Source organism: Vicia villosa, linkage group LG1 (assembly GCF_029867415.1).
Source record: "Vicia villosa cultivar HV-30 ecotype Madison, WI linkage group LG1, Vvil1.0, whole genome shotgun sequence".
In the NCBI taxonomy this organism is placed as follows: Eukaryota; Viridiplantae; Streptophyta; class Magnoliopsida; order Fabales; family Fabaceae; genus Vicia; species Vicia villosa.
Window position 1 is genome coordinate 250,755,212 of NC_081180.1, and position 66,396 is coordinate 250,821,607.

General features: G+C 33.7%; 6 protein-coding genes and 1 non-coding gene across 9 annotated transcripts; 5 read left to right on the forward strand and 2 right to left on the reverse strand.

Annotated features, from left to right (window-relative positions):
- The first annotated feature begins 17,646 nt into the window (after positions 1–17,646).
- On the forward strand, positions 17,647–22,985 carry LOC131645162 (thiamine biosynthetic bifunctional enzyme TH1, chloroplastic-like). The gene is made up of 9 exons (XM_058915822.1): positions 17,647–18,077; positions 18,181–18,255; positions 18,478–18,553; positions 18,652–18,727; positions 19,437–19,571; positions 20,767–20,831; positions 20,978–21,105; positions 21,274–21,530; positions 22,193–22,985. Exons 1-9 carry the CDS (start codon positions 17,727–17,729, stop codon positions 22,722–22,724), a joined length of 1,695 nt encoding a protein of 564 aa, XP_058771805.1. The 5' UTR covers positions 17,647–17,726; the 3' UTR covers positions 22,725–22,985.
- Positions 22,986–23,156: 171 nt separating this feature from the next.
- On the reverse strand, positions 23,157–26,215 carry LOC131645163 (serine/threonine-protein kinase SRK2A-like). Of its 2 annotated transcripts, XM_058915823.1 has the most exons (9): positions 25,882–26,215; positions 25,626–25,700; positions 25,046–25,147; positions 24,666–24,719; positions 24,468–24,560; positions 24,278–24,370; positions 23,965–24,069; positions 23,785–23,883; positions 23,157–23,696 (listed from the first exon to the last, which is right to left on the reverse strand). In XM_058915823.1, exons 1-9 carry the CDS (start codon positions 25,999–26,001, stop codon positions 23,379–23,381), a joined length of 1,059 nt encoding a protein of 352 aa, XP_058771806.1. In that variant the 5' UTR covers positions 26,002–26,215; the 3' UTR covers positions 23,157–23,378. The 2 variants fall into 2 exon arrangements, with proteins under 2 accessions (XP_058771806.1, XP_058771807.1); XM_058915824.1 differs by lacking the exon at positions 25,882–26,215 and having other exon boundaries at positions 25,046–25,155.
- Positions 26,216–32,631: 6,416 nt separating this feature from the next.
- Positions 32,632–39,179, forward strand: LOC131645164 (transmembrane 9 superfamily member 1-like). The gene is made up of 12 exons (XM_058915826.1): positions 32,632–32,858; positions 33,970–34,162; positions 34,253–34,357; positions 36,259–36,276; positions 36,366–36,463; positions 36,555–36,707; positions 36,841–36,975; positions 37,086–37,252; positions 37,462–37,556; positions 37,656–38,029; positions 38,259–38,532; positions 38,653–39,179. Exons 1-12 carry the CDS (start codon positions 32,787–32,789, stop codon positions 38,718–38,720), a joined length of 1,752 nt encoding a protein of 583 aa, XP_058771809.1. The 5' UTR covers positions 32,632–32,786; the 3' UTR covers positions 38,721–39,179.
- Positions 39,180–44,400: 5,221 nt separating this feature from the next.
- LOC131645166 (ferredoxin-1, chloroplastic-like) lies at positions 44,401–45,177 on the forward strand. The gene has a single exon (XM_058915829.1). It carries the CDS (start codon positions 44,514–44,516, stop codon positions 44,961–44,963), a length of 450 nt encoding a protein of 149 aa, XP_058771812.1. The 5' UTR covers positions 44,401–44,513; the 3' UTR covers positions 44,964–45,177.
- A 71-nt stretch (positions 45,178–45,248) lies between these two features.
- LOC131645165 (MLO-like protein 4) lies at positions 45,249–52,632 on the reverse strand. Of its 2 annotated transcripts, XM_058915828.1 has the most exons (16): positions 52,420–52,632; positions 48,522–48,650; positions 48,377–48,434; positions 48,055–48,281; positions 47,833–47,949; positions 47,682–47,745; positions 47,503–47,594; positions 47,329–47,403; positions 47,172–47,257; positions 47,023–47,072; positions 46,891–46,931; positions 46,618–46,788; positions 46,481–46,516; positions 46,315–46,382; positions 46,120–46,180; positions 45,249–46,033 (listed from the first exon to the last, which is right to left on the reverse strand). In XM_058915828.1, the coding sequence occupies exons 2-16, from the start codon at positions 48,645–48,647 to the stop codon at positions 45,674–45,676; spliced, it is 1,632 nt and encodes a 543-aa protein (XP_058771811.1). In that variant the 5' UTR covers positions 48,648–48,650; positions 52,420–52,632; the 3' UTR covers positions 45,249–45,673. The 2 variants fall into 2 exon arrangements, with proteins under 2 accessions (XP_058771811.1, XP_058771810.1); XM_058915827.1 differs by lacking the exon at positions 52,420–52,632 and having other exon boundaries at positions 48,522–49,142.
- A 1,417-nt stretch (positions 52,633–54,049) lies between these two features.
- TRNAR-UCG (transfer RNA arginine (anticodon UCG)) lies at positions 54,050–54,123 on the forward strand. Its single transcript has one exon. It is a non-coding gene; the product is annotated as a tRNA-Arg (tRNA).
- Positions 54,124–54,178: 55 nt separating this feature from the next.
- Positions 54,179–57,730, forward strand: LOC131645167 (cleavage and polyadenylation specificity factor subunit 3-I-like). The gene is made up of 2 exons (XM_058915830.1): positions 54,179–54,799; positions 55,838–57,730. Exons 1-2 carry the CDS (start codon positions 54,362–54,364, stop codon positions 57,506–57,508), a joined length of 2,109 nt encoding a protein of 702 aa, XP_058771813.1. The 5' UTR covers positions 54,179–54,361; the 3' UTR covers positions 57,509–57,730.
- The last annotated feature ends 8,666 nt before the right edge of the window (positions 57,731–66,396 follow it).

Consider the following 66,396-nt stretch of genomic DNA (forward strand, 5'->3'; position numbering starts at 1 on the left):
CATACCCAGTAGTGGTCGGGTTTATTTCTTTTTGTTTTCGGTTTGTATCTTTAGCACACTATTATTGTTTGGATTTGGATCGGTTTGTATATATTACTATTTTTATCATACTAGTAGAATTCTGTTTATATGCGCTTATTTTATTTCCCGGCTTCCTTTAATTAAAAATACGAGACTATTTCCAAAAACATAAAAAAAAACACAGTTTCTGCATAATTCGGAAGTTCATTTCCGAAACCCCCCAAAATCTGAAAAAAGGTGTTTTCGGAAGTGCATCTCCGAAAACACCCCCCATGAGGGGTTTTCGGAGATGCACTTCCGAAGTCTGAAATTTTTTTTTTAAAAAAAATACTTCGGAAATGAACTTCCGAAGCAGGGGTAATCTGGGGTTTTCGCCGGGGGTGACCCCCATAGGGAGGTGGGTAAAGAAATTTTCTTGATTTATAATCCTATTTCTATGTTTAACTGTAGACTATAGACAATAGGGAGGGAGGTGGAGATATTAGGCTAATTGGAATGGTAACATAAATTATTAGTGGACAATGCATTTATGCTACAATTAAATAATAACTAAAAACTAAACAAATATTAGGAGAACCACGTTTAGAATCTATTAGGAGGTGCTGTGGGACATCATTATACATTATGCTATGAGATAGTGTGGGCCAATGACAATTTACTAATCATTTATTATATTTAATATATAAATGTAAGAAGAAGAAAATTCAAAACATGGTGGGGGCATAAGCCTACACACCCTTCCATGTGTGTCCGTCTCTGTTATTCGTCCATGTCTAATACTACCTTTGTTCCTTTTTATAAGAGACATGACACTTTTTAGATTCATTGAATAACCAATGTATTTGGTTAGATACATTGATTATTCAATGAACTTATAAAGTGAATTGTCTCTTATAAAGAGGAACAAAGGTGATATTTGTATAAATAAGCTATTTACATGATTAACTAAATACTTAAAACCATCAATTTCTTAAAGGGTAATGCTAACGAGTGCCCCGAGGGCACTGGTTAAGAGATTAAAAAGGTAAGTAGAACATTGTTTAATAGATTAGAAAGATAAGTTTTTTACCTAAAATATATGTATTCAATGCATTGAAATTATAAACAATTAATTTTACTAAAGAATATTATGTTTATTCAATGAATTGATCTAGAATAATTTCTTTATTTGAAATGCTTAACCAGTGCCCCTGGGACACTTGTTAGCATGACCCTTTCTTAAAATATGTTTAATGGCAAATGGAGTTTCGAACGGTGTGAAGTTATTCATCAAGTTATATGTTGCCACTTTATAGGAGAAACTCAATTTTTCATGTTAAGAACTTTCATTACACAATATTTAAGTTGATGGGTTTATGTCTGTTCAGCATTATTTGGTTTTTAAAACTATACGACTAAAACATGCAGTTCTATATGGAGCATTACATATTGTTACCATCATGATACAACTTCAAACATAATTAATGAAAATATCAACTTCGTAAATAGTTGAACCCTGAGAACACATTCAATAACCAAAATGCAAAACATTTGACGCTATTACTAAAGTTCAGCCTAAGACAACATAGATGTCAGCTTTCCCTTCAAGCGTTGCTACTTCGACGACATTTATACAACCTGCCGTACAACATCTCCATCTCAAAGTTGTAGTGACGTAGCACATTACATCCCAACGTACGTGGTTTTTGTCCTTTGCATATTTATACCATCCATATCCAACACACATCTCCATGTACTCTCTATGTTTTTATGATTTCACATTCATAAAAGTCCAAGGTCCATTAGTGTACATGTAGTTTGGTATGGACATACAATATTCCTTGCTACTTCTGCTAGAAAATGCTACATGAATAGTGAGTTTACAATAGCATCACAATACATGTTCACATAAAAAAGCATTCATCATGTTGAATGTTTTTTTACAAGAAAAGTTAAAATAAATGTTACCAACACTTGATTTCTTCTCTTTTGTGCCTTGGTGATCTATTTCTCCCAAAAGATATCTTTGACAAGCCTTCTGACATTGTTATTCTCTTGAGAAGATTTTCCATCTTCCTGCTCTATTTTGTCTTCCTTGGTTGTTTCATCAACTTTACCTCTTACAACTTTATTTACTTCATCAACATCAACATTTATTTGGGTCATATTAATCTCAGGGAACATTTTCTTCAGCTTGAACATTATTGGTAAGTTATTTCTCTTATTTCACCATTTTGCCAATGATTTCGTTAATTTCATCGGTGTCAAGAGATAAAAAGATGTGCGAAAATAACAAGCAACACTATAATAATACCAATTCAACAAGTTTCATGCAACCTAAAACAAAACGAAAAAGGAAAAAATTGACAGACATTTTTGTATTTTACCCATTAGAAGTAAAAGAAGACGTCTTGTAAAGAGCTTCAATATTTCACAATGGATCAAAGAAGTTGTTAGAGTGCAAGATGTTTCTTGGCTATGCAATGGATCACTTTGATATAGATGACTTGCTATACATAAAGAAATTGAACATGCACATGTTGCTTCTCAAAATGGTTAAAATGATGTGGTTCGTTTGATGTCACCGTGAGAATAATGCATATGTCCTGCAAAGAACATAATTTCAATCAGCCTCAAAGCAGGCACTCTGTTTTGTTTGGGTGGACTGTAGGGAAATTATATTATGTTCAAATGAACTATACTAGGGAAGGAGGATCAGTCAATAGACCACCTATCTTGGATGCCACCTATTATGATTATTGGAAAGATAAAAATAATTGATTTCCTTAAATACATGGATAACAAAACATGGAAAGCTATAATAAAAGGTTGGAAATACCCTGTAACTACCTCTAAATATGGGACTTCAATCTTAAAGTCGGAAGCTGAGTGGTCTAATGCCGAAGATGAAAATGCACTTGGGAGCTCCAAAGCCTTGAATGTTATTTTCAATGGCATGGACAAGAACATATTTAGATTAATAAATACATGTATTAAAGCAAAAAATGCTTGGGAAATCTTCAAAACGGCACATGAAGGCACATCAAAAGTTCGTATGTCAAGGTTGCAACTTCTCACAACCAAATTTGAGAACCTAAGAAGGAAAGAACATGAATCCATCTATGACCTTAACATTCACCTTCATGACATATCCAACACCTCTTTTTTTTTGAGAGAGAAGATATTTGAAGAAAAGTTGGTCAAAAAAATCTTCAGATCACTTCCTAAGAAGTTTGATATGACGGTTACATCTATTGAAGAAGGTGTTTCATTGGTTCTTTACAAACATTTGAGATGGATATAAATAACCGGTCTGAAAAGAAGAATAAGAGTATAACTTTGAAAGACAAAAATCCTTATTTTTAAATATTTACTTTTTTCTTTCTCCATCTCACAGATTTTTTCTTTTTTATGATTATTAATACAATTAAATGTATATTATTATTGTTCATTTTATAATTAACTAAATCATTAGTATCTAAATATATTTTATATCTTATCAAATAATTTTTTTTATCTCACGAGTCACTATTATCAAAATGTCTATTTTATTTTAATCAACCATTTGTCTTGATTTAAAAGATAAAATTATTTAAAAATTTTATTTTTTCTCTCTTATTCTAACTAGTCATATTTTTCTTTTTACATTATTATTTAATACAATTGTGTTTATATAATCATTTTTTATTTTTTAATTAAGTAACTAATTTCAAATTTACATATGTATATAAATAGATTTTAAATTGTATTAAATATATTTTATATTTCACCAGTCAATATTAGCACAATACATATTTTATTTTAATAAATAATAACTTTAATTTAGAAGATAAAACCTTATTTTTAAATATTAAATATTATTTTTTCATGTCACACTTTTTTTAATATATTTTAATACAATTAAATTTATATAATTATTTTAAAATTAATACTTAATTTCAAATTTAAAATAATATTTAAATATAATTTATATCCTATCAAATCAAATTACCCATACACAAGTGTTAAACTATTTCTCCTCCTAAAAACTAGAGCTGGCAAAATGGGCTGGCCGGGCCTAAAAGCCCTCTAAAATAAATAGCTTGAACAAGAAAATTAGGGCCCGATTATTATTCGGGCCTTTTAGCCCGATTCATTTAAAGCCCGATGCTTAACCGGGCTAGCCCGACCGGGTTGCGGGTAGCCCGATTAATTTTTTTAATAATAAAAATAATTTAAAATAAAATTATAAAACAATAATTAACAAATTAAAAAAAATCTATATTTATTTTATTGAAAAGATATTAATATTATTAGTTATTATGGCCCATCCAAATTCTGCCCAGCCCACTTGAATTATGAGTTGTAATCTTAAACTAAATTGCTTCTAATAGAGAGAGGAGTATATTGTTTCACGCTTGAAACACAGGAAACTTTTAGTAACCCTAACAATTAAATATCATCGTCGTCGCCACTTGAAGCACTTGATATTGAAATTGTAAGATCTTTAGTCGTCACCGTTTGGAATATTGCTAGACATATGAGGTAAGTTAAATATTTATATTTTGTTACGTTTTTTCTTTTACTGAGTTGGAGGTTTGTGCAGTAAAAAACCATGATGGTACTTTGAAGTTTTTACACCAAGTTATGAATAAAGATAGCTCCTTTGTGTAACTCTTTTGTTTTAAATGATATATTTTATATACTACTGTAACACCCTTCTAAACCCCGCGACAATTATATAAAAATTTAGGAGTAAACATGAAAACAAGGGTGCCACAATTTAATTTAAACCAATTTATCATAAATCAATTGTCATGCTTCACTAATGAACAATCATCAATTTAATAAATCATGTTTCTACACAGCGGAATATTCATCATACGGATAAGCATAACATCATCTATGCAATATCCCACAAATTAATACAATAACAACAGAATAGAGTATCGTCATAGACTCTAAACTAGCGTTCCCCAGTGTTACAATATCAGAGCATGACACCGACGCTATACTAACACACTGACTTATGAGCTAACCCTTACCAAGTCGAAAGCCCCTATCCTCAATTTGAAAATATTAACAGTAAGGGCGAGTCTCATTCACAATTAACAAATGTTATCGAATCATAAACAATAACACATCATAGTCACATTATTCGTCCAATTTCATTATATTCATATTGTCAGGCAGTACTCGTCAACACACAACAACCAACATAATACATTACCAAAAGACAACACCATAATTCATCCAAACAAATCATAATAATCATGCATATGCAATGAACTGACACTATGCATGTGGTACCAACATCATCAATGGGATTAACCCACCGACCGATCCAACATCATCAAGATACGACCCTGCCAGCACAAATTCCGCACAATGGGAATTATGCCCTTCACTGAATCCCCACATCATCAGGATTCAGCCCTCAACAATTGATTATGAATGAATGCAACATATATAACATACTTATACCATCATCATCATCATCAAGTATGTTCATATATATTAGCATGGTTGTCAAACTCGCGGGTAGACTCGTAAACTCGTACGAGTTTACGAGTCTAGGAAGCATAAACGAGTAGACTCGCGCATAGAATCATTTTTTGATAGACTCGGATAGACATGGGTAGAATCGCACAAACTCGTATGGACTCGCGAGTCTATCACGAGTTTACGAGTCTATCAATATTTTTTTATTTTGTTATTTTTAACCAAAAAAGGCTCAAATTTCCCAAAAGATTTTATTTTATTTTTAAAATACCCTTATTTTGTTTTGCTTGTACGAGAATTAGAAAGTATCTCTCATATTCTCTTGTACGGTATTTCCATGGAGATATGACTCCAAAATTAAAGAGGTTTGCAATTCGCATTCGAAGCTTAACTTGCAGCTCATATGGTTGTGAACAAAATTGGAACTTGTGAACAAAATTGGAGTTCCTTTGAAATGGTAATGAATTATTATTTTTTGTTTATATATGTAATTTTTTATTTTTTTAGAAACATTGAGTTGAATAGTTATTTGCTTTGCAAGTTCATTCCAAGAGAAGAAGTATGTTACATGAAAAAAATTTAGTTTATTTCATGTGCAATTTGAAATTAAAAAGTAGAAAAGAAAAAGCGAAGAGTGTTATTCTTTCATTTAAAGATATTCATTTAGATTATGAATGGATAACTGAAGATCCTAATGAAGAAAATATGAAAATTGAATTTAATGTTGAGCAAGATGATATTATTATTCATAATATTATGGAAGATGGTGTTGTTGTTACTAATGTTGTGAAGTGGTCGTGGTGGTGGAAATGTTGAATTAGGTGGAAGTGGAACTTCCAGAAATGTAATATTTGCTAATTATTAAGAAGATGTTTCATCTGGGACAGAGTTTGATGATGATACTCAAGATACCGATGAAGAAGATGGTGATGATATTGTTGGTGATGGTTTTACTAGAGCTTTTGATGTTTGAAGCCATTAGCATATATGCTTTGTGTTTTTTTCTTCATGTAGTAGCCAATTGACAAGATTTTAGTACTTTAAGTCTTTAGTTAACTACATATACTTTGCTATTTTTTTGTTTTATTGTCGATTTTTTTGCTAACAAATTTACTATGAAGTATGACATTTAAGTTTTAACGGTAATAGGTGTTCTATTATATAAATTTGTGTCATATATGAGGAATTTAAAAGTTTAAAAATATAGGATTGTGTAATATATGTGTCACTTATAGATTTTTGAAAGTAGTTTTAATTTTTCATAGACTCGTACGAGTTTACGAGTCGAGTCTGCGAGTCGAGTCTACGGACCCTTTACGAGTCTGAGTAGACTCGCGAGTTTAACAACCTTGTATATTAGCATCATTCAATTACAATTCAATCATCATCATCATCATCATCATCATTAAATAACATACATGTATCCGCATCAATCATCAACATCAATAAGAAAGAACATACATGTATCCACATCATTCCAAAACAAATCAATCATCATCATACAATTCTCATCTTATATTGTCACATTTCATCATATATGTCAACAATACGCCATCCATCCAACAGACAAGATATTCACATCATACTCACATCATACTCACATAATCACAAAACTATCTCATAAGCTTCATCATACCAACAAACAAATCATCATATGAATCATGTTTTAAACATAGCTTGTATCGTTACATCTCATCATATATGTCCACAACACAACATTCATCAAAACAAGCAAAATCATGGTTTTAAAAATAATTTCGAGTTACTGCTCATTTCATCATCCTAGCATAAAGAATACTTCATAAGCTTCATCCTGCTCGAAACGGCACTTAAAACAGGCCAACGGTTCAAAAGTTATGCATCTTTAAACTTTTCCAAAAACAGCTGTCACTAACAGCACGCGGCGCAAACAAAGTTCGCGGCGAGAACTGAGCGAACCAAATCTTCTTTAGCTTTCTACCAAGCAGTTCGCGGCGCCAACCTACCTTTGCGGCGGGAACTGGCAAAAGTCAGAGATCTCATAGCGATTGACATTATTACAGGATTTATCCCAAAATCCCCAAAACCCAATCAAATTATGTCATGAACCTCAAATACCACAATATAAGCCACATACATGTTATAACACAAATATAACACACAAAGAGGATCATTTAATCATCATAACAATCATATAATCATGCAATTCATCAAATGATACAATTCCCCTCAAAATCATCCCCAAACCCCAATCTAGCATATAACCAATTGACACAAACAATGCATCTAATTAGTCCTATTATTTATAATACGATAAAAGATGTTAACCAGAAGAGTCCTCCCTTACCTTAGCCAAGGATCTTGATTAGCCCTCTTCCTCTTCTGTTCCTCTTTCACGTATCAGCTCTTCTACTCTTCTGCTCCTCTTTCACATCTATTTTCCTTTTTCCCTCAATTCCTTATTTTTATTAAAATAGTTTTTAATTTAGTAAAAGGCCTGATAACATAGCACCCCCTCTTTACTAACACCACACTTGGCCCAATAGCCTATCTCATAGTTCTTTCCAAATAAGGCCCAATAGCCTAATAACAGAATAGAGTATCGTCATAGACTCTAAACTAGCGTTCCCCAGTGTTACAATATCAGAGCATGACACTGACGCTATACTAACACACTGACTTATGAGCTAATCCTTACCAAGTCGAAAGCCCCTGTCCTCAATTTGAAAATATTAACAGTAAGGGCGAGTCTCATTCACAATTAACAAATGTTATCGAATCATAAACAATAACACATCATAGTCACATTATTCGTCCAATTTCATTATATTCATATTGTCAGGCAGTACTCGTCAACACACAACAACCAACATAATACATTACCAAAAGACAACACCATAATTCATCCAAACAAATCATAATAATCATGCATATGCAATGAACTGACACTATGCATGTGGTACCAACATCATCAATGGGATTAACCCACCGACCGATCCAACATCATCAAGATACGACCCTGCCAGCACAAATTCCGCACAATGGGAATTATGCCCTTCACTGAATCCCCACATCATCAGGATTCAGCCCTCAACAATTGATTATGAATGAATGCAACATATATAACATACTTATACCATCATCATCATCATCATCAAGTATGTTCATATATATTAGCATCATTCAATTACAATTCAATCATCATCATCATCATCATCATCATTAAATAACATACATGTATCCGCATCAATCATCAACATCAATAAGAAAGAACATACATGTATCCACATCATTCCAAAACAAATCAATCATCATCATACAATTCTCATCTTATATTGTCACATTTCATCATATATGTCAACAATACGCCATCCATCCAACAGACAAGATATTCACATCATACTCACATCATACTCACATAATCACAAAACTATCTCATAAGCTTCATCATACCAACAAACAAATCATCATATGAATCATGTTTTAAACATAGCTTGTATCGTTACATCTCATCATATATGTCCACAACACAACATTCATCAAAACAAGCAAAATCGTGGTTTTAAAAATAATTTCGAGTTACTGCTCATTTCATCATCCTAGCATAAAGAATACTTCATAAGCTTCAACCTGCTCGAAACGGCACTTAAAACAGGCCAACGGTTCAAAAGTTATGCATCTTTAAACTTTTCCAAAAACAGCTGTCACTAACAGCACGCGGCGCAAACAAAGTTCGCGGCGAGAACTGAGCGAACCAAATCTTCTTTAGCTTTCTACCAAGCAGTTCGCGGCGCCAACCTACCTTTGCGGCGGGAACTGGCAAAAGTCAGAGATCTCATAGCGATTGACATTATTACAGGATTTATCCCAAAATCCACAAAACCCAATCAAATTATGTCATGAACCTCAAATACCACAATATAAGCCACATACATGTTATAACACAAATATAACACACAAAGAGGATCATTTAATCATCATAACAATCATATAATCATGCAATTCATCAAATGATACAATTCCCCTCAAAATCATCCCCAAACCCCAATCTAGCATATAACCAATTGACACAAACAATGCATCTAATTAGTCCTATTATTTATAATACGATAAAAGATGTTAACCAGAAGAGTCCTCCCTTACCTTAGCCAAGGATCTTGATTAGCCCTCTTCCTCTTCTGTTCCTCTTTCACGTATCAGCTCTTCTACTCTTCTGCTCCTCTTTCACATCTATTTTCCTTTTTCCCTCAATTCCTTATTTTTATTAAAATAGTTTTTAATTTAGTAAAAGGCCTAATAACATAGCACCCCCTCTTTACTAACACCACACTTGGCCCAATAGCCTATCTCATAATTCTTTCCAAATAATTCCACAAAATACCGAATAATTCTAAATAATAATTTAATTTCCGATTAAATTAAAATTAGAAAATATGGGGTGTTACAACTACCACTAGGATTACGTCAAATTGAGAAAATATATTGTGTATCTGAGTATCTCTACTTGTCTCTTCAAATCCTTTTGTTTGTTTTAGCTAGTTTGGATTAGCTTTAAGTTTAAGAGAGCTTCTCAATTAAATAGATTTAAGGTTCTTCACTTGCAAAATGTTCTTTATAAACTTAAGCTAAAATTAACTCACAAGTATATAATTCTTAGAAACTGAAATTAACTGAAATTAAATATATATAATTATGAAATATATAATATATATAATTCTTTGTATCTAATTTAACTTTCATCTTTTGTATGTGTATGTCTCTCAGTCTCTCTCTTACTATTAGAGGCAATATGGATTTTATTCAAAGAAATGAATGATTGAATATCTCTTTTCTCTCTAATTGAAGTTACTCTATTCCCCAAAATATCTCTTTTACTTTTTATTGTTTGAAATACTTGTGACCATTATTGTTTGAATATCTCTTTTCTCTTACTATTAGTTTCATCGAACTGTGAACATTAGTTTGGAGTAGTATCAATTAATAGTTTTCAAACATTGATTTTCTTTTTGTTCTAACGTTATATTGAAGTACGAACTTTGTCTATTGTTGCAGAAAAATTCACCTAATTCATTGAAATAACATTTACACTCAAGATGAATACTTGTGGTTTTGGAAAGCGTGTGGTGCTAGATGATGATGAACTTCAAATTTTAGAAATTCCTCCACCACAAGTAAATCAGCCTCAAGTGGAAAATCCACCGGATGACATTAAGGCACCAAGGAAAAAGAAAAAGAGGGCTTTAACATATGATGTGTGGAACCACCTTGTAAATATTGGTATCGATACTGATGGAAAAGAAAAGTGTCAGTGTAAAGGTAGTGGTTCTATTTTGGGTTGCAAAGCTACCGGTGGAACCACTCATTTAATTCGTCATGTTGATTCTTGTAAATTTCTTGTTGAGAAACATGGTGATGTTGGTGATATGCTTCTTGATATGGAAGGAAGATTGAAAAGAAAAAGTTTGATCAAAAGGTTAATCGAGAAATTATAGCTGAAATGATAAGTAGACATGGTGCACCATTTAATATGGTTGGGAGGTCTTTAGAAAATATAAAAAATTCTTGAATGAGGAGTGTAAGTGGATTTCTAGAAATACCATTAAAGCTGATGTAATGGAAATATATAAGGTTGAGAAAGAAAGGTTAAAGTCACAACTGGCCCAAATTTCAAGGAGAATTTGTCTCACCTCTAATTGTTGGACTTCATACACAAATCATGGCTACATTTCTTTAACTGCTCATTTTGTCGATGTGAATTAGAAGCTGAATAGTAAAATTCTTGCATTTGCTCATTTGAAACCCCCACATTCAGGACCCTAACTAGCATTGAAAGTGATGGAACTCTTACGAGAATGGGGCATAAAAAGAAAAGTTTTTTTCTCTCTCTTTAGATAATGCCTTAGCAAATGATTACATGCAAAACTATTTGAAAGAGCACATAGGATTGTCAAGTAGCTTGTTGCTTAATGGAGAGTACTTTCATATTAGATGTTGTGCACACGTTTTTAACCTAATTGTTCAAGATAGATTGAAGGTAGCAAGTGATGCATTGCATAAAATTAGATAAAGTGTGAATTATGTGAGGGTATCGAAAAGTAGATCAATTTAGGTTTTTCATTGTGTTAACAATGTTGATGGAATTGATACATCAATTGGATTGAGGACGGATACCCCCACTAGATGGAACTCCACTTACATCATGCTTGAGAGTGCTATAAATTATCAGCTTGCGTTTCATAGCTTAAGTTTATGCGATCCAAATTACAAGTTGTGTCCAACTACTGTTGAATGGAGTAGAGCGAAAGCAATGTGTGGATTTTTAAAGCCGTTTTACAATATTACAAATTTGATATCTGGATCTTCCTACCCAACATCAAATTTGTATATAAGAGAAATATGGAAGATAGAATGCCTTTTGAAGTCAAATTTGATAAGTGATGATTTTGTGATCAAGAGTATGATTATAAAAATGAGAGAAAAATTCAACAAGTATTGGAGTGAATATAGTACAGTATTAGACTTTGGGGTTATACCAGATCCAACCAATAAGCTCAATTTCTTGACATTTGCATATCAAAAAATTGATCTATTAGAAGCTGAAGAGAAGGTGGAGAATGTCAAGAATAAGTTGTCTAGGTTGTATGAAGAGTGTGTTAAAAATGGTAGTCATTCTTCTAATGCAAGATATTCACACCAAGCACATTCTTCATATGGAGGAAGAAACTCAATGATGCCTCAGTCACTGTATGTATGTGAAGTAAGTTTATTTATCTAACTTTCATAGTTTCATACCATACTTTAAGTTTATATAATTTTTAATCAATTTATTTTCATTTGGTAGGAGTTTGAAGAGTTCAGAAGTCAAACAATTAATGTTGCGGGAACATTTGATCTTGATGATTATTTAGTCGAATAAAGGCTTCCGCCAATATGTGGTTTTGATATATTAGCTTTTTGGAAGAAATGAAGTCGAAGATGTCCCGATCTTGCAAAGATAGCTTGTAATATACTAAGCATTCCAATAACCACTGTGGCATTGAAATTTGCTTTTAGCATTGGTGCTAGAGTTTTGAACAAGTATAGAAGCTCTTTGAAAGATGAAACGGTTCAAGCTCTCATGTGCTCACGTAGTTGGCTGCATGGTTTTGTAGGAATGATATTTAATTTTAGAATAAAGACTTCTCGATTTTAGAATGCGACACTAGCTAAGTTATATGATATGTTATTCTTTGTAGAATATGATAGTGACAGTGATGAAGATGAAGATAAGAAAGAAGTCATTAGTTCAGAAGGACCAAATCAATGATAGTGAACAAATGTATGTTTATCAAATCCAAAGTTAGTTTACTAGTATATTTGGTTCTCCTGGGTCAATGTTTTGTGAAAAGCTTTGACTGTTTTGCTAATATATTTTACTACATGTTTTTTTGATGTAGGTTATGTTTATCTTAATGGTTGTCTCTAACAGTGTTGGGTTTGTTGTTACATTTCCCCTGTTTTCTGTGTTTTCTTTCTATTAGTTATTTAGTAGTGGATGATGATTGTTTATTCATATTACTTATGTTGGAAAACAAGGATATTATATAAGGTTCAACAAGTCTTTTATTGTTCTCTTTAATCAATATATAATTTATGTCTACTACTACACCCATAGTTGCTTGTAACTGAAATATTTGATAATCTGGTATTTTATTTATGGCTTCTCTTTGAACTATGTTGGTAATACCTTCCACTTTTTATAACTTCTTTTAGAGTAACATTGGTTTTTGTATTCATATTTTTTGTATGCCGATTGGTCGCATGTTTTTAACTTTTTTCTAGTGGCAAATGTTTGAGAATGGATAATAGTGTCATATTTGGAAATTGAGGATGATTTCATCTTGTATCTCAGGGTTGGAAGACATGTCGTGAACCTTAAGGCTGCAACTAAGAAGGCTTTTGGCGGTGATGGAGATGAGGAGGATGATGATTAAATAATCTATGTCTGATGTTTTGATTATAACACGTGCCTTACTTATGTTGTAGACTTTTTAGATATTAATTTTATAATTTTTACAACCTTTGTTTCTGTGTGAGGAAATCTATGCTTGCTTTATAGATATTTTATCAAGGTGCTCCTCTAATTTTTTTTAAATGTTGAAATTTCTAAACCAAGTGATTATCTGTATGACTTTCTCTGCTTCCGCAGGAAACCATTGTTATTTTAATGGTTAGAATATCAATAAAATTACTCATGTCACTCTAATTGTTATATAATATGTTTAGTTTTTTAAATAAAAAACATTACTTTTTAATTTTAAAAATATAAATTTAAATATAAACCGGGCTGGCCCGAAAAACCGTAGCCCATAAGGTCGAGTTTGGTCAACCAAATTGTGACCCGTCTATAAATCGGCCATATAACCCGGCCCGCACAAATCCCGAGCTCTATTAAAAACTAACATCTAAGACCACCTCCAGCGGAGGTTTTTCAACCAGGTTCGCCAGCGTGGCATGTTGCTTTTACTTTTTAAATTGTTCCAAGCTGGCAAACGGATCAAAGAGATCAACCGTTCTTACATTTATTTTTATATTAAAAAATTCAAACTAGCCAATATTTTTATATTATAAATTTTAATATGGATAAAATATTAATTTATAAAATAAAGTTGTAGGACCCAATATGAATTCTTCAAAGTTACACCGTTGGAGTAAAAAATTAATTGAGTTGCTTTGAATTGACGTGACTTAATAGGTCCCACAAAGAACCCAAAAATGGGTTCACGGTTGGAGATGCTCTAATAATAAAAGAGCTCATTCTATATCATCTAACTATATCAAATAACTAGCGGGATACCCGTGCGTTCGCACGGGTACTACTGTGGACTGCGAAATTGTCACCAATTTATTATGAGAATTTAAACAAATTAAAAAAATTAAAATATTATTAAATAAAATAAAATATAAATTAGAATATAATTGTATAAGTTATTAAATACAACTTTTAAGAAAAACTTTTAAACACATACTTTGTAAAAAAAATAACTATGAAAAATAGAAAGTGTTGGAAAATTAAAAACCTCAGGTGAACACTCCTGTACCCTTGAATTTAATTGGGTATCGATACCCACGTCCAATTAAATAGTAGAATTCATGGCCACACCACTTATTTATTTTATTTTTAAATAAATTAAAGTTAAAATACAATTTATACTAAAGGTACACAACTTAAACTCATGGGTACCAAAAAATTTAGCAAAAACGTTATTTGTCAATTTGTTTATAATAGTATAAAACAAAGAGTGTTATGTTTTATTTAGAGCATCAAAGGTATTTATAGACCGGAAAAGTAAAAAAAAAAAAAAAAAGGATCAACCTTACTGCATAGCAGTGTTAGTAATAGTTAAATATTGGTTTTCCAAGCTAGTAGTGTTGGTAATAGTTAAATATTGGTTTGCCAAGCTAGTCTAGATCTGATAGGTTAGTATCCCAAATAAATTAGGTTTTGATTTTATTTACTAAAAATGTACTTTGAGATAGTAGGATCTAATGTATCTTTGAAAGATTTTATTTTATATATATATATATATATATATATATATATATATATATATATATATATATATATATATATATATATATATATATATATATATATATATATATATATATATATATATAAATAATTTAATATAAAATTTAAAAATAATCCTTGAAATAGAATTAGATTGAGATTTTGTTTGGCAGTGAGACTTTTAACAGCATATTATTACATTATTCATTTAATTTTTTCTCTGATTCACTAATTATTTTTTTAATTGAAATTTAACTGAATAATTTCCCATTGTATATTTATCATTATATATATATATATATATATATATATATATATATATATATATATATATATATATATATATATATATATATATATATATATATATATAGAAAAGTCCAATGCACAATATATCTCATTACTAATTATAAGTTCATTCATTCAACACAAAAAGCTAATTAGATAACACTGGTTTTGATTAATAGCTATAAAAACACCATATATGATAAATGATACTTTGACATCAACAATTGAGTGTAGCAAACCATTTGGCAGTAGCCCACTTTGGGTCTCTTCCCATTCTATTTATTCTCCCATGTAAAAACCTTTACCTAAAATCAATGAATTAAATAAAAAAAGTATCAATGAATTAAAGAAACAACTCACACCATATGCTTAAATCCTAAATTCAGGACAACCCATTACACCATGTGCAATATCAATAAATTCTTAAACAACATTGGCATGTAAAATTAGAACAGCATTGGCATGCAAAATTATTTGACCACCCATATCAGGAGCAGCTCCACATTGATACCACTAAACTTCATCAAAATAAAATTGTATAAAAAAAACCAACAAAATGGTTAGAACATATTTAAGCACAATGCATCTCATCTATCTATTTCAACCTGCAGTAAAGTGACCATTAAATGAAGTTATCCAGTGCAGCAAGTATACCAATATAAAGCAATCTAGTACACATAAATGGAAAACTGCAGAATGAGCAATCACATTATAAGTATCAACTCACAAAAAATTCATACTTTAGAGATTCTCGCAATTTTCTCGACTTCTCCCAATTTCGAATACCAGACCATGGAACGCAACAATGACAACCACTTTGTCATTCCTCCTGCATCACATCATCTCAGACAATGCTCAGCAAACTCAGACAATGCTCATCCAGAGACACATATTGTCTTAAAGAAGGGGTGGTAAATATCCTTTAATTTCGACAACGTATTAAATCACACGCACTAACAGTTTCGTCAAGAGTTTCACTAAGCAGGAAATTGTTATTTGCCATAAAATGCATAATTGTAACAATATTAGTGTGCTAAAAAAATGAAACAAAGAAAAAGTCATAAAAAACACTCCAAACCTGTAGCAAAAACCAGAAAATACAAAACAGCAACAACCATTTTGGAGCACAAATGTCCAAAGCTTATAATGGTTCAAAGCTACAATATACGAAACAAATAGGAAAAAACGTTGGATGGATTTCATAGATGTTTTGCAGCATGAGTTTTATGGCCATCACTTGCGATAATTAATATGACAATATAATTATAAGATAAGCTAAAATTATATAGTAGTCTACCATATAACTTTGTAACTCGAGTAGATTTTAGACATCACCAGAAGGGATTTTGTTTTAAAACATGATACTGCTTGAAGTCTGTACATACCCTCCATCCTTGTTCATATGCTAAAGTGTGTCTATCCTTCAAGTAACAAAAGCAAACAAACAAATTAGAATGGTTCAAGTACACATGAATTGAAAAAGTACCCAAACAAAAAGAATTGATACCAACCAACTGAGTGAGTTTTCAAATCTATAATTATAATTTCAGATCTATAATAATTAGTTCACATCCTATACTTTCTTCATTATCTTACCCACCTAATAAGAATCATAACAATTAGAGCAAATATTATGCAAATGATAAAAGCTCTCTAGTTGGGGCTTCTAAAAGAAATTTTTCAGTTTAATTTTAAGCCCATACCTTGTTAGATTCAAAACTCAGTGGTAAAATTCGACTATGGCGTGTTGTAGTGGTGAGGGATCATTTGTGTCTCTTCCTTCAGTGAGATACCAAAAGAACAAAACAGCATTGAGGACGACGAAGAAGAAGAGGGAGAAGGAAGAAGAGGAAGACGAAAGAAGTTCGAGAGAGAGAGAGATAGAGAGAGAGATGATGAGAGAGAAACAAGGAGAAAGGGAGATAGAGAAAGAAATTGTTGATGTTATTGGGAGAAGAAGTGGATGGAGGCAGAAGTGACGTTTGCTTTTTCTGAAACCAGTTCAAAAAAGTCTGCATTGGGAAGGTGATAGAGTGGTGGTTTGGTTTCATTTGAAGTCTTAAGCGTCATATGAAGGCCAAATTGCTAACTAAAAACAACAACATCAACAAAGTAGTAGTAATATTTGGACCAAGCAGACAATTAGTTACAAAAAGCATTTTTAGGACAATATTTAACCCCGAAAAGAAGATGTGGAGGATTTTAAACAAATGGCAGAATTGGATTTTCCAGATACACTTGTTTTCTTATTTTATAGATTATTGTCAATTAAAAATAAAATAAAATAAGAATGAGGTAGTTTTAAAAGAAAATTTGACTAAAGTGACATAGTACAACGAACTAAACTTATCATCTCATGCATCCACTTTAATTTAATGTGACCGGCAAGGAGGGACTTTGTATTACTGAATTGAATTTGAAGTTTATGGCCACCGCTCACTTCCTCTGTTTCCACCTCCATCCCCAAATTACTCCGCCGCTACCATCCAAACCTATCACCAACACATTTTGGAATTCTAACACCAATTCAACCAATAATCAAACTCTTCATTTCCCCAAAATGCAATTCCAACCGAATTCAACTTCAATTTCAACTCAAACTCCTATTATCTCTCAATCTCAACTCAACAAAATTCCACACGTGCTCACTGTCGCCGGTTCCGATTCCGGTTCCGGCGCCGGAATTCAAGCTGATCTCAAAACTTGCGCTGCTCGTAGGGTTTACTGTTCCACTGTTATCACTGCTGTTACTGCACAGAACACTCTCGGAGTTCAGGTCACTTCTCTTTCTCACCAATTCTTTTTCATTTTCATTATTATTACTACTATTCATATTCATTTTATCAATTCTGTTGCAATTGTTCTGTTGCAATTGTTAGGGTGTTCACGTGGTGCCTGAAGATTTTGTTGCACAACAGTTAGACTCTGTGCTATCTGATATGGATGTTGATGTGGTTAGTCTTTAAATATATACTGGTTAGCACGGACACCGGAAACACGATACTGACACTGATAATAATATGAAAAATAAATAAATTAAATGTGATCACAAGTGTCGGTGTTGGTTTCGGACACTAACACTGACGAAACTATTTTCAGAGGTGACGGTGTTACAGAGGTTAATACTGGTCAATGATAGTTTTTCTTTCTTTGAATGAAGTATGCTATGTTTCTAGGTAAAAACAGGTATGCTACCTTCTCTTAGTGTGGTGAAGGTTCTTTGTCAGAGTCTTAGGAAGTATCCTGTCAAAGGTATTCTTCACTTGAACGAAAGTTTCTAATATGTTTATTCATTTGCGAATTTGCAAATGGAGTGACTTATGTACTGGATTTGTTTTTGTTGAAGGAAGCTCTTGTGGTTGATCCTGTGATGGTATCTACTAGTGGAGACATACTTTCCGGTCCTTCTATTCTTGCGGGATTTCGGTATGAACTTTTGATTTTGAACCTCAACTATGCTGCATCTGTATGGAATGATTTTTTTGTTTATTTTATACTCTTCAGTCTTTATGATAGAGATAGGGGTTGTAATGTGAAGCAGAAAGTATGGAGGGTCTATGTGAGGAAGAATAAAAAAGGAAATGATGAGGTGGCAACCAATGTAACCGAATTGCGTAACGTGTGAGTAAGGGGACAAGAGAATCTATTATATGTACGGGGGTGGGGAGAATAAAGATGTATCCAGAAAGTTTGTTTATTTTGCTTAGGAAGAGAGCCCCTGTTTCTCTGAAGGAGCACTGCTCTTGGAAGGTTGGGAATATTCATTCCTTTGCTGAATTTATCCTTAAATTAAGATTACACCCCCTTTGCACTCCATTATTGTTTCTGTATTTTACCGGCTCTTCTATTTTCCTATTACTTCACAGCTTGATTCAAATACTATTCACTATTCGAGATCCTCTGATTGTGTAGTCTTCTTATGTGCAGTTTTTTTTCAACAGTTTCTGTCTGCTGATTTTATTGTTTTTAACGGAATGCTTTAATATTATGTTAAAAAGTTAGTTTTATTTTCACACTCGTTCGTACAACACTGGATACATGGATATTTGATAGAAATAATTTTGTAAAATTATTCAAGTTTATTAATAAAACTGTAGACTATTGGTTGTGCTTATTTCTTTGTTTCTGAATGCAGGGAGGAGCTGCTTCCCATGGCTGATATTGTAACTCCAAATGTTAAAGAGGCGTCAGCTTTACTTGGTGATATGCCAATGAAGTCAGTTTCTGACATGCGTACTGCTGCAAAATTGTTACATGATTTGGGTCCTAGGTTCGTTGCTGTTTAATGTATTGTAGTTTTTAGTTGTAGTCAATACATCATGTTTTATAATTATCAGAGAAACCTCTCCAACAGAAAGCATAAGTTCTAATGATGAAGTTTGATAATCTCTAGGAAATAGTGTGATTGCTTGATTCAATATCTACCATGGTCCTATTGACCTGAGCAGTGCTTTTGGAGCGTTGTTTATGTGAAGCACGGGTACTCCGTTTTAGGTAAAGTACCGGTACCGGGTACCGGTACACGTACCGTACGCGTACGGTACGCACCGAAGCCGTACCAAATTTTTTATTTTTTATTTTGCTTTGGTACACCAACCGGTACACATTTGGTACACGTACCCAAAAATTTTTATTTCTTTCGATATTAAATTTTTTTGGATAACATAGCTCAAAAATTAGGTTATTTATTTATTCTGTTTATAAATAAAAAACTGAAAGAAAAATTAAGAAATAGACTCATTGAAAAGAAATTGGAGCACATATGGATTCATTCACTCATTGAAAAGGAATAGGCTCAATCCAAAAAGAGCCGAGGATTTAGTTTTTGTTCATACAAATCTTCGTCTTCTTTCAAGAAAGAGTAAGATTTATAATGAAGGAGTAACAAAGATGTGGGATATTGGTGGACATGAATTGAATCTATTTGATGGAGATGGTATTCTTGAAGTTGTTACTCTTTCTCTCGATGAACCTGAACTAGAATCTGCATTCATTGGAGAAGAAAATATTGATATTCAACCTTGATTTTATGAATTATTGATACTTTTAAGTGTGATTTATTCAAGCAAATTATTTTTTAATTATATTATTTTATCGTTATTTAAATAATATAATTGTTTAGTTATTGTTATAATTGTATTTTTAAAGCATTATACTAACGTACCCGTACCTTAGTTTTTCTAAAAATTCCGTACCCCGTACCAGTACCCGTACCGGGTACTGGGTACGTACCGGTACCTATGCAACGCATTATATTGACCCGCTCATAGTTCAACATTGAATTGTTTTCCCAGAAGTAATGGTGCCCACCACTAATTGTGTTTGCTTTATATTAGCAGAAATTTCTGGTGGTGTTGTATGTTCAAGTGTGATTGACTGTATGAACAGATGCCACAAAATTAAAATTTTAAAAACTCCCAACTTGAGAGTTTTCTGCTTTTACATATAACCAATTTTCATTGCAGAAATGTACTTGTCAAAGGTGGTGATCTCCCTAATTCTTCAGATGCTATTGATGTATTTTTTGATGGTAAGATTAAATTCTTTAATTCTCAAAGAAACAAGAGCCAAAACTAAATCTTTGAAACACAAACAACTTCTTTCTTTTACTATTTGCAATGTATATCCAAATCTTTGTTAAAAATGAACTTCGTTTCTTGGCCTTGAGTTTTGCAGGTCAGGAATTCTACGAGCTTTCTTCACCACGTGTAAATACTCGCAATACTCATGGCACTGGTTGTACTTTGGCATCATGCATTGCAGCAGAGCTGGCAAAAGGTTCATCAATGCTTTCAGCGGTTAAGGTTTGTTTAGCTGTCTCATTTCACATAAATATCGGAGGACCTAATTTTCAATGACCATGATTCTTCACTCTCCTTGTTACTTTAAAAATACATTAGAGTAGAGCAAATGAAAATAAAAAATAGAATGTATTATCGTTCTAACACTTGTACATATATGGACTCTGGCAGATAGCTAAACGTTTTGTCGAGTCTGCTTTGGATTACAGCAGAGACTTGGTTATAGGAAATGGAGCCCAAGGCCCTTTTGACCATTTTTTGGCATTTAAGAATATCAGTCAGAGCTCTTGTAGGCAGGATAGGTTCAACCCCAATGACTTATTTCTATATGCTGTAACGGATTCACGCATGAATAGGAAGTGGGGCCGTTCTATTGCTGAAGCAGTTAAGGCGGCTGTAGAAGGGGGTGCTACCATTGTCCAATTAAGGTTTGTTACATGTTCTTTTTATTATACTAATAACTGTGATGCATAGTCAATACTTGACTTATTTTCTCATATTTTCTTCTCTTATATCCCCTCTCCCCACTTAAAAAAAGCATAGTGCAGAGTCAGATGTTCAATTTCTGGCCTACTTAGTTGAACTTCAGTCGATAATATTACACCAGACATCATTTACTATTATTGCGAGTCCTGATTTATTTTTTCATCTCTGCTCTAATCCCTCCATAGTGTATGCTATATCCTACTTGTTTCTTGCTAAGGGTGCCTGTTTTATATTTCATCTGTATTACTGCATATGCATCTTGTTGCAAGTATGTTATGCAAACTTCACTGTGGTTCTGTCTTTAACTGTTTGAACTCAATTATGGTAGTAACCATGTTCTCATCCTCTTCCTTTGGTTTTATCTTAACTAGCCTTAGCCAAACTATCTCTGGCTGGCTATTTAACCTCGTCCCTTGCTCTGAAAAATATAGTCTCATAGTTGAAGCAATGTTAGACTACCCTTTAAAGGAAAACATTCCCATGTGACAATCATTCCTTTTGTGCCTTGATTACCAAATTATATAGTGAATTCTCATATCACTGATTACTTGACTAGTGCCTAGTAATTCATATTGCTTTTTTCCCCATTGTATTGCTTTTCCAGGGAAAAGGATGTTGAGACACGGGACTTTGTTGATGCTGCCAAAGTATGCCTTGAAATATGCCGTTCATATGGAGTACCTCTGCTTATAAACGACCGTATAGATGTGGCCCTTGCTTGTGATGCAGATGGTGTTCATATTGGTCAATCTGACATGTCTGCACGTCTCGCTAGAACTCTCCTTGGTCCTGAAAAGATAATTGGAGTATCATGCAAGACACCAGGACAAGCACATCAAGCATGGATAGATGGTGCTGATTACATTGGCAGCGGTGGTGTATATCCCACTAATACAAAGGCAAACAATCGTACTATAGGCTTAGACGGGTTGAAAGAGGTATGCAAGGCCTCTAAATTGCCTGTTGTTGCAATTGGTGGCATTGGTATGTCAAATGCAGGCGCTGTAATGAAACTCGGTGTACCAAGTCTCAAAGGGGTTGCTGTTGTGTCTGCTCTATTTGATAGGGAATGCATTTTGACTGAGACAAGAAACTTGCACGCCGTAATTAGTGAGGCAGCATTGTTGCCACAATGAACAAACTGCAGTGCAAGAGGAATTTAATTTTATTAAAGGAGTGCTTAGTGAAGAGTCCTAATTGTTTTCATCTTCAATGGAAATGCAAAATTTCAGAAGATTCTTTGCAGACCATGCTAAACTTGTAAATGCAAATTTTGAATAAAATGAATGTGTAATGCTCAATGCCTGGGCTGGACAACAACATATTTGGTTGTTCATACGTTTGCCTTAAGTTCACGCGTGAATCATACCGAGGTAATACACATATTTGTTGTTTTATTCGCTCATTGAGCCAGAACAAGCACAATGCCGCATTCGACAACAAAAAACAGTTGAGGGATGAAAAGGGAAAATAAAACCAAATCAAAAGATAAAACAGACTCAAGGATATACCAATACAATACATCTGGCTTTTATACCATACAAAAAAAAAGCATAGAAAGAAGAATATGGAGCATAAAAACATAACTTAATACTTATAATATGGTCACAACTAACAAACTTGTACAATGTTTAGAATAATTTACAGCCATTATTTAAATATTATGTTCTATGAAGAAAACTGAATTTTATACATGAGAACAAAACACACCTACCCTAATTGATCTTAACCAAAGAGCAAAGGAAACCAATAATCTATTACTCTATCTAAAAGTAAACATTTCTTTGTTATTAGTTTAAATTGAATTCTCCACTTTCTTGTGCTTCCTTGACTCTCTTTTCATATTCATCTTCTTCCACCTCAGCCTCAGCTTCTTTTGTTTCATCATCGTCGTCTTCTACTCCTCCCCAGCCAAACCCTCCAATCGACCTAGACACTTGAGGCGGAGATTTAGCTTCTTCAACAATACTCATAATGTCTTCAATGCTTTGAAGAGAATAAGTTGGATTTTCTTTTTTGTAGTAAACAGCTTGAGCCATTTCGGTCAATTCTCGAGGCAAGTTCTTCAAAAACCACGGATGAGACTTGATTTCCTTAATGCTGATTCTCTGCAGTTAATCAAAACACACAATAACATCTTAGTAGATAAACAACAGTAACTCTATAGTTCTGTTAAACAACATAGGCTGTGCATACCCTAGCTGGACTTGCCACGAAAATGTGAGACAGCAGATGTTTACAATCTTCAGATATGTGAACATAATCCGGAATCTTGTATTGAATAGCCATAATTTTCTGTATATGAATACAAGAGTCAGAACGAACGAATATATGTTTTATAAAACCTATGTATTAAGATTATGGCAAGAAAATTACATTAATGGTTTTCCTGAAATTTTTGGGATCATCTTGGTCCTCAAATGGGTATGCTCCCACCAGCATTACATAAAGAGTCACTCCACATGACCATACATCTGCCAACTGAACAGGGATTCAAAAACAATACAGAAGAACTAAGAAAATGAGAACATCATTAATGCCGCCGAAACATAATAGAAGAACTAATAAGATGAGAACATCATTAACGCCACACAAACAGAACAGAAGAACTAAGAAAATGAGAATATCTGTGTTGAACCATCCCAACACATTTTGAATCTTATTCCGTGTAAGAAGCTGAACTATTTACCTTTCCGTCGTATTCTCTACGTGAAAGAACTTCTGGTGCTATGTAAGCGGGAGTTCCGACTGTTGATTTAGGTCTAGAATGCAGTAGAGAGGACTATAAAAACAAAAACGATGTCAGAAGAAAAACTTGTCAAGTATGACTTAATTAATTTTTCAAAGCATTTGACGTTGCAATCAATCCATAACCGAACCTTAGAATAACCAAAATCGCAAATTTTGAGCCGCGGGGCAGGGCTACCGTCCAATAACGTGTTCTCAAGTTTCAAGTCTCGATGGCAGATTTGCTGCAAAAGAGGGACAGTAACGTATTAAAATAATCCCAAACAAGAAGCAAAAAAACAAATCATCAACATATTTGAAACAATAATAACAACCATTTGTAGATTTACCATGGAATGGCAGTAGCTAACTCCTGAGATGAGCTGCTGGAAGAAATATCGAGCCTGCAAATTTAGAGGATACGTAAAAAACGAGAAACAAGTCATATAGAATATTTCAGAACTTGGTTGTTAAGAATGCATGAATGCCGCTTTGTGCCTTTAACAAGTAGGAAGGTGGGGAGTGGTCGAGTAACTCAACTCGTTAGAGCTAAGAATGAAAGGATCGAGGTTGAAACTCTAACACAGAGAATACTAACATCACAATAACAACTAATATACTAACATTTGCCTATAAAAAAAAAAACTAAAACTAAGAAGTTGAAAAGAGAATGAAGAAGCTACTTAGGAAGTTGTAAAGAAATAGAGGTAAGGAGGGAGAGGAAATGAACCTCATCTTCACTGAATCTTCCGGCAGAGACAATTCGCTCAAAGAGCTCCCCACCAGCAGCATACTCCATAACTATACCAAGATGAGTAGGAGTCAAAACCACCTGCAAAACTGAAATCTCATCTTAAACAAAACCCAAACCAAACAAAAACAACCTAGTATATGTTTCCATTAGGTTTTGAAGTTCCAAATGTAGTTTTTTCCAAAATCGCACAACGATTCTAACAATACACCACAAATACACGGTTTTTGAAGTTCTAAGTGTAGTTTTCTTCAAAATCGCAATTGCTCACAATGATTCTGACAATTCAGTGTATGTTTGATTTTAGAATGATTTTGAAGTGTTTGATTAATATAATTGATTCTGCCTCCAGAATTGACTCTACTTAAAGCTAAAATTTGTAGCTTTCGAGATTAAACATGATTTTTATATTGAAATTTACTGTTGAACTCAATTTTGTATAAAGTTATCCGAACATAAATCACTTTCCATTCAACTCATTTTTAATCAGAATCAATTAGACAGAATCAATTCACTCAAAATCAAATTTTTTCGAAGCAAAAAAAACATAATTACAAACCTCTTTGAAGCGAATAATGTTAGGATGACGAAGACTTCTATGATTAATGATTTCTCTAGCAACATTCTCATCAATCTGAAAACACAAGAAAATATCAAAAAGCAAAGACACAAAAACTAGATGACAAATAATAATAAGAATAATAAACAAAGGATAAAACAAAACACGTGCTTTGTAATCTAAGAATTAAAGTTGTTAACTCAATTTAATATTTGAATTAAAAAAAAAAAGTGAAATTGAAAGTGAAAGGAGTGACCTTGTGACCTCGTTGAATGAATTTCATGGCAACGAGTTCATTGGTGTCTTTGTGACGCATCAGTCTGGCAACACCGAAATTTCCAGAACCTATATCCTTGACCAGCTCGTATTTCTCCATAACCGAATCGAAAGGATCAATGAGAAATTGGGTAAATTGAAAAGGTGGTGAATGAATGTGTGTGAGTTTCACGACATGATCATTCCTTTGTTGTTAAGATTTATATATATACGTAAAGTAATGTTTGGGGAATCTTTATCAAATAGGTTAAGAATCAGATAATATATTGTCCCAAAACGTGTTGATGGATGGGTTTTTTATTAGGGTCTTTTTAAATGTAGTATTAGGGTTTGGTTTAAGACGAGTTGAGTCAGCTGATATGATATCATGTTTATGTTATTCAAGAGGACTCAAGATGCCACGTGGATATATTTGGATTGATCTAACGGAGTGGAGCAGACTGAAATAAAATTATGTTTTATTTTTTGGATTGATTAAAAATGAATCGAATGAAGCAGAATCGGATGGAATGCATTTCATCTTATTCCATTACTTCCTATCATTTTTTATACTCTTTGATTTAGGCGGGATGACAAAATCTATTTATTCCGTCATGAAATATCTAAACATTGGAACAACATCTTTATTCCATTCCGCTCCACTTCATTCCGCTTTACGTCATTCCGCTCCGTTCATTTTTCTCTCTCCAAACATAGTCTATATCTCACATGTTCTAATGATGAGTGTTATTACTCTTATGTCCTTATAAGTTTTTTTTTTTATTTGCTGGAAATTTTAAGAAATATCATATTTTTTAAAAAAATTTGGAAACAATTATCGAATTTTTCAAAATAAATTCGTTAGATCATTTTCGATAATTCTTTTTTATATTATTAAATTTTTTAAAATTTCTGATAAATTACAGCACTTTTCAAAATTTAATAGAAGTTTCGATAAATTTTAAATTTTCTAATAGTATATATATATTTTTTAAAATGATATGAGAATTTAATTTTTACCACCCCAAATTTGTTTATTGGCAATTTAGGAATTAAAAAAACTTGGGGGTGTCACATTTTTATGGTTAATTTAGACCAGTCACATTTTTTTAATATGATATAAAGACTTATTTAACCAATTGCTAAAAGATTTTCACTATGGTTTATCGTTTGTAAATTATAGAGTTGTGTTAAATGCAATCACATTTTTTAACATGAGAAAATGTAGTTTAAAATTTATTAGACTAAATGTTATCTTATTTCTCTTATCCGAACTAACAACTATTTATCACTTATAAGTGGAAGTGGAGTAATCTTCATCTTGACAGATGTAACTAAAAATTGTAACTCTGTAAAAAAAAAAAAAAACTAAAAATTGTAACAAAATTTATTAAAAAGCATATAATAAACTATAATAACTATTTCTTTTACTAATAATAACGTAATAAATTTTGTGTTAGTGTGATAAAAATTAAATTTATTAATTTTGATTCAAAGGGTGGAAAATTCTAGAAAAATTAATATAAAATATTAGTCTACAAAAATAATGTAGCATTATGTTTTATGTATCATTCGGTTGTGAATTAGCACTAGCCGCAAAAAAAGAATGTGGCATCATATGTATCATTCGGTTTGAGTTTGACTTAGATGTAGCTAGTGGGTAGGTAGGAGATACAACAAACTAAATAAGCCAAAACGTGATCTATCTATATATTATATGTAATTTTGGAATTTTTTTTTTAATTTTTCATCACTCCAAAATCTATTTTTTTGTAGGGTATTTGTTGGATAGATTCAAATAGGATTGTTAGGAAATGTAAAGTTAGGAATTCCATATTTCCATATCCATATTTATTTGAATGTTTAACAAATTATTTTTAACTATATTTTATTTTTTGAAATATAATTTACTCATTAAATTTTAGAGATTTATTCTCATGTTAAAAGGTGGGAATCTTATATTTTCATGAGAATAAAAAATAATTTAATATAACTAATCGTTAGTTGGTTCAGTGGTGATTGACACTCTACTTGATAGAGAGAACTACGATTCAATCTCCGCAATTACGAACAGGAGGAGGCTGGATCCACTTCAATCCAAAACTGACCCCCCGAACTAGATTATACCAGTGGTGATAAGTCAAAAAAAAAAGTAATCTATTATAACTATCCACATATATATTATTTTAACACTATTATATTTATTTTTAAAATTTTTAAAATTATAAATAAAATAAGATTTTAAAATATTTCTAAGACCTAAATAACTTGTTAAACAATTTGATAAGAATTATATTTTCAGTAATAGCAATAACATTTCTAAGAATAACATTTTCGGAATTGTAAATTGAATCTATCAAACAAACACATTTTAATGAATAGTTTTTTTCATGCGTGTCTAATTGTCTCACTCCTTTTAAATTTTTCTGACTTCTTATTTACTTAGAGCCACCAACATTTTTTTCCTCCTCTTTCCCATCTCAATGCATAAAATAGAAAGATCGCAATAAGTTTTTATTTTTTTATTCTATAATGTACTTGAATTAATATTGTATGTGTAATTAGACTCAATTTTAAAGTGGATGGAGATGCGTGTTTTTAATAGTTCTATGTCAAATTTAGTTAATGATACTGCAATCAAGGACTTCGTTGTAGATATGGGCTTGAGGAGGGGGTCCCCTATCCCCTTTCATGTTTGTAATGACTATTGAGGATCTTATTAGTTGATGAATAAAATAATGGAGATAGGGGAATTTGGGGGGGGGGGGGTTCACACTAATGATGAGGTATTTGTATACATTCTCCAATTTGTTGATGATACGATTATTTTGAGGGTATGAAACTACGAAAAAATGTGGAGTATGAAGGCAATCTTAAGAGGGTTCGAAATGGTGACTAGCCTAAAAAGTGAACTTTTACAAGATCAAAATTTATGGTGTTAATTTGAATGAGAAGAGCACGAGTTCTGCATCCTTGTTTCTATCTTGCTATGAAGATCATATTCATTTCAAGTTTGTAGGGGTGAAAGTCGGAGATAGTCCTAAAAGAGTGCATGTGTGGAAGGATGTCGTGGGCAATATAACACTTTATTTCCTCGTGCGTAATATAACGAATAAATCAAAGATATTTCACATATTCAAATAGGATGTCACACAATCTCAAAATCATCACCTATTTTGTAACACTTAAAAATTTAAAACAAGCATTCAACACTTGTCATCACATGCTCACCTTCACTTAGGGTATCTTCGCAGCAGAATTTATCAAATAAGCATGATTCACCAATCATATAAGTCTCATAAAAATAATTTATTAAAAGAAAAAACAATACGGTAAAAATCTTCGCAAATCAAGTTAAACATCAAAACATCGAGAGTATAACATCTAACTCTCTAATTAACACAATAAAAATCAATGCCTTTGTTCTAAGGACTAATGATGGACCTTTTGTCTTGGACATTTTCCTCCACTTTGTGTCCAAATACTTCAAGGAATGGTTACACTTTTTCCCAATAAGAGATATAACATCATACAAGCTCTCTTCTTTATCACATTGATTTCCTTCTTCCTCAGTGTTGGGAACAAAGACTATACATTTGTTCTTCTTTTCAGCCCTGTCATGAATGGATATCTCAAAAGTTTATATGGAACCAATGGGTTCATCAATCTTAATATTGCTCAGGTCTTTAGCTTCTTCAGTAGCAGTCACTTTCATATCAAACCTCTTAGGCAATGTTCTGAGAATTTTTCTAGCAAGCTTTTCTTTAGACATCTTTTCACCTAAGGCAAAAGAGGTGTTAGAAATATCACATAACCTGGTGTGAAATTCAAAGACAGATTCATCTTAATTCATCCTCAGATTCTCAAACTTAATGATAAGGAGTTGCAGCCTTGACATATGAAATCTGGATGTGCCTTCATGTGAAGTTTTGATAATCTCCTATGCTTCTTTAGCCTATGAACATGTGTTGATCAACATGAACATGTTCTTGTCCACACCATTGAAGATAACATTCAAAGCCTTGGAGTTTCTAAAAGCTTAATCAACATTAACATTAGTCCAATCAGCTTCTGGTTTCAAATTAATTGCACCATATTCCGAAGTTACCACTGGATGTTTCCACCCGTTTAACATTGCATTACTATATAAATCAACCTTAACATAGTGGTCGAGGGTCGCATAAAATCTCATTTTATTCTCTATAGAACTAAAGTATCCAAGTTACATAGCGTAACAGTATGTGAGAAACGCACGAGTCTGCGTCATTTTCTTTACCTTTCTAAGTTTTTTAATTGAAACATCTTACTTTAAATGTCATTTACTACATTTTTTTATTATCTTTATCCAAAGTTTATCATAATTGAGGTTTACATACAAATTGTCTCTATACAAGCATTTAAATCCAATTCACTCACATTTTTCATTATTTTTCTTTGAACAATTATCTACGAAATTTTTCGAGTTAATCATTTAAGTGAACTAAACCTGTGATTGTTTACTAAAAAACTAGTAAACAACATCTCATATTCACTTTGGAATGGCATAAATCAGGGTTACTTAAATTTTAAATGGCACACCTATTGGCTCATAGGCAATAGAGAAGAACCATAATTTTTTGTTAGAAAATTGGCGTGGAGTTATCTTGGCTGGCCACTTTCAGATTTAACAAGTCAACTTTAGCAACCTCAAAATTGTGCTTAACAAGTCCATTCATGATGACAAGCTGGTTATTCCTGGAAACCTATTAATTGTCTTTCCTGACCTTGCTAATCTGACAAAGGACATATCCATGTCTAAGGAGGGCTAGAGTAAATTGGTCTAGTATTCTAATGATAATGACCAACTCTCTCTTACAGTAACTTTTAACCATATCATGAGCACACCTCAAAAGACAAGACGAGGCTAAATAATGTGAAACTAACATATTTATCATTCTGCAATATCACTCTTTGGGAGGATCCTCTCTGGAAAGCTCCCAACTGACGACACATTAATCCTTAGGGGAATGCACTTGACATATGTTTGCAACCTCTCTATGGTCAAATCCGGAACTGTGGAACACCTTATTTTAATGTTCTTTTGCTTGGAGCATGTAAATTTGAATCGCCAATCTCTTTTCCCTGCATTATGTGATCACCTCTCTGGATGATTGATGGTCCAAGATTGATGCCAAAACCTTTAACATCTATAAAACCATCATGAAGTCAATTATTGCCATTTCTCTCAATCTGGAAATCAACCACAGGAGAAACAAACGGATCCACGACGCTGAGTTTGTGCTCCCGAGTAATATACATGAGCAGGTAATTGCGAAAGCCAGAGAGTATGCTGCTAGTGCAGCGTGCCATCGGTCTTTCAATTCCCCCATCCCATTTCTATTGAAGTCAAGTGGCTCCCTCCTGTGCATGGCTGGGTAAGTATTAATGTAGACGGTGCTGTTTCGAATAATTAGGTAGCTTCGTGTGGTGGGATTATTCGCGAAGATCAAGGATGTTGGCTAGGGGGTTTCTCTAAGTATATTGGTTTTTGTAGTATTGAAGAGGCAGAGTTGTGGGCAGTGCTGGAAGGTATCAAGTTTGTTATTGGTAAAGGTTTCAATTGCATTGAGCTTCAATCAGACAACAAATCTATTGTTGCGAAGCTTAATGGTATGCAGAGTCAAAGTGGAGCAGTCAGTGGACTGCTGAGAAATATTCGATGTCTCCTCAAAGATGATATTCGAATATCCTTCCATCCTATTTTCCGTGAGGCAAATAAGTGTGCTGATGCTATGGCTAATCTTAGTTCGCCTCTCGAGCCTGGTCTCCGGGTCTTTGAGTTATGTCCTGTTAGTTTTTTTCCTTTGCTTTCCTTGGATAAGCTGGGTGCTGTCACCCCTCGTGTGGTTGTGTTGTAGTTTTCTTTTGGGCTAAGGCCCTTTTTGTATTAAAAAAAAAAAGAAAAAGAAATCAACCATAGGTGTTATATTCTCTCAGGTTTTCCTCTCAGGCAGATTCCTCAAGGCGCCAACCAACCTTTCTTTAAGGGATTTCATGCTTCTAAAAGCCGTTAGAGTTCACATATCTCATGGAGCTCATCTTTACATCAAAAGGTTTTATGTTGCCATTCTCTTGCTAACTAGATAAAAGGAAACATTGACGGGGTCTGAATTAGAACCCGCAACACGATTGTTTGTGTTGCCATGTTTAGGGACCATAATGCCAACCACGTGGGCAATTCTTCTTGCTTTCTCAGTCATGAAAATGCATTATTTGCAGAGCTCATGGGTGCAATCATTAGAGTGAAACATGCTATCACTTCCAAATGACAGGTTTTTTTTGGGTCATAATCCAACTCCATGCTAGTGGTTAAAGCCATCTCAAAGCCAATTTAATTTCTTAGAAAAGATAAGTATTAGAATAGACAATTACATTCTTGACCTAAAGTCAAATAATCTTATGGTACCCATACTTATAGAGAAGGTAACAAGTGTGTAGACACAACTTAAAATTAACATTTAAAATTTACACTTGGTGGGATCACATACACAACCCAATATATGGTAAAGATTTCAATAAGATCTTATAGGACTTCATAACTCAAGTTTAGACATACTTTTTTTTTCTTTTATAGCTTGGGCTAATTTCCCTCTTATATTTAAAAAAAAAACCTTTAATAAAATAAATTAAATTTTAATCATAAATAACACCCCCCTTTTATGTAAAAAAATCCTAAAAATAATACTACAACTTACATTAAGAAAACAAGGTTAAGTTGAGTTGAGAAATGGGGGCAGTGAGATAATAGAGTCTCAAATTCTTCAAGCTTAAGTCCTCTTTTTTGTTTCTCTCTCTACATTTCTCTTTCTCTCTCATCATCGTTGGAGATCCATCTCCTCCACCACAACCACCACCGCCATCACCACCATGCTCCTCCGATTCTCTCTCCTCCTGCTTCTCCTCCTCTCTCCGGCCTTCGCTTCCGAGTCAGATCACAAGGTCAGATTTCGCAATTCCCCTCCTCGATCTGATTTTACGAATTAGATCCACCTTTCAATTTTCTCAGCTTCGTGTTTTTGTTTTCGTTTCTGTTATGAATCCGAGTTGCGTAGTTGAATGTTCTGGTGTCAGATCTCAACTCTTTGCTCACTCCATTTCATCATGCACGCTTTTTGTTTGTACCTTTGATGTGGATTTTTAGATGATTGCCATTCCCATTCAACATTGATTTCAATTTCAATTTCAATTCATGATATTTGATTTGTTTGGAATTACGCAAACATGAGAATTCACTTGTGTGCGCGTGTGTGTTAGAGTATGCAATTATTCATTGTTTTTGTAATACTAGAGTGATTAACTAGCTTGTTTACTTTAATAGATACCTGTTATTGTAGTGTTGTAGCGCTTGGAGGCATTGGTTGATATTCAACATTAAAGGAAATTCATTGTTGTTTGGTTCCTTTATTTAGTCTTGATTTGTTGAAAATTGCAAGAGGGTGGGTTTTAGAGTTCTTAGCTTAGTCTTTTCTGATGTCTGTTAGGTACATTTTTATCATTCCAAATGTTGAAATGGTGCACCTATGACATACCTATGCATAGCGGTGCTTAGGTGTCACAGTCTTCCATTTCATAGGAACTTATTAGTTACTAGTGTTGGGTCTCGCTTCATCTGGACGGTGTTTGCATGCTGTAGGTGTGTTATGTATGAACCATGTATCTTAAATTGATTCATGATGACACAAAAATAATTATGTATATTACACCATACTTACATGAATGATCTCACTTAATATCTGAAATGTACTAGTAAATGTCTTTAAGCAACTGTAACCTATTAAGCACATGCATGACAGATTATAGGCGGCACATGTAGTTACATTTAATCACTTTCATTTTCTCAAATTATTACCTGTGTCTACGTGGTCGTGTCAATATTGTATTTAGTATCTGTGTTTGTCTACGTGCTTCATAGATTGTATCTGTGATTATTTTACTTACTCTCCTTTTCTTGAGCTTATTGTAATGATTAATTATGGGTCTTTTTATATGTAGCTTCTTGCGGGTAATATTCATCTCTTTAAAGCATCTAGTTTGTTTTATTTTTTTGCAGTATCAAAAAGATGACCCAGTTACCCTTTGGGTGAACAAAGTAGGTCCTTATAATAATCCACAAGAAACATACAACTATTACAGCCTCCCATTTTGCCGTCCACCTGGTGATGCTCCTCACAAATGGGGTGGTCTAGGCGAGGTCCTTGGAGGCAATGAACTTATTGATAGCCAAATTGAGATAAAGTACCTAGGTATGCAGGCTTATTATGCCCTATTTATTTCCTAGATGACCTATCAGTAGACAGACGGGCTTTAATAGTTTTTTTTTTCTCTTTTTTTAGGGAATGTGGAAAGGACCACTTTTTGCCGCTTGAATCTTGATGATGCAAAGGTTAAACAGTTCAAGGATGCAATAGAAAATAATTACTGGTTTGAATTCTTCATGGGTATGTTATGCGTTGTTTCTTTTCTTTTCCTATTACTCTGAGAATTGATAAAAGAAATGTACTTATGGGTAGTAAAAAAAGTTTATAACTATTTAGAAGCTTGATGCATTTGTTTGTCTTTGTTCTTCTATAATATGAAGACGGTGGGGTAAATAATATCTTACCCAGAAAATATTGGCTCTTAGAACCCAGTATAGACAAACTACACAAAAAGCACGGGATGGTTTTTTTGTTGTTGAAAGAATTACCGTCATGTCTATCCAATCAGATGCTTTGAATCAACTTCATTGAGGCGCCATTGGAAAAGGCCAACAGTGCTTTAACACATCTTTTAAAAGAGGAAAGAAAATGAAAACAAAGTGGTGCTTCTAAAGTTGAGAAAAATAATTTTTTACTTTCGAAAACCAAACAAGCCTTTAGAAACTTTTATGTGAAGTCATTTCCTGCTAGGCATTCTTAACTGGTATTATAATCACCTTGTCGTTAAAAAAATGGCACCAGGTCCTGCAGAGCTTCTTCTATGTGTTGGGCCCACAGACCATGTTTTGTAATGTTATCTTTTAATCTTAATCTTTTTTACATTCCATGCTAACATCCTATTTGATTACCTTTCTAATCTCCTTTGTCATCCCTTTCACATATTATCATTTTGTTGGATCTCCTCAAAACCACCCAAAAAATATCTCTTTGAAGGAGTATTTTTTTTTAAACCCTCAATAGTCACCATTTTATACCAGGGTTGTTAACTTGATTGTTTCTATTAACTTTCCTCTCAAACCGTACTTCCATATCCAATACTCTGCTGGGTGGTTATATGAAGCAGGCAAAGCTGCTACCCGGCCCTTTGCGGGTTACAGGTTTTTCGGGCCAGCCCAGCTTAAACGAGACTTTTAATTTTTACCTAAAAAACTGATTTAAAATACGTTGAAAAAATGTCTATTCAGCAACATCCGTACCTAAAAATGGACTTCAGCAACATAGATGTGCAGCAGTAGTCAACACACCCAATCACATTAAAAAGGAAGCGTGATAGTTTTAAATAATTGAGGGGAAGCCACTACCCAGCCCAGAGGTATATAACTACTTGAAATAACAATACAAGAGAGGCTGTAAAAAAACAATTTCATCAAAATATTTTTATCTGAACTTATGTGGCAAGTAACCACAATTGAACACAGCATTCATACTTCTTTCACAAGGTGCTACATCATCGGGCTGCCCCCATTGCTCCTATGCCTCTTCATCTCAGCAGTTTTACCGCCACCACAGCAGAACACATATACTGCTTTTTTTGGTGGTATATCATAAATAATGGGCCTAGTGTTTTTTACTTTTTGTGCGTGGGTTGGGCAAAGGGCAATGTATAAGAATTTGCTGGTTTTTTTATATATAATAAGTGGGGTACTCTGATTAGAGTTTGAGCTTCAACAATGTGGGCCGAAAACCTGGCTCGAGAAACAGGCTTAAAAAGCTGTCCTAGCCCAGTCATTGTGGGTTTTTTTGGGCCGGCCCAACCCATTTTGCCAGTTCTTGTATTACTGTCTTGGCATGACTTTGCAGTTTATCCAAAGTTGCAAGCTTTTCTTTCCGATTCCCTTGTCAGAAAGACATCAATTTGAGAGCAAGCTACACCCCACACATATAGGCTTCCCTTCAAAAATATAAAGATGATTAGTTTAAAGTTCTTTACTGAGCATTTTTCAATACCTAGCCATAGGGATTATTGGGGAATTGAAATTATGTTTTTTTTTTTATAAGTATAACAATGTGAATGAGAATTTGTTCTTTGTGTTGGTTCTTATTATTTGTTTTCTAAAATTGCTGAATAACTTACTCTTGCCATTGTTTCTTTCTTTGGTTGTTATATATGTTGATCTTCAATTGGCTAAACACAAGTTCAGATGATCTTCCATTATGGGGTATGCCTACCACTGCCTTTTTCTCCCCAGCTTTTAACGTTTTGCGTTTCATTTGTTCATTATTGAAGGGTCTTTTGTTCATGTTTAAGGGTATGTTGGAGAGCTGCATCCTGATAAGAACAGTGATAGTGGCAAGCATGTCCTTTACACACACAAGAACATCATTGTTAAATACAATAATGATCAGGTAAGAAAACTGTTGGGATATCTTTGCTACTTTGTTAGCTGTTTTGGGGTTCATGAGGTGCCATATTAAGATCCTCTTCTTTCAATTGCAGATCATTCATGTAAACCTCACCCATGATGACCCAAAATCTTTGGAAGTAGGAAGATCGTTGGACATGACATATTCTGTCAAATGGATTCCCACTAATGTCACTTTTAGACACCGGTTTGATGTATATCTGGATTATCCATTCTTTGAGCATCAGGTGAACAATAAATTCTGCCTGTTGTATTTAGCTTGAATTGGTGCTTATTATTGCCATTGTTTACATGCTATGTTCTCATTCTTGTGTTGTGGCCATGCCACTGATCAAACTCTGCTTCTCTGGCTTTTTGTAGATTCATTGGTTCTCCATTTTTAACTCTTTTATGATGGTTATATTCCTAACTGGATTGGTGTCTATGATATTGATGCGAACACTGAGAAATGACTATGCAAAGTATGCTCGGGAAGATGATGATTTGGAAACTCTGGTAAGGCTTTGTTAACGTCTGTTTTTTTCCATGTATTTGTGTAACATATATATGGAATTTCCATTGTGATTCTGATGATCAGTTCTTTGTCAACTCTGAAATTTTTTTAGGAAAGAGATGTCAGTGAAGAATCTGGTTGGAAACTTGTGCATGGTGATGTTTTTCGGCCTCCTCGCAATCTTGCACTTCTTTCAGCTGTAGTTGGTACAGGTGCTCAGCTTGCACTGTTGATTCTTCTTGTCATCTTGTTAGCTATTGTTGGGATGTTGTATGTTGGGTAAGTACTTGACCTTAAAATAGATATAATGTTACTTTGAATGATTTGATCAATTATTGTGTACGTTACATGCACGTGTTATCTTCTACTTGTAGGAGTATGTTTTGACTATCATCAAGTGATCCATTGCTATAGTTTTCCTGTTGAATGTATTTTGTTTGCTCATTTTTTCTTCCTTCATTATTATGTAAATTTCCTTTAAAATGCAGACGAGGAGCCATTGTCACAACTTTCATTGTATGTTATGCTCTCACATCAGTCATTTCTGGTTATGTAAGTGGGGGGATGTACTCACGTAATGGGGGTAAGACTTTGCATTGACCTCTCCTGTATGTTCTCTTCAAGTTTGTTTGGGTGACTCGCCCCTCTTTTTCGATGGTCATGACTATGCTCATCTTTTCAGGTAAAAGTTGGATTAAATCCATGATCCTTACAGCGTCTCTGTTCCCATTCTTGTGCTTTGGAATTGGATTTATCTTAAATACAGTTGCTATATTCTATGGATCTCTAGCAGCAATCCCCTTCGGTACAATGGTGGTTGTCTTTGTTATTTGGGCTTTCATCTCTTTCCCTCTAGCACTTCTTGGCACAGTTGTTGGAAGAAACTGGAGTGGTGCTCCAAATAATCCCTGCCGCGTCAAGACCATTCCTCGTCCCATTCCTGAAAAGAAGTGGTACCTCACACCCTCTGTAGTTTCTCTGATGGGTGGACTGCTTCCTTTTGGAAGTATATTCATCGAGATGTATTTTGTATTTACTTCCTTCTGGAATTACAAGGTGAATTACAATGCAATAACTTATTTGAGCAGAAAGTTAAATTTTTTCTTCAATTCTTATTGTTCTTGTGAAGATTTACTTGCACTATATCAGAGCAGAGCCAATAGTTATTTATCATGGAGATTTTTCTATATGATGATTTTTCAAGTAGCAACACTTATTCATGTCAAAGCTGAGTAAACACACGCACTATCTTACATGTTTTTTCCTTCCACTTTGTGGCCAACAGGTGTACTACGTCTATGGCTTCATGCTACTAGTTTTTCTGATTCTCATCGTTGTTACCGTATGTGTGACAATTGTGGGGACATACTTTTTATTAAATGCTGAGAACTACAACTGGCAATGGACTTCTTTTCTTTCAGCAGCCTCAACTGGTGTTTATGTATATTTTTACTCAATATACTACTATTATGTGAAGACAAAGATGTCAGGCTTCTTCCAAACTAGCTTCTATTTTGGATATACTATGATGTTTTGTCTTGGACTGGGAATTCTCTGTGGTAAGTTTTCAGTTTAATTTCATTCTTCGTTAGAATCGTGTATCCACTCTGCAGAAGGGACATAGTATTTCTTAATCACGTGTTGAATACCTTATAACAATTATTGTTGACGTGGTGCAGGAGCTGTGGGTCATCTTGGTTCGAATTTATTCGTGAGGAGGATCTACCGGAATATCAAGTGTGACTAAGGCTTCTCTGCGTCGAGACCAGAGCAATTCCATATGTTTATTGCTGGAGAAATTAATTCTTGGAGGAAGCTTCTGGCCATGTGTGGTGACCAAGCAATGTTTATAGGTAGTATGATGGGTTTCTGAGGATGGGAATGTATTCTTTCTCTATATCAGGGAAGCCCCGAGATTTTTTCCCCTGGCTGTAATTGAAAGCCTTGATTTAGCATGCTGCAGGGATTGGTCTTTATTATATAATTCATAATTCAGATAGTAAGTAGCTAGCAAAATATAAGACTCTTGTGGTTTCTTTTTATTACAAAATAGATTGCTCAATTGACGAACTGATGTCTGATTCCCCACGGTTTATCTATTGTACTTTGAGGGGATGAAGTCTATGAATTTTGTATCAAATCTTTTCTAACTACTTCCTCCACACACTCCTTCATGTTTTAATCTTAAATCATGGACAATTTTTCAGTTTTGTCTTGTATTGTTTCTGAGGATGTGAGTACTTTCAGTGTCTCTTGTCTGCATGTAAGGAATGCAATTAGAATAGATAAACAATCTGTGTTGCTGCCTGCTCAGCTTCTTATCCTTGTTGTTTAGATCATTTTTGGCTATATTTGGATGTTTCCATACAATATATATGGGGTATAAAAATGCAACACTGCAAGGATAAACATTGAATGGACTAAAGAATAGCATTTTGCCCCTCTTTCAAGTTCCAAAGTCTTGAGCAGCAAATATTATCTTGTGTTTGAGTTTGACATAAATTAATAAATTTATTAAATTAAATTTAACATTTCACGACTTCCTTTTTTATATTTTAATTTTAAACATGTGAATTAGAAATCAAGTGGTGGTTAAGGAGATTTTGTTAGAGTGGAATTTATTAAGGGCTCATTTGGTGGATAACATAAATTTAACATATGATATTTTTTAATTTAGTAATTATGAAATTTATCTTATTTATTTCACTAGATAATTTTTTTATTTTGAATATGAATTGGGTTAGAAATAATTTATTCTTATAAAATATAATAATAAATAAATTCAATTAAAATATAAATAAACAAAAGATTGATATTAATTTTAAAAAATCCAAAGTAATTTTTTTAGTATTAGAATATTTTTATTAAATTATTAAAATTTACAAGTATATGGATATTAATTTAAAGTTTTTTGACATTAAATGTATTTTGCTTTCAAGAGTAGTTTTTCCATTTAATTATAGTATACATTCATGATTGATTGAACATTTTTATTTAATAGTATTGGTAAATTTTTAAAAAAGATTATACATTTCTATACTTACCTATTTTTTAGTTTTTAGGTTGATATAAAAAATTTAAAAATATTAAAGTTAATTTTAAAAACATAATATTTTTAAAAAAAGGTAATCTTATTATTTGAATATAATATATAATATATATTTATTATATTATTATGAGATGTGTATAAAAATATGATATACTAAAATATTATTTATCAATGTCATTCATATTCATCTCATGCATCCAATGATTATCAATAATAATCTCCACTAGACATATTTTAATTATGTCCACTAAACATATTTTAAAAGTGATTGCTAATGATTTGAACATTCCATATTATGTGTGGAGTAATTTGACTACTTTGTGATTTCATTCATAATCACTTTTGGTACTTTTCATATTGATTAATCACTGCCCAATCTACTCTTATCAATAAAATTAAGGATTGTATTATTCCTCTCACATTTGATAAAGACCAATTGATTTGAAACCACTCTACCTTGGAAGAGCTATTTTTTAAAGATGTTTATGCCATCAAGTAAGCTCCCAATCAACTTGTTAGATAAGTGAAGAAAATTTGGTCTAATGTGATCTTCCTACCAAAACTCGGTAATTTGGAAGAAAAAAATTATAATGCTCCGATGATAATCTCAAAAGGATCCACTAATGCTTTGAAGACATTCACCATGGTGTCATTTTACAACTAAGGAAATCACACACCCCCATAGAATCTTCTCAACCTCTCTATTTTTATTAAAACTTCTTAAAAACTTATCAAAGCATGTATTAACTTGATTAAGATGTGTTTCTAATCAATTAAAAATGCTAACACACTTCCTAATCGATTAAGTATTTGGTCAAGTTGATTAAAGTAAGGAGAAAGACCTTCTAATCAATTAGAAAAACTATTAGTTGATTAATTCATATAGCCATTTTAGGAATTCTTTTTCTGGATTAGGATTGCCACCTTTTGAGGTGTTTTAATCGATTAAAATATGTGTTAATCGAATAAATAATTTAATTTGACCCATTGATCATTTTTTTTGAGCTAAAATAATTTTTATATAAGAAGGCTTCTCCTTATTTTATTTTACACCAGATTTATGGATATAAACCTCTTTACAATTCTTTTGTCGTAGTGTTGAAAGACTCAAAAGTCATTAATCTAAGAGTTCTGTTGTAACTGGTGACATGTTTATTTTGTTCTATTCAAGAGTGCAATTCTCTTGTGAATTATCTTTGTAAAGGATTTTAAGGTTGCAAGTTATACCTAGAAAAAAAATCTTGGGTGGAGGTTCTTGAGTTAAGCCTTTGTAAAAGCTCTATCTGTTTGTTGTTGAAGGTTTGTGGGCTGATCCTATAAAAGCTCAAGTGTGATTTTAGTGGAACTCTTAAGAGTAACTCTTGGGGGACAAGAGTAAGCCAAGTAATTAGACCAAACATGTATAATTATTTGGTGCACTCTTAAGAGTAGCTCTTGGGGGACAAGAGTAAGCCAAGTAATTCGACCAAACATGTATACTAGGAACTAATTTGAGTTAATTAGGATTCAATTAGTTTATTTAATTTCTTGTACCCCTAGGCTATTTATATCCTATTCTATTATATACAAAATCAATAAGAAATACAATTTTTATATGGTATTAGAGCCTATCGATCAGATCATGGGCCGTCCACCGTTAATATCCATGCATCAAGCTCAAAAGAGTGTTGGGCGTGAAGGGGTGTATTAAGAAGATCCTAAATTCTCACATTGGTTAGATATAGAGTGACACCCTTCACTTTACAAGCCGATTTCATAAGGATGAGTTAGACCAAACTATGGAATTAGACCAACAAGCAACCACTCTTGAGGTTACCAAGACAACAAATGGAGGAAAAGAACTACATTTATACACAAGGAAGAAAAACAAACTTCAAACTCTTATGGAAGTAGAAACATGCCAGAACCAAGGTATCGGCAAAATTTCAGATTTTGAACTTACTCACAAAGGTAAACTACCATGCATTGACTCATATTCTAATTTATTAGATAATGACACTTATGACCACAACTTAAACTTACCTATTTCCATAAGAAAGGGAATGAGGTCTTGTAGCAAATTCCTAATTGGGAACCATGTTTCTAGTTTAAAAATATCGTAGGAGTACAAGAATTTCATCAACTTAGTGGACAACACCCAGATTCCTCAAAGTTTCCATGAAGCTATCCTAGTTCCAAAGTCGAATGCTACAGTTGTGGAAGAAATCAAATCACTTGGGAAAACGGTACATGGCAGGTCTGTCACCTTCCAGATGGAAAGATGCCATTTAAATGCAAATGGATATTCTCAGTGAAATATAATGTGGACGAGAGTGTGAACATGTATAAAGCTCGATTGGTGTTAAAAGGATTCACTCAGTCTTATGGGGTGGACTATGATGAGACCTTTGCACCTGTAGCAAAATTAAACCCAGTCAGTGTTCTCCTTCCCTTAACAATAAATTTGGATTGGCCATTTCATCAGCTTGATCTAAAAAATGTTTTCCTAAATGGTGAACTTAATGAAGCTGTTTACATGAGAACACCACTAATACTTGAGACATCATAAAGCTTAGGCAAGGTATGTAAGTTCAAAAGATCACTATACTGACTCAAGCAATCTCCATGGGCTTGGTTTGATAGGCTTACATGAGTGGTTAGGATGCATGGTTTCTCTCAAATGGCAAATAGACCACATAATACTCTTAAAACATTCATAGGAAGGCAAGGTAGCCATCTTCATTGTTTACGTAGATGACATTATTATTATATGTGATGACTATATTAGAATTGAAGGGTTAAAATTGTTACTAGCTAAGGAATTTGAAGTCAAAGGCCTTGGACAGTTACAATATTTTCTTGAAATGGAAGTGACACGATCAAAATTTGGAATTTATTTGTCTCAAAGAAAATATACTCTTTATTTACTTCAAGAAACGTTGATGTTAGGATGCCTGCCAACATACACTCTTATGGAATCTAATGTGAAAATATGAGAGGAAAAAGAGAGTCCACCAATTGATAAAGAGATGTATAAAAGACTGGTTTGTAGACTTATCTAACTAAGCCATACATGACCAGATATTGGGTTTTCTATCAGCATGGTTAGCCGCTACACGAACGATCCCAAAGAGACTCACATGAAATCAGTTAACCGTATTCTAAAGTATCTCAAAAAAGCACCAGGGAAGGGGCTGCATTTCAAAAAGGGTACAAGCAGGAAAATAGAAATATTCATAGATGCAAATTGGGCTGACTCAATAACTGATAGAAGATCAACTAATGGGTATTGCTCATTTGTATGAGGCAACTTAGTGACATGGAGAAGCAAGAAACAATATGTGGTTGCAAGAAGCAATGCTAAAGTAAAATTTAGGTCGATGACTCATGGGATTTACCAAGGGATGTGGCTCCAAAGGATACTTGCAGAACTACAAGTTCATACTTACCATGAAGTAAGTCTATTGTGTGACAACAAAACTGCCATAAGTATTGCTAAAAATCCCGTGCAATACGACATGACAAAGCATGTAGAAATTAATAGATATTTTATCAAGGAGAAGATTGACAATTGATTAATTTCTCTTCAGCACACACCCTCAAGTCATCAAATAGCCGATATCTTGACCAAGGCACTCGCATAACAAACTATGAAAACTTAAAATTCAAGTTAACCATGATAGACATCTATGACCCAACTTGAGAGGGAGTGTTGGTTTTTATTCTGTTAGTCGTTGATCTGCAACCACTAAAGTATAATTATACAACCATTAGTAAGAGACAATAATACATATTTTATAGTTATATTATATGAATACAATTATATTTACTTACACAATCATATAAAATATTTCCCTTATCATATATAAGAATTAATTTGAGTTAATCAGAATTTAATTAGTTTCTTTAGATACTTGTACTCCCTAGATTATTTATATTCTATTTATCCAATAAAGATTACTTATAATAAAATATTGTTTATTAAGCTTTTTATAATTCAAAAATTATTCTATGAAAACTCTAAACTAAATGGTCTAACTATATTTAATTAGCCATTACATTTTTAAGGTCTTTTATATATATAAAAATACTTATGCATTGCAAACACTATTTTTGATCAAAATTTTTATTTGATGAAATAGTTTTCATTGTATTAGTCAAGAACTCCTTAAGAACAAATATAAACTACCCTATTTTAAACTTAATAGTACTATTTTTTTACTTTCTATGCATTGCACTCTTTCTATAATACTAGTAAGCAGTAAAAAGTTATAAGGTGAAGATGGTGCCAACAAGGATTCACCAACAATATATGGTGATAGAAGAGATAGATAAAGTGAGGCAGAAAACAATGCCACATGGCAGATAGGGTTACATGTAGTTCATATAGTAGCTTGTTCCATCCACACTATCTCCACAAGCTCCTATATTTCATTCATTCATTCATTCTCTATCTTCTCATTTCCATCAACACAAACACAAATCAGTGTTTGTTTTGAAACCATAGTAGTAATGGCAACCACACCAGCTTTGTATGGAACTGCTGTCAGCACCTCCTTCCTCAGGACTCAGCCAAAACCAACATCAGCCACAACACCAAAAGCCTTTTCCAATGGCTTTGTTGGTTTGAAAACTGTTCTTAAACGTGGAGATCTTGCAGTTGCCATGGCTTCTTACAAAGTGAAACTAGTCACACCAGAAGGCACTCAAGAGTTTGAATGTCCAGATGATGTTTACATTCTTGACCATGCTGAGGAAGTTGGAATTGACCTCCCTTACTCATGCAGAGCTGGCTCTTGCTCTTCATGTGCTGGTGTAGTTGTGAATGGTGAAGTTGATCAATCTGATGGCTCTTTCCTTGATGATGAACAGATTGAAGGTGGCTTTGTTCTTACCTGTGTTGCTTATGCTAAGTCTGATGTTGTTATTGAGACTCACAAGGAAGAAGCACTCACTGCTTAGTTTTTCAACTCTCATGTTGCTACTATGATATGATATGATATCATGTTATGTATGTTTCTTGAATTTTTACATTTTGTGTCTCTACAATGAGTAGTAACTCTATTGATTCCTTCACTTGTTTGTAGTAACATGTGAAGTTAATAATGTTTATGTTTGTCATTTTTCTTGTTTTTTTTGCTCACAATATTATATGAATTTTGATATTTTTCATCTAGTGTTTTTGTCCCTTGAATATGGATTTTCATGTCTCACAAGTAGTTGATGTATGATTATCGTTAGGGCCGTTAGGGCCGTCTCTCTGGGAATGCAAGACAGACTATCGTACATAATTCAAAATTTGATAGAAGTTGATGTATGATTATCGTTAGGGCCGTCTATGAGAGAATGCAAGACAGACTATCGTACATGATCCAAAATTTGACAGTAGTTGATGTATGGTTATCATTAGGGCCGTCTCTGAGGAAATGCAAGACAGGCTATTGCAGATGATCCGAAATTTGACAGGGTTAACCCTTGGCTAAATAGGATCTCATAAAATACATAACGCACCTAAACCATGCAAAAAATAGGACAGTTATTTGTTTTGCCATATATAATATACATCTATGTTTGATAGAGTTCAAGAATGATTTGCATGTCTATACTAAACTAAATAGGATTCTAGCTTGTTATGCAGTAGAATTTCGAATATATATGAAATATAAAATTGATCATGTTTTGTGAAACAAATCTAGAAGAGTTTCGAATTTAGTCTCGTCTCTGTCGCCAACATCGTTGTGATGCGAATCATGGAGGTTGTTAGAAGTCATAAAATTCAGCTGGTCTACTGAAGTTACTGTCATCTGATTCAAAGACTCTAAGTCTAAGGAAGTTGTTCGAGTTAGTGTCCCCGATACGACTGTTATCTCGTCCCTCTCGTCGATTGTTGATTCTAGGGAACATATTGATCTTGCTGTATGCGAGCGAAGTGAATGATCGTGCTTCGACTTCTGTTTTACTCTCTTACACCAGCTGTGTAAAGACTCTCTTACACTTTCGGTCACTAGCGCCTTCTTACATCGCGATCCCATCTACAGAAACAAAATATTTCTGTCACATTTTTGTTCGAACATGATTGGTTTCGACCGAAATTTATGCAGAGAAAGTTTAAGCCAACCTGTGAAACTACTATATTGAGGGGTACTGTCATATAGCTACACCAGAATTGAACAAGAACTCTGCAAAATGCAAATAATGAAAGTTTAGAATTGAGAAAATGTAAGAGTATTCGAACATCGAAGTATCGTAGAATCTCGAGAACTAGTCCATAAAGTATATAATGTATAATTTTTGAGAGCGAGATGAAACCGACCCTGATGTCAACCGAATGATGATCATGTAATGATGTCTCATGAAGCATGACTGTTCTTTAAATCCCCACTACGAAAAAAAAATCGAAGAATGCGTTGAGAAGATTTATTTCGTGTAATGGCATAGATATAAGTATCGATAAATTCTCGAAAATTTTTAAACCTTACCAATGTCCAAATAAAAGAAGCCATTTCGAATGCGTTCTGCATGAACAATAGAGAAAATAAGAACAAAACATCAAAATAAAACAACTAAGAAGAACGGCGCGACTACAAAATATTACGAAATACATTACATAGTTTACCTGAAATATCACAAATTGTATCAGCCATAGAAGTATATCCGGTTTATTGAACCAAAAAAGGCCGTCGCGCGGCTTTACTTGTGTACTGGCAGATGGACCCTGGTGCTGCCAGACTTCAAGTGCTAAAGTGGAAACCACATGTTGAAGTTTTGTACCTATTACCATCACAAGCTTTTACGCGTAGCGAAATCACATGTTAAACCGGAATAATTTTCGAGGGACTAGTATTCATTTTGATTTGTCGAAAAAATGAAAACAGATTATTATACTTACAATTGCAGGTATAAAGGAGAACCAGAAGTATATATTCAAACCTGCAAATTTAGAAACTCGATTATCCGAAAAAATCAACGAAGACACTTCATTCAATCGACGCGTGTTCTATCACGAAAAAATCAAAGTTACCGTGGATGTTTACGAAGATGCAGACGATAGTATAAATCCAAAGCGGCCAGCTACGAATTCGAAACAGGTAATTTTCAGATCATAGATAGAGTTCGAGTTCGAGTTCATCATTGTTGAAAACTTACACTGATTTTCAAAAGAGTTCATACCTTATTCCTAGAATGCCATGAAATTCATCTTCCATGCTTCGAACCATATATTTATGAAAATCGTATGATAATGGCAACTTATGTTCCTGCAAAGTGGTAATATAGAATATCACATCGGCGAGGAAGATTAAATCGAAAGAAGAAATACAAAACTTACAGTGATGAAACCGAGACGGAGTGCAAGGTAATCCGATTTTTGTATAGAACTTCTAAACTGACGCAGAAAACATAGCTGCGATATCAGATCACACATTATCATCACTCTAAACGCGCATTAGGCCGACTCTAAGAAATTTAAGAAGTAAAAGGAATAATATCGACGAAACTTCACCATCCAGATTAGTATTGGATTCCTGCTCCACGGATGAGACGTGTGATGGAAAACAAACGTTGTTTGCCGCCTCATCACCTTGTTTTTCTTTCCTGCAGAACAAAACTATGCCAAAAATCATTACTATATTCGAAAGAAGCAACCAAGACTCGGCGCCATTCTATTTATTTGTTGCTTACCTGGCACGTTTCCATCGATAATAGCCATTGTAGCCTGATTTTCCCATCTGCACCAACTATAGATCTACAAATACATGCAACAAAGAAAAACTAAACTACTTATCTAGTTCTTAGTATTTACAAGAGCGTCGATACAATTGTGATGACCGACCTTGCTCATCGCTAAACCAACCGCCAAAACACTATACAGAACATGAGTGATCCCGAGAACAAATAAAAACCGATGCAACTGCTCAAGACCCTCGTATGAAACAAATGGTTCATGACCCTGCATTCATCAATTAGTATTTTAAGAAACAGCATTTCATTTCGGTTTGTTTAACAGAAGATAACATAACATTCTGCATTTTACAACTGAAGTATGTTATGTTACCTCTCCACATTGATGAAGTGCAACCCTATTTAGTCCCTTCGGAATACTACTAGTTTCATCGGAGAAAGATGAAGAGTTTTTAATCACGACATTCTCAATCACGCCAAGGTCATGTTCAGCACAAGTATAGAATCGGCTGCTGAATAGCGATGAATTTACACAAATCTCAGAGATCCATCGCGCGCTTTGTGCCAACAACAACGAGATAAGCCCAAGCAGCATCAGCTCTATCAAGAAGAATCAGTACAAGTTACTTAAAAATTCTGATATGAAACTCAAGATTCTGCATTTTTGAGTTATCAAGAACATCATGATTAATTACCTTCTTTAATTTTCTCGAGCGAAGCAAAAAGCGCCTTCCTTCTCGTCTTCTTCAACCACTGCACAGCCAAGAAAAAAACAAGTTTCATCAGATTTAAGAAACTAGTTGCTTTTACCGGTCGAAGTTACATTCATATGCTGTTCACCTTTCCGAAACGGTATATAGAACGCTCGACCAAGAAGCAAACAAAAACCATGACAGTAACAACAGATGCAACCGAATATGTAGGCGTCTCAGCAAGAGAACGACCTTGCTGCATAACATGCTCCATTTTCTGTTCTTACATCAATACATCACAACAAAACTCAACATAGCATAACATAACCCCTTTAGTTCTAATCCAAAAAGATGAAACCTTAAAACATAGAAGAATCACTCTTCTGATAGATGGGATCAAGAGGAAGGAAAAGAGAAGTATCTAAGCTAAGAGAGTGTTTTTGTTTTATGTGATGCATGTGGAGAGAGTATATTATAATATTGCAGATGCAGTATAGATCCTACTCACTTTTTGATTTCATCATCATATTAAATAAATGAGACTCTTTGTTTAATGTTATTGGCTATGACACACACATTCTACACAAACCATGCACATGGAGAGTTTCTCATTGTCCAAGGTTCTTGTTACTAACAACTTTTAGATGGTAAGTTGCAATGGGACCAAAGGTCCCCTATAAAGAAAACAGGTATGGCTTTATGATTAATTAATTTGTGTGTATATGTAGTAAAGTGAGGAAAAGTATTCAGTTCTGTGACAAAGACAACAAAAGGAAATAAAAAAGGAGTTGAATAATGAGGGAAATATTAATTCTTTTACATCAGTAAAGGACATAATTTGTATTGCTTTCTTGTGTAACTTATAATGGTCATAACATGGAAAAACTTTTTCTTAAAGAGGTTCCTTTTGAATTATCGTCTATTATAATTCTATAAAACTTTAGGGATTAGTCTCTACAGTTGCGCACAGAGGATATTCAATTTATAAAAGAAAAATAGTACGTGTCTTGAATGTCCTTAATTTATCACGTTTCTAGGTTTAACTGGATTTGATTATTTTGTTTTCTTTCTATTATCCAATAATTAGATAAGATTCTTACATTATTCAGATCAAATGCATACATTAACAAATAAATATGCATATGCAAAATCATGCATTCACAAGATCATTATCAGATGATTTGATTATAGTAGACCTAACATCAATTGACGCTTTTGATGCAACACACTTGATAAAAGTAGGTCTGACAACAACAAAGTCTTAACACCGATAGATTTAAATATAATAGTTTTAAGAATAACATTAACCGCCTAATACTCAATATCAAGTATAACATTAGTGTGGTTTTCAAGAAGTATTGCAGCTACAATGTCAGGATCAATCACAATAAATTTAGAAGTGATTTCAACATGAACTTGTAGAGTTTTTTTCCCAATAAGTACATAAGGAATTGAAGCTTGTGATGTTTCTTGACCAATTGATTTATTCTTTGATGAACTACATATGTATAGTCCTTTCTTGGATTCATCGCACTAAATAGAAGCAAATCGATGTCTCTCTATACACCGTATTGTGGTTTTCGATAGCGCCTAATCTTCAAGTGCCATATCAAGCCTTAAACACTTGCTATGAGGTTTTGGGAAATGCTAAGAAAGTTTTCTCGAATGATGTCCACTATCTCTACAGTATCATCCTTAATCTCAACTCTTTGAAATTGGAGAATATGGATATGCACGCGTATCTGAGTAAGTTTGATTTGTAGAAGGATAATTTTTCAACCCTAATATGTCGTTTACGAATAGTGCAACATCTCATGAACAACAATGCAACAAGTTTTTCATGATCATGAGACTTACGGGACTGCCACCAGAACTCGATTCTGTACCTAACCATATTTTTATCGGGATTCACTATTCCTAACAATGAATTAGTTAGTAAACAATTGTTGCGCTAAGCTACTCCTCATGCTTTTGGACAAGTATTTACTCTATCTTCCACTGAATTAAATGCTCTTGCTTCCCACTACCATGGTCGTGGTGGCCAACGTCATGTTTTTTTTTATAATTTTTTTATGATGACTCCTCAGAAGATCGTTCATATATGGTGATTGTTCTTCCATATGATACTTTTGGTGATGATTTTTCAAAATCTTCTTTTACGGATGACGAAGATACATTGGATGTATTTAAGTTCCTTTCTTAACCCTTAGGGTATGTTTGGTTCGAGGTAGATGGAGGAGAGGGGAGGGGAGGGAAGAGAATATTTCTAATTAAATGTGTTTGGTTCAAATTTTATGATGTAAGGGGAGGGGAGCAAAACCCCTCCAAAACACACTTTTTGCGTCTCCCCAAATCGGGGGATTTGGAGGGGATGAGAGGGAATTTGAACATTGATATTTTAATACTTATTATAATTATTATAATATCCTCAGTTTTATTTTAATATTTCAAAATTATTCATTTTCTTTTATATTACTGCCCTCTTCTGTGTGATTTTTCTCGATTGCTTCTATCAACTTATTATAATTATTCTCCACCTTCAAATTATTTTAAAATTTTTGTCCTTAATATAAATCATAATCATTGTACTTTTTTTAAAATATTTTTTATAACTCTTTTATGTATATTTATATTTTTTTTCTAATTTTATTATGTATCCTATCCTTTTTTCTTTTATATCAAACTTTAAATCTTTCGTTTTAATTTATTTATTTATTTTATTAAAATATTTGAACCATTTATGTTTAATAATAAATTATTTTATGTATTTGATGTGTTAAATAATTCATTACGATTTAAAAGTTGTTATCAACATATAGTTTAATTTGTTTTTGAACATTTTATTTGAATTAAGTGAACTCAATTTTTTAACATTATGTAGTAAATTATAACTTTTTAGTCACTCAATATTAGAAATTTTACTAACAAAAAAATATGTATAAAATTTTCACATTTGAATATCATATTGTATCACTTATATAAGATAATAAGGATAAAAATGTAAATTATTAATAAAACCCCTCCCCTCCTGAACCAAACATATTTTTAATTAAAATCCCCCATTCCCCTCCTCTCCCCTCGTTTGAACCAAACACCTATCTGATTAAAAAAATCCCCTCACCTCCCCTCCCATTCCCTCCCCTCCATTAAAATCCCTCCCCTTCCCCTCATTTGAACCAAACAGATCCTTAAGGATTTTAATCACTTCTCCCAGCTTCATGATGATTTCCTTTTTGTTTGTTCGTTTTTGAAATTCATCAAAATAATATATATCCTTGAAGTCAAGGATATTTCCTTTTTATGAGATTAAAATTGATATTTGAGTACCATCATTTATAGGTACTTGACATCTCATTTTATTGGAATATGTGTTTACCCTTTCTATCTCAGTTGGGATTTCACAGATTTCATTAAGGGTGTCCCAATTTTTTTTATCTACGATACAATTAAAAGCAGAAGGAACTCTCTAGTACTTAACACACTGATCATTAAATACTTAACTTGAAATCCAAGTTGCACTTTTTTCTTTTCTTCTATGATCCACGCATATTTTGGTTTGTCTAATAATTTATTATTTTTAAAATGAAAGTGACAAAAGGATTGTTTAAAACAAAATTCCAAAAATAACACTCAAGGTAATCAATTTTTTTAATTGTTTCTTTTCATATATCAAATTTTCACCACCAAATAATGGAGGCGTGTTCATGAAAATTCCCTTGTTAAAAATAGAATAAGTATTTGGAATCCTTATGCTAACTCCTGAGTCGATTATTCTTATAATAAAAGTTAGGCTCTAATATCATTTATTGACCAAATGACTCAAAACACAAGAGGGAGAGGGTGAATTCTGTTAGTTCAAAAAACATTGTCTAATTACAAAAATTTAATTTATAAAATTTTTAAAGTTAATTTTATTATACAAATAGAAATTAGGCAACAGAGTAGAAGTAAGAAAACTGATGGAAATATGTGGAGAAATAAATAAAGCATGTAGAAAATAAAGTAGTTGAAAGTAAATAAATAGGAGAAATAGAGCATGCACCTACAATTTATACAGGCTTAGCCTAACCACTTAGCATACTCTTGTTCTAGAGAGTTTCCTCTTGATAGTTCCACTAAAGATGTGAGCTTTTCACAAGGTATGTCCATAAACCTTCTTACAACCAAATATAAATTTTAACGGACTAATCTCAGGAACCAAACATGGAATTTTAACAGAATAATCTCTAAACCAAACAAAAGATTTTAACAGGCTAATCTCGAAATCAAACGAGAGATTTTAATAGGCTAATCTCAAAACAAAAAACAGGAGCTTTTAATTAGTTGGTTTTAAGAACCAAACAAATATTTTATTTATTTGATCTCAAGAACCAAACAACAACTTTTTTTTAATAAAATATTACACAAGAGACAACGTCTTTTTGAGTAAATTATAATAATACCACAATATCATAACAACAAAATCTCACAGATGTTTTTCACTCTCAAAGAATTAAAGCAAATTCGGCGAGAAATGAAAAAAGATGAAATAAAAGAGAGTAGAAACTAGAAATAATAGTTACGAATTTGATTTCTGGTTTAAAAATGCAATTATTATAAGCCCTCTAGGAAAAAAATTGGCTAAAAAAAAAGTTCCACAAACCTTTTTAATGACTTAATCAATTAATCTTAGTTATTAATTGATTAAGAGCTTTTAAAAAACGACGACACTAATCTAAAAGATAAAACCCTATAACGGTTTTGTAACTTAATCGATTAAGAGTATTTCTAATCGATTAAGGATTCTTTTGTATTGCTCTAATTGATTGGACTTAGTCTGATAGTTATTCCAAAGGATTTAAATGTGTTTTAGTAAATTGAGGGGTTCAAAAAACATTTCGAGGGTGTTTGTATGTGTGTGTTAGCTACCTTAGTACTCTTATCCCTTTATATTTCATTGATCACTCATACACAAAATTTGACGATCTTTGACACTTTCATTCACACCCTTGAAGCTTCAAGTTTCCTTACTTGATTCATTCTTGATTTAACACTTCATCCATAACTTTGACACTTTCATTCACACCCTTGAAGCTTCAAGTTTCCTTACTTGATTCATTCTTGATTTAACACTTCATCCATAACTTTACTATACTAACTCATGAGATAGTGGTAACTTTATTTATTTTCTTATATAAATCGGATATCCTTTGCGCGCAACTGCATAGAATAACTTTCGAGTTGAGGAATATCATAATAGACAACAAAATTCTCTTTCAAAAAATTTAACAATGTTGCATGTCCATAACTGAATTCAAACAAATTTTATGATTTTCAAATTTTAAAAAATTAAAAATTTAAAAATAATAATTTATTTCATATACTTTTTCATGTGAACGTGACATTAATTTTATGGCTATTTTTAGACAAATTTATAATTTCCGCTATTTCACTAAACTTACATTATCTTTTATCTTTTATCCATTGTGGTTGAATTTCAAATTGTTCATCTTATATTTCAACTCATTTATATGTCCAGTTTTTTTAAAAGAAAAAGTTTAATCTTTGCTATCTACTATATGTTCTTTTTCTTCAACAGTAAAATATAATATAGTTTCTTTCATATTTAATTTGCAACATTTGTCATATTAATGTTCGTGTTATTATATTTATTTCAGAGAAAAACGTAACACCAAGGACCGCATAGCGCAGTGGATTAGCGCGTCTGACTTCGGATCAGAAGGTCGTGGGTTCGACTCCCACTGTGGTCGTTCATTTTTGTTTTATTTCAAATTCATCATTTTTGTAACACAAAACGACATCGTTTTAATTCACACAATCACCAAAACCTAGGGTTTCACCTTCATCATTTTTCTGTGACAATACGACAACGTTTATATTCACACAATCACCAAAACCTAGGGTTTCACCTTCACCGTTGTTACTTTCATGTTGCAGAGAAGAGTAAACACAAATTCCAATTCTTGAATCGGAATCGGAATCGAAAATATGAGTTCTTTGAAGAAACGTGAACCGAACGTAGCAACTAACAACAGAGAAGCCGAAGATCAATTGATCGTAACACCATTGGGAGCCGGCAATGAAGTCGGTCGTTCTTGCGTCTACATGACCTACAAAGGCAAAACCGTTTTATTCGACTGCGGTATTCATCCGGCTTACTCCGGCATGGCGGCGCTGCCGTACTTCGACGAAATTGATCCCTCAACTGTCGACGTACTCCTCATCACTCATTTTCATCTGGATCACGCCGCGTCGCTTCCTTATTTTCTCGAGAAAACTACCTTCAAAGGTCGGGTTTTCATGACGTACGCGACGAAGGCGATTTATAAGCTTTTGCTGTCTGATTATGTTAAAGTCAGTAAGGTTTCTATTGAAGATATGCTTTTTGATGAACAGGATATTAATCGCTCCATGGATAAAATTGAGGTTAGTGTTTGATTTATGATAATTCAATTGATTGGATTTAGTTTAGGGTTTTTATTGTGTGTTTTTAGAGTTGGATTTTGAATGTATTTGTTGATTGTAGTAGTAATTGGGGACACTATGGGTTATTCAATTCTAATTCATTAGATTTAGGGTTTTATTTCTTTGGTGAAATAGAAGGGATGTGACCATCGGATTCAAGTTTAATGGCTGAAATGGACGAGAGCCTTAGGGGTTTCATGTGGTTAATAATAATCAGGAGAATAAAGTAAATATAACAGATATGAGGATGTTGCGTTGGATGGATGGTAATGGATGGTAAGACTAGATGTTATAAGATTAAAAATGACAATACTAGAGAGAGGGTTGGGGTAAGATGATGGAGAATGGGCTTAGGTGGTTTGAGTATGTAGCGAGAAGAGATGTAGATTTTTTGTAAGGAGAGTATATTTGAGGGATAAAATGGAGAGGAGGCCAACAACTAGAGATAGAGGAAGATTTAGAGAAATTATTAAGAAAGAACTCGAGATAAACAAATTGGATAGAAGCATGGTATTGGGTAGAACATTATGTTGGAATTTAGTCCATGTAGCTGCCCCCACTTTGTGGTATAAGACTTGGTTGTTGTCGATGTTGTTGTATTTTTCTTTGGAGACATGTAATTACAATAATGTTTATGGTTTTAGCTTCAAAGCTTAAATTTTTATGTCAAACAGTAGTTTTAATTGGTGGTTGCTGGTTACTGATTTCCATCAAACTCTTGTAGTGAATGGTATTAGATTTAGGGTTTTATTTTTCCTTGGAGGCATCTAATTATAGTAATGTGTACTTGTAGCTTCAACATTTCAATGTAATATGTTAAACAGTAGTTTAAGTTAGTGGTTGCAGGTTAATTGATTTCCATCAAACTCTTGGAGTGAATGGGATTAGATTTAGGCTTTTATTTTTCCTTGGAGGGCATGTAATTACCATAATGTGTATGTTTGTAGCTTCAACATTTCAATGTATATGTTAAACAGTATTTTTAATTGATGGTTGCAGGTTATTGATTTCCATCAAACACTTGAAGTGAATGGTATTAGATTCTGGTGTTACACTGCAGGCCATGTCCTTGGTGCTGCTATGTTTATGGTTGACATTGCTGGTGTTCGAGTGTTGTATACAGGAGACTATTCACGTGAGGAAGACCGGCATCTTCGAGCTGCAGAGACCCCACAGTTTTCGCCTGATGTCTGCATTATAGAATCCACCTATGGTGTACAACACCATCAGCCCCGGCACACACGAGAAAAGCGGTTCACTGATGTTATTCATTCGACCATTTCTCAAGGGGGTCGTGTGTTGATTCCAGCTTTTGCTCTTGGTCGTGCGCAAGAGCTACTGTTGATCCTTGATGAGTATTGGCAAAATCATCCGGAACTCCAGAATATACCTATCTATTATGCTTCTCCTCTTGCTAAAAAATGTTTGACTGTTTATGAGACTTACACCCTTTCAATGAATGATAGGATTCAAAATGCAAAGTCAAATCCGTTTTCCTTTAAGCACATATCGGCATTGAGCAGCATTGATGTTTTCAAAGATGTAGGGCCGTCTGTGGTGATGGCGAGCCCTGGTGGACTTCAGAGTGGGTTGTCACGACAATTATTCGATATGTGGTGCTCTGATAAGAAAAATTCTTGTGTTATACCTGGGTATGTTGTTGAGGGGACATTAGCAAAAACTATCATTAATGAACCTAAGGAAGTTACTCTCATGAATGGTCTCTCTGCACCTCTCAACATGCAGGTTCACTACATTTCCTTTTCTGCCCATGCTGACTCTGCTCAAACAAGTGCCTTCTTGGAAGAGCTCAACCCGCCTAACATAATTCTTGTTCATGGAGAAGCTAATGAGATGGGGAGGCTCAAACAGAAACTTGTGACTCAGTTTGCTGATCGTAACACTAAGATCCTCACTCCCAAAAACTGTCAGTCTGTTGAGATGTATTTCAATTCACAGAAAATGGCAAAAACCATTGGGAAGCTGGCAGAGAAAACACCACAGGTGGGTGAAACCGTCAGTGGTTTGCTAGTTAAAAAAGGCTTCACATATCAAATAATGGCACCCGATGATCTCCATGTCTTCTCCCAGCTATCAACAGCAAACGTTACTCAGAGAATTACCATCCCTTATCCAGGTGCCTTTAGTGTCATACAACATAGACTGAGACAAATATATGAGAGTGTTGAGCCGTCAGTGGATGAAGAATCTGGAGTTCCAACGTTGTTAGTTCATGAACGTGTGACAGTGAAGCATGAGTCTGAGAAGCATGTCTCCTTGCATTGGACAGCAGACCCCATTAGTGATATGGTATCAGATTCAGTTGTTGCTCTAGTTTTAAATATTAACCGCGATCTTCCAAAAGTAATAGCTGAATCAGATGCTACAAAAATTGAGGAAGCAAATGAGAAGAAGATAGAGAAGGTTATGCATGCTCTCCTCAAGTCACTCTTTGGAGATGTGAAGGTTGGAGAAAATGGGAAGCTGATAATTAACATTGATGGCAACGTGGCAGAACTTGACAAAGAAAGTGGTGAAGTCGAGAGTCAAAATGAAGCCCTCAAAGAAAGAGTAAGAACAACGTTCAAGCGTATTCAAAGTTCTGTGAAGCCGATTCCTCTTTCAGGAATTCAAAGTTCTGTGAAGCCAATTCCTCTTTCACCATCATAGGTTGTGACATTATAACCACTAAGAAATACTAGTTCTGATGCTCCACTAACATGTAAAAGATTTATCATAACTGTACTTATTGGTCTGTAACATGACCTTTGGCACAACATTTTTCGCTCCGATTTTACTTCATTGGCGTTAGTCCCCAATGTCCTTTGTATCATTACATTTTAGCTTCCAGCTTCTTTTAATATAGATATGATGATTAAATTTTGGCAGATACAGACAGATCGTTTGTTATCATATCTAGTTTTGGCATACTTTTGGGCGAGCCTTTGTAAAGTCTCCCTCAGGATTTGTGCAGTAGTTGTGTTCAATAAAGACACATGTTTTCTAACTTGGTTTAGAATCACAAGGTCACAAACATGCAGTGCGCTCTTGTTAAATTTATGCAACCCAGTCATTCAAGTTTACTCTTGGCCAACAAGTTAATCATTTCATCATTTAACAATTTGAGCCGAAGTAAAACAAAAATCTTTATTAACCAAAATGAATTTGAACTTCCGCATGTTCAATTTAATTGCTTTTTTGAGAAAAAATTTCAGCAATAATCAAGTTTTCTAATTAAATTCCCTCAATAACTATGTTTTTACATAATTTATATAAGAGGAGGCACCATTTCATATGGCGCATGCACTCAAAAAGTATATGAGGCGTCATATGAGATGGCACATGTATAGCCAAGGTGCTATATGAGATGACGTATGCATACAAGTTTTGTGAGGTAGGATAGCACGAGGGTGTGGAACCGGTGACTGTTATCAACGACCAAGCTATTAAATTATATGTAATTTTTATTCTCCAAATGTAATGATTATATTAAATTAATAAAAGTAGTTTTTTGGTTAATTAATTTTTTTATTATTACTTAAATAAATTAAAAAATAGGTAACACTCAGGTGTCATATGACATGGCTGAGGTTTTAACCACCCTCACTTGAACCAGGAACTCCCCGTTTTTGTTATTCCTGAAATACCCTTGCTGATTTGAGAAGAATTTTCGGACGCAATTTTCGATAGAACAAGTGAAAATTTTGATACAGAGGAAATTTCCGGTAGGTCAGTACTAAAATTCCGGTACTTAACAATTTATGGCAGTTCATATGAAATTTCTGGTACACCGGAAATTTCAAATTTACGAGACAATACCAAAAAATTTCAAATTTACTGAAATTTCCGGTAGTTTCATAATTCAAGTTTTTTTTTAACGAGCAGGATTTTACCGACAGATTTGTGTGGTCTAGAATGCATCGCCATTTGTATAAATAAGGGCATATGTTAGAAATAAAGACATCTAAAAAAGCGCGTCTTCCACAATTTTTGATTAAGGCAGAAGTGTATTTCAACGGAAAGAATTATCCTGTTGAATTCAAGCTTCCAACGGAAATAATTATCCGATAACAGAAGGGTGCGTATGATCGAGTTTCGGGAAGATTGGATTGATAGTGATGGAAGGGTGAAATACAACCCGATTGAGTTGAAGGCCGACGAAGATGTTAAGGCCATGTGGAAATCATTTTGGTGTAGGATAACCAAGGGTTCGATCGAGTTGGATGCGCGAATAATAAGATCTGTCGACGACATAATGAAGATGTTGAAACGTCCAGAATCATCTGGTAGTGCCTAGGTTTCCGTGTTTAGTTGTTTTTAATTTATGTTTGTTGTACTGTTTTATGTTATGTTAATTTTCGAATAAAAAATATAATCGTCAAAATATTATGCAATAAATAAGAAGTCTATGTGCCTCAAAATATACAAATAATACATCAAAACTATAACAGATCTACATACGCCCCCCACGGGCTACGTCCACTAACCTAGCTAAACCTGAATAAATCTCACCATCGGATTTACCAAACCCATGAGGTTTGTTAATTCTTTGTTTTTATGATTGGCATTAATTTTAGTAAAACAAATTAGACAACAACATGTTGAATAAGATGTTCTAATCTGCAGAAAATATATGTTGAACAAAATGTTCTATCAACTGCAACTGGTATAACATGTCGAACAAGATGTCCTATGCAGAATCATCCAACATCGTGACTGTGTGTAAGGCTATGCTTTTGGAATTTGTTTAGTTTGTTACAGATGTAGAACATTATGGGAATATTATGCAATTTAATGTGGCGCTTAATTTAAGGATAAAAGATTTTATCTATTTTCAAGATGTATTCTTAGTTTCTAAATATGGAGATTATTTAGGAAACAAAGGATTGAAGACCTATTTTTAAGGAGAAGCTTTTGCAAATTTTTAGCAGTCTCCTTGCTGTGTTTAAAGCCCAAATCCAGTCCAGATGTGTGCGTTAAATAAAAGACAACAAACCTAGTTTTTTAGTAGAACTTAAGGAGGAATAGGTTAGGGTTTGTGTGTCAATTGTGAGCCTCTCTAATATCATCTTGATAGAAGAGTAGGACTGACTTTATTGAGTTGTAAGTTCTGTCATTCATTCATAAGATGTTAAGTATTGAATGTTTGTATGTCACTTAGGTATCATTGACACATTGATCTAAGTGTGTGTTGCTTGTGTCTCAAGCTATTGTTCTTGATCGAAGTTTTAAGCAAGATCAAGTATTAGTTTTGATTAAGAGGTTCTTAATCTAGTATTGCTTGTAATTGAAGATTGAGGTAAAAGGCTGTTAATATCAGTAACTGAGATTAAAACTTTGAGACATCACTGCAGGAGTGAGAGAGGTTTCTGATATCTATGAGGTTTCTAGGTAGAAGTTGCATTGAGTAAGGATTAAGTGAGAAGTTGTAAATTGGAGGTTGTTTAGCTTTGAATTGATACTAATAATAGTGGATTTCCTTCCTGGCTTGGTAACCCCTCAAAGTAGGTGTTGTTGTACACCGAACTGGGTTAACAATTCTATGTGTTCAATTAATTTTCTGCATTGTTTTAAATCATGTTTACCTTGCCATTGTATGTTGCTCAGAGATCAATATTTCGACACCTCTTAGGACATATGAGATCTGATTACCAGAATTTCAAGGTTATCTAAATGAAGAGCAATAAACTGTAGGCGGCTATCCTGGTTACCTGCAGGTGGTGGAGGTGGCGACGGCATGTCAGAAACCCTAGCACGTGAAGGCCCCGATACATCAAAAACCCTAGTCGGCGGTATGACCCGAGGGTGAGATATGCTGTGATACCACTCCAGGGCCAATGATCACTGAGCAAACTCTAGCAGATAAAAATCTCTCATAATATGTTTGACCTCCTCAAGCATGTCACTACCCTCTAGGAATTTCTTCAACTTCGAATCATGAGATGCAACCTTCTGCACCGCATGTTCTTGTAAAAAACAAATTCTATTACACATCAAGCCATTATGAAAATTTTGCAAAAAAAGAAAACAAAATATATACCTCGCCCTGCCTATGCGACGAGCTCAGAAAATCCTGTCAGCACAGACCTGTTTGAAGGTCCTCCTAAAAAGCCTCCATCAGTGAGAACTGATGGCTCCGTAGACGCACGGGTCGTAGCGTCTGTATCAGTGGGAGACATCTCATCAGTCTGCTCAACAACAACCTGCTCTACAACCACAACCTCCTCAGCCGCTGACTCATCCAAAACAACCTCCTCAGCAGCTGGCTCCACCACAACCTGCTCATCAACAGGAGCAGGCACATCCACAGGAGCGGGTGCCTTCGCATGAGCAGGTACCTCCACATGATCATGTACCTCCTCGACTGTAGAAACTCTAACAGTCCATTGACGGGGTACGCGAAACTGCGTTTGCTGCTCAAATAACCATTTTCGATGAGAACCAGTCGGAGAACCAGTCTGCCTGCCCGCAACGATACTGGCTTTCCCCCCTGGTCCTCATTGAAATAAATAAAGAAAACAATTTTAAAAAAGATTGAACCACCAGAAATTTCTAAATTTTCGATATTTAAAAAAAAAAATGAACTACCGAAAATTTACAAATTTATGGTTCACAAAGTGAACACCCAGAAATTTTAAAATTTCCGGTAGTTTAATCTTTTAAACCGGAAATACTGAAAATTTCAAAATTTCCATGACCAAATATTGGAAATTTCTAAATTTCTCCAATATCGCCTTGTAAATTTGAAATTTTCAATGTCGTATCAGAAATTTCAAAAATGTGTGAAAAATCTTGGTTGGGCTATTTTGGTTTTTTCATCCACTTTGGGAGGGGGGGGGGGGGGGGGGGGGGGTTGTCAATTTAAAACCTCGAGATGACTTCTCCAAATTGCATTGAACCCATGTACCATTTCATATGATACATACCTTTAACTTTTCCACCCATGCATCATCTTTTATAGCGCCACCTTTTATATTAAAAAAGAAACCTGATTATTTTGACAAATTATGAGAAAACATGATCATTGAGAAAATATAATTAAAATTTTCGGTTATCGCTGATTTTTTCTCAATTTTGAGCTAATTACTTACGGCCAGTATAATAAATCAGTTTTAATCTTTAACAAGTTAAGAGATCTTTATATAAGGAAACTTCCTCGGATAAGTGAAATTTGCAAATATTGGGATATCATTTAATATTCTCACAATATTTTTCAATTTATATTCTTACCCTTTTAATTGCAATTGCACTTTTCTGTTTTAAAATATTTTTTATAATATTTGTTATTATTTTTTTCTCGACCATTTCTTATTTATTTATTTTCACTTTTTTAACTATTCAACTACTATGCTTACTATGTATATTTTAGAAAATAATACAATTTTTTTTCATTGAAATCTGTAACACCCGTATATTTTAATTTCTAAATTAATTAATAAATAGAATTATTGGTGGTTTGTGGAATTTAATTGGAAAAGAAGGGCTTATGGTGTTGGGCCATGTGTGATGTTAAGGAATGAGGGGGTGTTATGTTAGTAAAGGCCCTATTCTAATTAAAGGTTATTTTATAAAATAATAAGGAATTGGGAAGAAAGGAAGGGAACGTGAAAAGAGTTTGGAAAAAGGGAGAACATAAAAGAACTGGAGGATTTAGAACATGAAGAACGTGAAAGAGGAGCAGTAGAGGGAGAGACCAATCAAGAACTCTTGGCTAAGGTAAGGGGGGACTCCCCAGTTAACATTTCTTATTGTGTTTTTGGATGATAACATTGATTAGGAAAATTGTCTAGGTCAATTGGATTATATATTAGGTTTAGAGATGTTATAATTGATGAAATTGTATGATTTGGTAAACTTGCATGACTTGATGATGTTATGATGATAATAGATTCAAATGGTATGCTAAAAGTGTGTTATAATATGGGTTGTGTGTCTGTATGTAAAATCTTGTCGATTAAAATCGTTTTGGTCAGGGTTTGGTGGAATTGGGATAAAACTCGTATGTTGTTTTCTGCGATTGGGGGTTTTGTGAAATCACCAGTTCGCGCCGCGTCCAAGGGTTGGCGCTGCAAACTGCTTAACAGAAAGGTCAAGGAAATTTGATTCGCTCAGTTTGCGCTGCGAACCTTGTTTGCGCCGCGTGCTGTTAGTGATAGCTATTTTGGAAAATTTTTAAAGATGCATAAGTTTCAAACCGTAAACCTGTTTTTAGTGCCGTTTCGAGTGTGACGCACCTTATGAAATAATCTATCTGTTTAGATGATGAAATGAGGTATAACTTAATTATTTTAAACTATGATTTAATTGCTTGTTGAAGGATGTATTATACATATATGTGATGAGATGTGTTAATACATGTTATGTTTAAAATATGAGTCATATGATGATTTGTTTAATTGGATGGTGAAGTTTATAAAATACTCTATGTGAGGATATGAGTAAGATGTGAATATTTTGTTAGTTTGATGGATGATGTATTGTTGACATATGTGATAAAATGTGACAATATAAGATGTGTTTGAAAACATGATTATGTGATGTGATGATTGTTGAGAATTGTATAATGATGATTGTTTTGTTTGGATGATGTGAATACGTGTATGCTCCTTATGAATCATGATGATGAGGATTGATGCAAATACATTTCTTAATGAAAATGATGATTTATTGTATTTGAATGATGCTAATGTATATAAACATACTTTGATGATGATGATGGTTTGAGTATTGGATGATGTTACTCATAGACTTGACGATGGTATAAGTATGTTTCATATATGTTTGCATTCATTCATAATCATGTGTTGAGGGCTGAATCCAGATGATGTTGTGGATTCAGTGAAGGGCATAATTCCCATTGTGTGGAATTTGTGCTGGCAGGGCCGTATCTTGATGATGTTTGGTACCACATGCATAATGTCAGTTCATTCATATGCATGATTTCATAACATGATTGAATGTGTTTCAGTGTTATGAATTGATGATGCGTTGGTTACGTGTTTGTTGAATTGTCTGAATATAATACGATTGGGTGAATGATATAACTATGATGTGTTATTATTTATGATGCAATAATATTTGTTAATTGCGATGAGACTCGCCCTTAAATGTTGTTATTTCAGATTGAGGATAGCGACTTTCGACTTGGTGAGGATTAGCTCATAAGTCAGTGTGTTAGTATAGCGTCAGGTGTCATGCTCTGATATTGTAACACTGGGGGAACGCTAGTTTAGAGTTTATGATGATACTCTATTTTGTTGTTATCGGATTAATTTTGTGAGATATTGCATAGATGATGTTATGCTTATCCGTTGATTAATGTTCCGCTGTGTAGAAATATGATTTTGTTAAATTGATGATTCGTTCCTAAGTGAAGCATGACAATTGATTTATGATAAATTGAAAATTTTGCATGGGCTTTAGAGGTTTGTCAGTCAATATTAAAGGACCAAGAAGAAATGTCGAAAGTCATTGTTATCGACCGAGATACCGTATTAATGAATTCGATTGCAATGGTGTTTCTGGCTTCTTATGCATTACTTTGTAGGTATCACATTACTAGGAATGTGAGAAGTGGGTTTAAACCTTCGGTAGGGACAAAATAGATAGAAGGTGGGTGTTATTGTGGAGAAAATTATGGACGCATGGAATGTTATAATAAATGCATCTACAAAAGAGCTATATGATGATGCTGTTATACATTTTAAGAAGGTTTGCGCGAAATATTTCGATTTTACTAAAATATGTTGAAAGCACAATTTTGGACCAAGTAAAGGGAAAGATTGTTTGTGCTTGGACCCATCAAGTTATGCACCTAGGAAATACCACAATAAACCGAGTTGAGCCTGCTCATGCTTGTCTGAAGAATTGGTTGGGAAATAACAAGAATGATTTGTGTGCGGATTGGGAATCTGTGAACCAAATGATACTAAACCAGCAAAATTAGATACAAACATCATTTGATCATAGTATCACAGCGTTGGAACAGAGGTTCAAAGACAATGCTCTATATTCTTAGTTGGTCAACAACATATCTTGATCAGCTCTGAATTATATTTTTCACGAAGCCAAACGAGCAACTGATGTAGGTTCCGATAGCTTAAAATATGGTTGCACACTTGTGAAATCCTATGTCTCCCATGTGACTGTGTTATATCTAAGAAGGTGAAACTTGATTGCCTGATACGAATGGACAAAGTCTGCAGTCATTGGAAGAAGGTCAGTTTTGAAGATGAAGGTGTTATGAAAGACGATAAATCGAATATCTCCATCTTGACTAAAAGGGAAGTGATACAAGAAATATTTTTGAAAGTCGATGACAACACAAAACTCCACATCAAAGGGCAATTGAGGAAGATTGCATTCCTGAAGACCGCAGACTTGAAAACTACCCTCTCATTCGGTAAAAATGAAAGGAGCACCTAAGAAGTTCAAACCTACATCGGGCGATAATTTCAACAACAAGGAGTCCATCATATTTTGAACATGTTGACAAATATTTTCCCGATTCACCGACTCTAAAATATCAGAAAAGTGTTTTCAAAGGACCCGCAAAGCAAAAAAACTTCATACACCGCCTCCATAAAAAATACCGTTCATCGAGGAGATGCCAATTTTTATGCACAATCACATTGAATGGATCATCAATGTCAGGGGTGACGGTAACTGTGGTTTCAGGCTATTTCTGGTTTGCTCCGTAAAGGGGAAGAGGATCACTAACTTGTCCTCCATACTCTTATCAAAGATTTAAGGAGCAATAAAGAATTATACACACGAGTGTTCAGGAATAAAGAGAAAGTTGAAGAAATTTATCACGCCCTTGTACCTTGCATTAAGGGACCTGCACTGGAGGACAAATAAATATATGCTTCCCTAATATGGGTTATCTTATAGCAAGTGCATATGAGATAGTGTGTGTCGATCTTACAAGACACGGTTGAAATGAAACTTTTTTCCCGTTACACACTGCTCCACCATAAAATCCCAATGATCATATCATCTGTGTTGAGTGGGTTTCAAATCTGCGACATTTTCTTCAAGTGTATTTGAAACTGGGATGCCCTATACCACTTACATCACTGGAGTGGGCAACTCATTATACAATCCAAGCCGAGAATTGGTCGAACCAATTTATTAAAAGGATGCAAGAGTACACCAAATTGAACAACATTGAAATAGAAAAAATAAGGAAAATTCAAAGGGGGGTACCACCTGTAGATTTGGCGGGCGACAAATATTTCGGTTCATTTAAGTAGTTGTTTATCATTTTCTTGTAAATGATATTTTGATGATGTATAATGTTGTGGAATATAAGCATTTTGTAATTTGACCAAAAATACCAACATTCAATACAAGGGAAGTTTCTGTTCTATTTATGTTTATGTTCTGTTTCTGTTTTTTAGTACCAGGGAAGTTTCCAGAGATACAACTCCGAAATAAATAAGGGTGGTTCCGGAGTTACATATCTGGTACATTCTCTGTCAGCAGATAGGGTTAGTGTGGTCCATAATAGGATACCACTACTATAAATAAGCATATTGTTTCATACCAAAACATAA

What these genes read in the sequence shown, in the direction of transcription:
- LOC131645162 (XM_058915822.1), top strand. Translation starts at nt 17,727, where the DNA reads ATGGCCACCGCTCACTTCCTCTGTTTCCACCTCCATCCCCAAATTACT. An exon ending in AGAACACTCTCGGAGTTCAG is followed by an intron (nt 18,078 to 18,180) that starts GTCACTTCTCTT and finishes TGCAATTGTTAG; the next exon opens with GGTGTTCACGTGGTGCCTGA. An exon ending in CTGATATGGATGTTGATGTG is followed by an intron (nt 18,256 to 18,477) that starts GTTAGTCTTTAA and finishes CTATGTTTCTAG; the next exon opens with GTAAAAACAGGTATGCTACC.
- LOC131645163 (XM_058915823.1), bottom strand. Translation starts at nt 26,001, where the DNA reads ATGGAGAAATACGAGCTGGTCAAGGATATAGGTTCTGGAAATTTCGGT. An exon ending in TCATTCAACGAGGTCACAAG is followed by an intron (nt 25,701 to 25,881) that starts GTCACTCCTTTC and finishes TTGTGTTTTCAG; the next exon opens with ATTGATGAGAATGTTGCTAG. An exon ending in TTAGCTACTGCCATTCCATG is followed by an intron (nt 24,561 to 24,665) that starts GTAAATCTACAA and finishes CCTCTTTTGCAG; the next exon opens with CAAATCTGCCATCGAGACTT.
- LOC131645164 (XM_058915826.1), top strand. Translation starts at nt 32,787, where the DNA reads ATGCTCCTCCGATTCTCTCTCCTCCTGCTTCTCCTCCTCTCTCCGGCC. An exon ending in CTTCCGAGTCAGATCACAAG is followed by an intron (nt 32,859 to 33,969) that starts GTCAGATTTCGC and finishes ATTTTTTTGCAG; the next exon opens with TATCAAAAAGATGACCCAGT. An exon ending in TGGACTGGGAATTCTCTGTG is followed by an intron (nt 38,533 to 38,652) that starts GTAAGTTTTCAG and finishes GACGTGGTGCAG; the next exon opens with GAGCTGTGGGTCATCTTGGT.
- LOC131645166 (XM_058915829.1), top strand. Translation starts at nt 44,514, where the DNA reads ATGGCAACCACACCAGCTTTGTATGGAACTGCTGTCAGCACCTCCTTC.
- LOC131645165 (XM_058915828.1), bottom strand. Translation starts at nt 48,647, where the DNA reads ATGGAGCATGTTATGCAGCAAGGTCGTTCTCTTGCTGAGACGCCTACA. An exon ending in TATCGATGGAAACGTGCCAG is followed by an intron (nt 47,595 to 47,681) that starts GTAAGCAACAAA and finishes TTTGTTCTGCAG; the next exon opens with GAAAGAAAAACAAGGTGATG. An exon ending in ATCATTCGGTTGACATCAGG is followed by an intron (nt 46,181 to 46,314) that starts GTCGGTTTCATC and finishes TGCATTTTGCAG; the next exon opens with AGTTCTTGTTCAATTCTGGT.
- LOC131645167 (XM_058915830.1), top strand. Translation starts at nt 54,362, where the DNA reads ATGAGTTCTTTGAAGAAACGTGAACCGAACGTAGCAACTAACAACAGA. An exon ending in GCTCCATGGATAAAATTGAG is followed by an intron (nt 54,800 to 55,837) that starts GTTAGTGTTTGA and finishes TGATGGTTGCAG; the next exon opens with GTTATTGATTTCCATCAAAC.